General features: G+C 40.6%; 4 protein-coding genes and 1 long non-coding RNA gene across 8 annotated transcripts; 1 reads left to right on the top strand and 4 right to left on the bottom strand.

Annotated features, from left to right (window-relative positions):
• Positions 1-14,240: 14,240 nt before the first annotated feature.
• LOC102798483 (beta-1,3-galactosyltransferase 2-like) lies at positions 14,241-18,688 on the bottom strand. Of its 2 annotated transcripts, XM_087841568.1 has the most exons (3): positions 18,466-18,688; positions 18,074-18,155; positions 14,241-16,058 (listed from the first exon to the last, which is right to left on the bottom strand). In XM_087841568.1, the coding sequence occupies exon 3, from the start codon at positions 16,051-16,053 to the stop codon at positions 15,067-15,069; it is 987 nt and encodes a 328-aa protein (XP_087697694.1). In that variant the 5' UTR covers positions 16,054-16,058; positions 18,074-18,155; positions 18,466-18,688; the 3' UTR covers positions 14,241-15,066. The 2 variants fall into 2 exon arrangements, with proteins under 2 accessions (XP_087697694.1, XP_087697693.1); XM_087841567.1 differs by lacking the exon at positions 18,074-18,155.
• Positions 18,689-24,100: 5,412 nt separating this feature from the next.
• Positions 24,101-24,892, bottom strand: LOC148102469 (uncharacterized). The gene has a single exon (XM_087841569.1). The coding sequence runs from the start codon at positions 24,890-24,892 to the stop codon at positions 24,101-24,103; it is 792 nt and encodes a 263-aa protein (XP_087697695.1).
• A 310-nt stretch (positions 24,893-25,202) lies between these two features.
• On the top strand, positions 25,203-25,669 carry LOC148102470 (uncharacterized). The gene is made up of 2 exons (XR_015719119.1): positions 25,203-25,325; positions 25,615-25,669. It is a non-coding gene; the product is annotated as an uncharacterized LOC148102470 (long non-coding RNA).
• Positions 25,670-33,763: 8,094 nt separating this feature from the next.
• LOC148102471 (beta-1,3-galactosyltransferase 2-like) lies at positions 33,764-44,147 on the bottom strand. 2 transcript variants are annotated; one of them, XM_087841570.1, is made up of 2 exons: positions 43,873-44,147; positions 33,764-35,770 (listed from the first exon to the last, which is right to left on the bottom strand). In XM_087841570.1, the coding sequence occupies exon 2, from the start codon at positions 35,763-35,765 to the stop codon at positions 34,782-34,784; it is 984 nt and encodes a 327-aa protein (XP_087697696.1). In that variant the 5' UTR covers positions 35,766-35,770; positions 43,873-44,147; the 3' UTR covers positions 33,764-34,781. The 2 variants fall into 2 exon arrangements, with proteins under 2 accessions (XP_087697696.1, XP_087697697.1); XM_087841571.1 differs by lacking the exon at positions 43,873-44,147 and adding an exon at positions 37,115-37,211.
• A 1,823-nt stretch (positions 44,148-45,970) lies between these two features.
• Positions 45,971-53,842, bottom strand: LOC102798081 (beta-1,3-galactosyltransferase 5-like). 2 transcript variants are annotated; one of them, XM_006804367.3, is made up of 2 exons: positions 53,644-53,842; positions 45,971-47,863 (listed from the first exon to the last, which is right to left on the bottom strand). In XM_006804367.3, the coding sequence occupies exons 1-2, from the start codon at positions 53,685-53,687 to the stop codon at positions 46,777-46,779; spliced, it is 1,131 nt and encodes a 376-aa protein (XP_006804430.1). In that variant the 5' UTR covers positions 53,688-53,842; the 3' UTR covers positions 45,971-46,776. The 2 variants fall into 2 exon arrangements, 1 of the variants encoding a protein (XP_006804430.1); XR_437433.1 differs by lacking the exon at positions 53,644-53,842 and adding an exon at positions 51,831-51,893 and having other exon boundaries at positions 47,784-47,863.
• Positions 53,843-72,089: the final 18,247 nt, after the last annotated feature.

Genomic DNA, 72,089 nt, shown 5'->3' on the forward strand with positions numbered 1-72,089 from the left:
TGATGATTAGGTTGCCACCTGCGCCCTATCACAGTCCCACCCCACACAGACACACACACACACACTCATTGGCTGTGCGTGTGTGTGCGTGTGTGTGCGCGCATGTGGCGCGGGCGGGGGGGTTACAGTATGGGAGGGGCAACATATATATATATATATCAAATATATGTATACATGTATGTATGTAGGACACTATGTATGTTGTAAGGAAATATCACTGCAAGGAAATTAACAGCAAATAAAAAATATGCATATGAGAGAAGGTAGTGAATATGCAGTAGTTTATTTGATAAAAAAAGGGAAGGGGTCTATGCAAATGAAAATATATTTGAAAATATATCAGTTCATGAATATCTTCTCCAGCTTCTCTTAGATGTCTCAGTGAAAGTCCCACTCTGTCCCCTTGCACTTGTGTCTCAGACAATGTGTGCTGTGTTCAACATGTCAAACTTTCAGTTTGACTTTTGGAAAGTTTGCAAGAAAGCAGGGAGACATACCTGGTAAGGAAGGGAGGCAGTTGGTAAGACTGGTGTGGCCAAAAAGCTTCTGGCTTTTCAATTTGTCAGTGTTTGCTCAGTGTTCTCTCCATGAGCCTCAGGATTTTATAATAGAAATCAGCATGGAAGGTTTTGCCTTTGGGTGCCAAGTCATGGTGCACAACCTAATGAATTTAGGGAGAGAAAAAAAGACAAGCATGGTTTTGGTCTCTCCCCTTACCCTGATCATTCAGCTGTGATAACCTTTAGCACAAACATGGGGTTGTTCTCTGTCCAGGATTGAGGTCCATGATGAAACTACCAAGTGCACAGCACAAGTGGTCAGAATGGGACGTCTAGTGAGTGATCTAAAAATAGTAGCTGCACTAGAAGCTGTCTGGATATGGCCAAGAAGATGCCTTCGAATGGAAATATAGCCAAATTCAAATCAGGTAATTGTTTTTCACTATTATTGGCCTATCCCCAAAACTTGTCATATCTGTCTGTATGTCACAGACTAACAGAAAGATCACCCACGCACAGAGCACTGAAAAAGTTAACCAGGTTTATTTTTTCTGGTTCTACCAGAGGTTTCTTCCTGTTAAAAGTGAGTTTTTCGTTCCCACTGTCGCCAAGTGCTTGCTCAACACTGTTTGTCTGACTGTTGGAGTTTTCTTCTTAATACTGTACGGTCTTACAATATAAAGCACCTTGGTTGCTACACATAAATAAAATTAAACTGAATAAAATCAAATTAATATCAATGCTTAAAATATATTTGTGAGTGTTTGCATTTTAGTTTAGCAATTCCATCATTTATTGAATAACTTTATCTTGATATTCATATTGCAGAAAAACATCCTGACATTTTCTTTAAAAACATGACGGCACAATAAAGAATCCATGCTATGTGTTCAATCACAGATCAGTTAAATTGAAACTGTGTAAAAAAATTGTTATTTTACCTTTTTCAGCTTCATGAGCATCAATTATTCTGATTCTGTGGAATTCTGAGAAATCTCTTCTTTTTTTTCAAATTTGCACAGAAACAGAGAAAATTGAAAAGCATTCACATTCTGAACAGAACAGTTTTAATATGAAAGAGTAATGTAGTTATGTTTAGATTTTTCAATTTCACTTACATATTAATGTGCAAATCAGTGGAAGTCACCAGTACCACTAGAGAACCCACACAGACATGCAGAGAACATGTAAACTGCACAAAGAACGGCTCCGAGCAGATGATGGATTCAAACTCAGGACCTTCTTGCTTGCTTTTCCCCCCACTTTATTACTTAAAAATTTATTTGTTTAATGCAATTTATTTTAGGGTTTTTTTGGAGGGGGGTGATCACACCAATGAAGTAGAAGTCTGAAAAACTCACAAAAACTATGTATCAAATATGATACACGCGTTATGAGCAGCTCTGCAAGAGACTAAAATTTGCAATTCAATGAGGAGATTTGGCAGATCCTGTGCTTAGCATGATAGATTCTTTGAAAATGTGTAATATGTTGAGCCACAAAAAGGAAAAGATTGAAATATTTGGAAGAAAATGTGAAACCTTGGAATCAGTAGGCCCAATTATAGAATTGACTCAGTTTAGTTTCAGTGTAGTTATAAATATAATCCAATGTGATGAATGTCTCAATATCTTAATGAATTAAAAGTTATACATTATCTTAGAAACCACCGAGCTGCTGGAGTGCTGGAGTTGGTGGGCAGGGGAGAACAGGGAGGACAAGAAGGAAAGAAGAGGCAGAGGAGGTGACAGTGAGATGTCAGCACAACAGGAAAGCAAAATGATCTGACAGGAACTGGGAGGGTATAGTAAAAGAGAAGAGAGAAGAGCGTAGAGAGGAAGACTAGGCGAGATTTAATGGCGGAGAGTGAGTGGGAAGAAGAGAGCAAGAAAAACAACAAGGCCGAGGGAGGGTGGACAGGGGAGGGAAGCTGGGATGACACAGTCATGGGAAACCACGTTCGGTCCCTGCCCCAGACTCTGCAGTTGTTGGCCTCGTCAGTGTTGTTGTTTTGTTTTCACATGGCCTTAAACCTCTCTGTGTGGACCACAAACAGATGTTAATGACGTTTCTCACTGCAGTTTGTGCTCGAAGTCATCAGTGCTGCAAATGGGCTGTGGTGAGACGTCCTGTGAGGATGGACGCCAGCACACAAGAAAGATGTTAAAAAAAAAAATAAAATAAAATCTCAGAAACACTCATGAAACAAAAACATGAAAAAAAATTGTTTAGAGATGTTGGCCAAAACCCCAATTTGCTTACTTTACAGTTATACCATTACAACGATGATGAGTGAAGGCCTGACAAATGTCAATATTAAAGGGTTTACAGCAGTTCCAGTCAACACACAGCAAACAGAAGCCGGGGGTGCAAGTCTTTGTGGCTACAGCTGGGGGTGAATTCCATTCAGGCTTTCTGTGGTAACAGGTTTCTTACAAAACATATAATTAGCAACAGTAGAACAATGCAATACATTATGATTAAAGATCAATGACAAATTACACAAAACTCCCACAGCTTGGTTTATCAGAAGTGCTCATTAGCATTGGTTCTCTTTGATTTCCTGTCAGTGCAGCTGAACATTTATTTTAAAAGGTATTATCTTAATGTGAATCAATTTAAATGTTTGTTTTCAAGTGTGGCTGAAAGTAAAATACAAAAGGAGCCCACCGAGCCAGCCTAACCGCAATGCAAGCCTGGATTATCCTGTATATCAGTGGCAGTTCAGGGAGAGAGCGAAAATATGTTTTTTTTTCCAAAAGTAGTCTGTTATGCTTCTTCACTTATACAGTTAGGTTCATATATATTTGGACACTGACACAAGTTTTGTTTTTTACCTGTTTACTGAAACATATTCCAATTATATTGGAATAGTTATATAATTTACATGGACACCATGTGTAGACTCTCAGCTTTCATTTGAGAGTATCCACATTCAAATTGGATGAAGGGTTTAGGAAATTCAACTCTTTAACATGTGCCAGCCTCTTTGTAAAGTGACCAAAAACAATGGACAGTTGACTCAAATGCTATTTTATGGGCAGGTGTGGGCAATTCATTTTGTTATGTCATTATCAGTTAAGCAGATAAAAGGCCTAGAGCTGATTTGAGGTGTGACGCTTGCATTTGGAGGATTTTGCTGTGACGATATGTGGCCAAAGGGGCTCCTGTGCAGGTGAAACAAGCCATCCTTAAGCTGTGAAAACATGAGAGAAATTGCTACAATATTAGAAGTGACAAAATCTACAGTTTGGTACATCCTGAGAAAGAAGGAAAGCACTGGTAAACTCAGCAACGCAAAACCATCTGAATGTCCATGGAAGACAACAGTGGGGAATGATTGCACAATCATTTACATGGTAATGAGAAACCCCTTTGCAACAGCCAAGTTAACAACACTCTCCAGGAAGTAGACATAATGATATCCAAGTATAGTATCTAGAAAAGCCAGCAAAGCTCTGGAAAAACCAAGACAACCTCTAACAGAATGACGGTATGAAAAAAGTATGGAGAAGGGGTGGAACAGCTCATGATCCAAAGTATACCACATCATCTGTAAAACACTGCGGAGGCAGGGTAAATTGCGTGGGCCTGCATGGCTGCTAGTAGAACTGGGATACTAGTTTTTATTGATAATGTGACCCAGGACAGAAGCAGCCGAATTAATTCTGAGGTGTTCAGAGACATACTGTCTGCTTAAATCCAGCTAAATGCAGTGATTGATTGGGTGGTGTTTCATAATACAAATGGACAATGACCCAAAAACATCTGTCTGTCGATCTCCCGCTCCTTTCTCCCATCACTCGTAACCAAGACCCCGAGATACTTATACTCCTCCACCTGGGGCAGGAACTCATCTTTGACCAGGAGTGCACACCGCACCCTTTTCTGGCTGAGGACCATGGCCAGATTTGGAGGTGCTGATTCTCATTCTCACCACTTCACATTCGACTGCAAACCATTTCAGTGCAAGCTGGGGGTCATCACCCGATAAAGCCAACAGAACCACATCATCTGCGAAAAGCAGAGATGAGATTCTGAGACCACCGAAGTGAAAGCCTTCTGCCACTTGGCTACACCTAGAAATTTTGTCCATAAAAATTACGAACAGAATTGGTGACAAAGGGCAGCCCTGGCGGAACCCGTCACCCACTAGTCCAACTTATTGCCAGCTATGCAGACCAAGTTCATGCAATGGTTGTATAAGGATTGTATGGCTCGTAGCAATGGGCCAAACACCCCATAGTCCCTAAGCACCTTCCACAGGACACTCTGACGGACACGGTTGAATGCCTTCTCCAACACCACAAAACACATATAGACTGGTTGGGCAAACTCCCATGCACCCTCAAGAATCCTTGAGAGGATAAAGAGCTGGTCCAGTGTCCCACAACCAGGATGAAAACCGCACTGTTGCTCCTGTATCTGAGGTTTGACTAATGGATAGACTCTCCTTTCCAGCACCCTTGCATAGACTTTCACAGGGAGGCTGAGCAGTGTGATCCCCCTATAGTTGCAACACATGCTCTGGTCCTCTTGCTTAAAAGTGGGAACCACCACCGCAGTCTGCCAGTCTAGAGGTACCATCCCGGATTTCCACGCAACATTCTAAACGTGTCAACTAATACAGCCCTACAACATCCCGAGCCTTCAGGAACTCGGGGTGAACCTCATCTACCCCAGGGGCTCTGCCATCAAGGAGTTCTTTAGCTGCCTCAGTGACCTCACGCCCAGAGATAGAAGATTCAGTCATTTAATTTGTCCAATTAAATAACTGAAATAAGTTGTCTTATTTAGAATGTATTGTGGTAATGTAAAGAACCAAAATTTGAAAAAAAAATGTTCTCTCTGTCCAAATATTTATGGACCTATTTGTATTTTCCAGATTTGTCCTTTGTAAATCATAATCCGGGAATGTCAAAGATTAGGCCCAGTCCAGCCTGCTGGAGTGCTTTGCAAAGTGTGTCAATTTCAGCAAAATCATCACCAGTACTGTATGTGATAGTGTACAGGGCCAGTATTGACAATATTCTCGATACTGATACTTTTAACTTAAATGCAGCTTATGTAGGGGAGAGCAGTTTGTCATGGTTTATGAGATGAATCATCATTTTGCAAATTCCCAAACCCATTTTAGTGACTAACTAAAATGGGTTAAACCACTAAATGATTGTGATTTTTACTTTTCACAATAAATGGTGAACAGAACAAAAAAAATCTATTTTGACATTGAGGTTTTTTTATAGAGGACTTGTAAATGGTGGCACGGTGGTTAGCACTGTTGCCGCACAGCAAGAAGGTCCTGTGTTCAATTCCACCATCAGGCCGGGGTCTTTCTGTGTGGAGTTTGCATGTTCTCCCCGTGTTTGCGTGGGTTCCCTCCGGGTACTCCGGCTTCCTCCCACCGTCCAAAGACATGCAGCTTGTGGGGATAGGTTAATTGGATAATCCAAATTGTCACTAGGTGTGAATGTGCGAATGAATGTGAGTGCGAATGGTTGTCTGTCCCTGTGTGTTGGCCCTGTGACAGATTGGCGACCTGTCCAGGGTCTACCCCACCTCTCGCCCTATGACAGCTGGGATAGGCTCCAGCGCCCCCCGCGACCCTGAAAAGGATAAGCGGAAGCAAATGGATGGATGGACTTGTAAATGTTTCTGTCTCAGCTTCTGCTGTTTAAATATTATATAGGCTATAAAAATCATAGACATGAAAGTGAACACAGAAAGGCTTTATATATATATATATACAGTGGGGCAAAAAAGTATTTAGTCAGCCACCGATTGTGCAAGTTCCCCCACTTAAAATGATGACAGAGGTCAGTAATTTGCACCAGAGGTACACTTCAACTGTGAGAGACAGAATGTGAAAAAAAAGTCCATGAATTCACATGGTAGGATTTGTAAAGAATTTATTCGTAAATCAGGGTGGAAAATAAGTATTTGGTCACCTCAAACAAGGAAAATCCCTGGCTCTCACAGACCTGTAACGTCTTCTGTAAGAAGCTTTTCTGTCCCCCACTCGTTACCTGTATGAATGGCACCTGTTTGACCTCATCATCTGTATAAAAGACACCTGTCCACAGCCTCAACCAGTCAGACTCCAAACTCCGCCATGGCCATGACCAAAGAGCTTTCGAAGGACACCAGGAAAAGAATTGTAGACCTGCACCAGACTGGGAAGAGTGAATCTACAATAGGCAAGCAGCTTGGTGTGAAAAAATCAACTGTGGGAGCAATCATCAGAAAATGGAAGACATACAAGACCACTGATAATCTCCCTCAATCTGGGGCTCCACGCAAGATCTCATCCCGTGGGGTCAAAATGATCATGAGAACGGTGAGCAAAGATCCCAGAACCACACGGGGGGACCTGGTGAATGACCTGCAGAGAGCTGGGACCAAAGTAACAAAGGTCACCATCAGTAACACACTACAACGGCAGGGAATCAAATCCCGCAGTGCCAGACGTGTTCCGCTGCTGAAGCCAGTGCATGTCCAGGCCCGTCTGAAGTTTGCCAGAGAGCACATGGATGATACAGCAGAGGATTGGGAGAATGTCATGTGGTCAGATGAAACCAAAGTAGAACTTTTTGGTATAAACTCAACTCGTCGTGTTTGGAGGAAGAAGAATACTGAGTTGCATCCCAAGAACACCATACCTACTGTGAAGCATGGGGGTGGAAACATCATGCTATGGGGCTGTTTTTCTGCCAAGGGGACAGGACGACTGATCCGTGTTAAGGACAGAATGAATGGGACCAAGTATCGTGAGATTTTGAGCCAAAACCTCCTTCCATCAGTGAGAACTTTGAAGATGAAACGAGGCTGGGTCTTCCAACATGACAATGATCCAAAACACACCGCCCGGGCAACAAAGGAGTGGCTCCGTAAGAAGCATTTGAAAGTCCTGGAGTGGCCTAGCCAGTCTCCAGACCTCAACCCCATAGAAAATCTGTGGCGGGAGTTGAAAGTCCGTGTTGCTCGGCGACAGCCCCAAAACATCACTGCTCTTGAGAAGATCTGCATGGAGGAATGGGCCAAAATACCAGCTACTGTGTGTGCAAACCTGGTAAAGACCTATAGTAAACGTTTGACCTCTGTTATTGCCAACAAAGGTTATGTTACAAAGTATTGAGTTGTATTTTTGTTATTGACCAAATACTTATTTTCCACCCTGATTTACGAATAAATTCTTTACAAATCCTACCATGTGAATTCATGGATTTTTTTTTCACATTCTGTCTCTCACAGTTGAAGTGTACCTCTGGTGCAAGTTACTGACTTCTGTCATCATTTTAAGTGGGGGAACTTGCACAATCGGTGGCTGACTAAGTACTTTTTTGCCCCACTGTATATTTGAGGTACTCAAAACCTTGATTTGGTTCATCTGAGATGTGACATTTTCAGATGAACAGAACAGAATCAACTTTTTGGGATTTCGTTAGCTGGATGATTGAGCATGCATCAAGACAGATTTAACCTCCTAGGACCTGGTGTCCACATATGTGGACATCACATTTTCTGATGTCTAGACCAAAATACTACATTTTGCTCTACAAGGACCTGATATGCACTTACGAGGACATCATACTGCCACTGTTCTATCGAAATTTAAAGCGAATGTCCTCAAATGTGGATCTCATTTTTCTCAGAAACTAAAATCAAGTAAAAAAAAAAAAAACATCCCACAATTCTTTGTTTTTACATTCATCAGGTCCCAATCAGCCCAAATAGCAAAGAGAAATTAAAAATTCATGCCATGAAAGAGTTCAGGTCTTATGAGGTTAAAGTATATTTCTAATAATAATAATAATAATAATAATAATAATAATTTAACAAAATTCAGAGATCTACATACTGATCTTAGAGGACCAAAACAAAGTATCGGTCCTATCATATCATATACAAACAACATTTGGATCAATCTGCCCATCTTCAGGAAATAGCAAGTTAAAGGTATGTTTAGACCTTGATAAGTTGTTTAGGTTAAAAATACAATGTTATCTGTGAATTTTATATGTAATGTATGCATAAATGCATTATATATAGTGACTGCATATGGAAAGAGTGAGACATACTGACTAAAATGTACTCGTTCATTGTGAGTGCACGGTACGTGAAAGAACTTGACATATAACATATATGTCAACTGAAGCAATTAATTTAGTATTGCTCACTCGGAAAAAACAAGTTATTCTAAGTACTCATTTTGAACAAGTTGCCCTAACTTAAATATCTTAAATAAACTGTAACTTTTCTAATGCAGTGAGTCTGCATAATCTTTTTAAGTACTGGCAACTTGTTAGATTTTACAGTGTCAAAGCACAAGTGGTATGGAAAGCATTTCCCATGACACACAGGCATTAATCTACCTTCATTATAACGAAAACAAAACCAAAAACTGTCCTTGATAGGGACAGTCTCACGGTCTCACTTTATCACTACTGTGGTGACAAGAACTACAATATCACCATTATTTTTACAATTATGTTTACAAGAAGTATGTGTGTTAAGAACAAATTATTCCAATTTTCAGGTCTTTCAACCATCAATAAAATAGCACAAATTGTGGTTATATAAGAGATATGTAATAAATCAAGAACATGCATAGATCTTATGCTGGAGGTTCTTTTTTTCCTGTAGCAGGGCAGTCTGAACAGCTGTGTTTGTTATGAGAGAAAGAGGAGAGAGGATGCTGGAGAAGAATCGGGAGTAAGAGACTGTATACTATTATGTACGCTTGTTTAATTCTGTGTATATACAACATACATGGGCCTGTGACATGTTTGTGTGTGTTTTTGTCTGTGTCTGCATGTGTGTTTTTAGGGAGCTGACCACAGCGGGAGGCCTCCAGCAGCAGGGGCTACCAGTGATTCTCACAGCCCGCAGAGTGACTCCTTGACAGGGATCGTGAGAACCTGAGTGGCAGGGGTCCTTGTGGTCAAGAGGAACTTGACTAAATGTAAAGAAACGAGAAAAAGCAGTGTACACAGAGCATCTGGCAATTCTGCTAAGGGAAACAAGGACGCTCTTTGATTTTCTCCTATTATACTCCTTGCCACTGAAACATCCTCTTTTTTTAAAAGAAATAATAATTATGAAAAATTATTACTCATTGTTTTTAAGCATGCAGAAGTGGTCGACATGACCTGCCAAAGCTCAAAAGATGAAATAAAATTGATTCAAGTGACTCTGGTCATGGTTGTTGGTGCCAGGTGGGGTATTTCAGGAACTGCTGAGGATGCTGCTTTACTGGGATTTTCCCCATTCATTACAACTGAGGTATGGAGAGGAGCATCTCTGAATTGCCATGGAACATTGAAGCAGATGGGCTAAGGAAGCAGAAGAGCACACGTTGTGCCATGTCCAAACTGAGGCCAAATTTGGACCATAAAAGATTGGAAAACCAATCTTGTCTGAAAGTGTCAATTCAAGCTAAAATTTTCAGTGGTAGGCTCATAATTTGGCATAAACAACATGAAATCAGGGATCCATTCTTCATTGTATCAGTGTTTCAGGCTGCTGGTGGGGTAATGATATCAGGGATGATTTTTCGGCATGCTTTGGATACTAATTGTACATCATTTAAGCACCACAGCCTACCTAAGCTCTGTTGCTGACTGTGTCCATCCCTTTATGACCACAGTGTAACAACAAACAACAAAATCTCTGAGGAATGTTGTTGAATCTGTGTCATGAAACATTAAGGTAATTCTGAAGATGAAAAAGGACCAACTACCAAGGTGTACCTAATGAATTGGTTAGTGAGTATATATTTTATTGGAAATGGTTTGCTCAAGCCCTGAATTTGATTTTTTAATTGATTATCATTATCGTTATTATTATTGTGAAATAAACAAAAATGTGAAAAATGCGATAGTGTAAATTTACTGTTTGTAAATTCAAATGCTTTACAGTGCTCCAACATTTAATATGTCTATGATAAAACTAATTTGTAATTTGTAAGTTTGAATTTTTTGTTTGTTTGTTGTTTTACTTTTGTTTTTTGTTTTTCATTTTAGAAGTTTCTTTTTTGTTGTTGTTTTTTAAATAACCATAAATGTATAATCAGTCAGAGGCTCATAATCACAGCTGCAAAATCTTAAGTGGAGGTGACTACATTCTTCTGTGATTTTTCCAAACAACTTTGTTCTGTATGACTGCTCCAAGTCCCTCATCGCTCTTTGACACTGAGCTGGAAGCAGCAGGACATCTGATTTTCTTTCTGTTCCCACACCTGTCTTCTTGCTCTTTGCTGCTGTTCTTCTTTCTCTTAGTCATCAAAGGACACCACGTCCTCTCTGTCTTTTCCCCTATGTCCTTCATCTCAAACTCTTACTTGTGTCAGTTTGTGCCTGTGTTATTATTTATGGGCTGGTGAATGGAGAGAGATTGAATGAGACCCAGAGCTTGGCCTTTACCCTCACACTGTCTGCTACTCCTAAATCACCACAGAGTCTGGCTTACTTTCACATTAATGGTTTGTCCATGGTGTTTGTGTGGCTGAGAGAAAGAGCCAGGCACAGAAAGAACAAAAGACCCGCCTTTTGCTTGTTTGTCTGAAAGCCTCGTATAGCCTTTGTTTTCTGTTTTCTTGTTGTAAAAACAAGTATTTTATTAAATAAAATTCAGTTTCTTCAGTTATGAACAACCACTTAGTGACAGTGAAAAGGAAAAACTCTCTTTTAACAAGAAGAACCCTCTGGCAGAACCAGGCTGAGGGAGGGCCAGGAGGCTGCCAGGTCAAAAGACACACTGTGGAAGAGATCCAACGATTATTAATAACTAATGATTAAATGCATTTAATGACTGGTGTTTTAAGTTTATTTAGTTTAAACCCTAATATCAAAAGTATAGAAACTATCCAATCAAAACTGGGAGCTGGTTCCACAGAAGAGAGGTTTGAAAGCTGAAGGTTCTGCCTCCCAAAATTGCAAACTAGCAGTCTGAGAGCCAGATTCTCTGCTGGGGTGATATTGCTCTATGAGGTCTTTAAGATAAGATGGGGCCTGATTATTCAAGACATTGTTTGTGAGTATTCACTCTACTGTCAGCTTGTCTCCAGATTTTTTTCAAACGAGAGTGTGCCAATATTTGAGGACTGTACAGGTAAAAAATGAGCTCTTTTCGTATTGTCATTGGATTCATTGTACTACTAGCTTGGCTTAACTCTGTCACTGAGGTTTTCATGTAGAGGAGCATGTTCATGTAGCACAGAGCTGTTTTAACATATGCAATTAAAACTCTTCAATATAGTTATCTGTTCAATGGTTTACTTCCCATAAAAAAACATAATATTCTGCACATCAGTGCAACTTAAACCACTGTACCTGCTTTAAAGATACATGCACTGATGGATGTTTGTGTGGGTGTGTGTGTGTGTGCACGCGTGTGTGTCTCTCTAAGGCCAAAACAGGACCAGCTCAATTTATGACCCTGCAGTGCAGTCTTTTTTCTCAGGGTGACAGAGCAGACAGCCGATCTGCAGGGGGAATAGGAGGCTAGTCTGAAGGACACCTGGTCTGCGAGGAGCTCAGTTGGACAGTATTTTATGTATTTTATACTTTCAAAGTCATTGAAGCAATTGTAAAAAATATATTTTCAGAGTGTCCAATTTTGCCTTGTCATTGTGATTTAAATGGACATGAAGTTTAAATTGGGTTTGCACGTTAGCCTGGAGCAAAATCATCATAGTCCCTCTGTTTCCCTTTATCTGTGAAGCAAGTCACCTTTTTATGCTTTGAAAAAACAGCAATCGTGTCATTCATTGGTATTTGGTATGTCTATTTTTTCTGTGTATGCTTAACTTCTTCTCAGCTTCAGTAAATTCAAAACACACTTTCTATTATCCCGCACCAAACTACTGAGAAAGGCTTTGGTTTCTTAGGAACATAAATGATATCCAATTCTCCCCAAAGCTACAGAGAGACAGGAGGAGAAAGACTGCACACAATAAATCATTCTGAGCTCCATCAACTCAATCCCTTTTGATAGCATCAAAGGAAGGAAGAAGATGAGCAATTTCCTGTGTTGTGAGTGTACAAATTGAAAAGTCTGTATAGTCTCTGTGAGGGTTTGTGTTTATACCTGAAACAGGAACACAATATATGGCCTAGTAATGCACACACTGCAGACACATGCTCAAACAATCTGTCCAGTGGGCAGAGACAGGAAGTAGTCTGAAAAGGAGGAAGAAAAAAACTGGTTGCAACATTTAACATTTAAAGTGACAAAAAGCACAGCAGTGCTAAACCAAAAAACTCACACTAGCACACCCATGTCTGTGTGACCTTAATATTTAACGTTTGTTTGACTAGTGGGATTACTGGTCCTGGTCTTACAGGACTCACAGGTGGCCCCCTGTGTGGATCAGTTGGAGCCAGACATCACTAACACATGTAGTGCGATCAACTCCAACAGCTCCCACAGCCTGGTACTTCAAAACCTCAAGGAGAGTTTAAGGTACTGGGAGTCAAAATTGGTGGGTAATTGTGCTAAGTAATTAATAAATCTGTGAGGAACAGTGTGTGCCCACTTCATTGTGTCACCAAAGGCATAAAATACTGAAGGGAGAGAGAGTATGACAAACAAATTGTCGCTATTTAAATTTTTTGCTGTTTTCTTGGTTAAGGCTGCAGTCAGCGGGAGCTAGAACAGGGCCTTGACAGAAAGTTAATGGATCAGAGAGCTGGAGATGAATGAAAACACACCTATCACATTACCCTCGTGGAACAGAGACAAACCATTGTATGACCATTAGTTCTGAGCATGTTACACGCCGGTTTTCCCCCCTTTTTATCAATATGAAAATTGCTTTTAAAATTGCCAACAATGACTGTAATTCTTTCATGCATGCTTTTCATATTCTTTAAGCATCTTTAAATTTTAAGAAAATCCATGATGTCAAACCATCATTCCCCAAATATAGCATTAACTCTCCTGCTGTAGGCACAATACAGCATTCAGTTGTGTAGACTGTGTGAAAGAAATAATTCTTTATTCTAAGCATGAAACTGCACATAAGTGATATTTAAAAGTGTCAGACAATCAAATGCATGTCTCTCCTTTTAGGTTTGGAACCCACCAAAGATTTCAGTACTCACTGTTGATTTCTACTGGAGTCAAAAAAGATTCAGTTCTTAATACACAGTACCCATGAGCACTTGCCTAAAACTCTGACCTTGATGGGTCAGAGGTTTTGGTGCTTCGTTATGTTCATCAACATGTTCTGGAAGTTTTTTGTGTGTATGGGCGAACTCACTGGCTGACAGGATTAATGGCAGACTTGCCTTTCATCTCAGCATCGTTGCTCCTCTTGACACAATGATGAGGAGGAGGTTCCTGGCACTCCTCCCGAGCTTCCTGATGCGTTCAAGTCAGCATTCCTAAATCCTTCTGTGTGAGCTAAACCTTTCTTTAGATGTCTATTAAATGCTATAAGTTGTATTTTAAAATCGTCTCGTTTTAGACGAATGTCACTGCTCTCAAACATATGGCCAGATAATGTTAGGTAAATATAATTAAAAGTAGTTTAACAATTATATATTTTACCTCAAAAATTCAAAATTTCCATCCATTTGGAAAACAAACACCACATAGTACATTTCTTTGATGCTGGATTTTTGGTTAAAAATGAAAAACTTCAATTGGACTTAAACAGACATAAAATGATTTTTATTTAATGTAAGTATTTTAATTGTGTTTTGAAGAAATTTACATCAAACTTTTAAATCAGTGGGGTTGATAAATATGCAGCACATTAATAAAAACTGTTGTTGTTGTTTAAAGTGGTTAGGAGTGTTGTGGCTTAAATTTTATCGAATCAAAGTCTGCCATCTTGTGGAACTATGAGAAACTACAACTGTATTCCCAGTACTGGCCAGTTTGTTTAAACTCATGGTACTTTTCCTATATCGCATTGCATCAAGATCATACATGCAACATAGTTTAGATAACATCAGTTTAGCTTGACATAGAAACAAGTATGTTACATAAACTAGGAAAAACACCACAGCATTTATATCCTAAATCCTATATATCCTTTATTTATATGTATATCCTTTGGTGTTATCCATACCATAACACCAAATATAAAAGACAAACACAGAGTAAAAAGTACAGAAATGCAAAAGAGCTGGAAAAGTTAAATACAAGAGGTTATAAAAGTAACTTAAACATCTCACACTTGAGCTGAGGACAAAGGAGGCCTGGCTGACTTCAATAAAAAGTGATTACAGTATCATTTTATCATTTGAAAATCCAATATCACCACAAAGATCTAACATGTAAATATATAAATATACTCTTAATACTAAGCCCTGACAAAAAGCCTCTCACAACCTCTGTGCTTCAGTTAAATATATTGACCTTTTTTTCAAAGGAAAGAAAATTATATTAACTTGGCCTAATGATCAAATTTGGCAAGATGTAACAAAGGTGTCTCCATTTTGCCACATAATAAATATGCAATATTTTATTTTTGTTTTAACCATTGGCCATATTCAGGTTCCCACTCCATTGATCCAAAATCCTATAACTATAAACTATACCTTTTTTTGGAAAACCTTCAGCACTGAACTCCCCGTTTGATCCTCTCCCAGTAGCCATTCATTTGCAAGATGCTTGTTGTTGTCGAAGCGATCACCTTTGAAAGACTGCAGCTGCTCAGAGAATGGCTGGGATTGACAAGAAACATTGTTTCTTCTGGAGGGTCAGTAGGAGATACGCCCAGGTGTTTCAGACACATGCCGAGGTAAGCATCTTCAATGTAGATCGGTTTGATCTGAGGTGACACTCCCAAGATCTTCCCAGGAAGGTCTAGTGACATGACGTAGGCAAAGCCGAGCGGATACGGGGGGTACTCTGATTCAGCAATCACAGATGGAGGCATGTAGAACTTTATAAATGGGTTCCTTAAAACAGGACTATGCCACCAAACCAGCCCAGTCATATAGTTTTGCTTAGCTGTGCTAGGATCCACCAACAGTTTCACCAGATTCGGGACATTGAGTATAACATCGGAGTCGATCTTCATGACAAAGGAAGCCTTAGTACAGTGTGCAGCCAGCCACTCCAGCATGACCATAGTCTTGATAGTCAGATTATTGTAGCTGTCCTGAAAGTTGCTCTGAATCAGGTCATGGTACAGCTGATTCTCCTGCTGAAGCTTCTCTTGCTGATGTTTTGCATCACTTCCACCAGGGAGGCCCACTATGAAGACAGTCTCTACCCGCTGACCCAGAACCAGCTTCTCATTTCCCCACGTCTGCCGGATGGCATCCCGAGTTGCAACATTACTGGGTGCAACAGGAACCATCAGAATAAGGAAAGGAGTTGTGGTCGAACATGTAGGCGTGTCATCCATGATGAATTTGTAGTTTCGTGGGTAGGCCACATGATATGGTCCTGGATCCTCCCAACGTGGCTCTGCTGATGCTGGTTGATAAGGAATGTTCCTAACCACTTTCTTGGAATTGAGATAGAAAAAGATGAAAATCACTGCTGCTGCAATGCAAATCAAGATGCCTTTTAGGTGCCTCTTCTTGTTGTCCATGAAAACTACAGAGAAAGGAAACATATTTTATCATGAGAACTTGTACAGCACGTATTCTGCAGGCTTCATTGAGTGGTGGCCTCCAGCTCACTCTAGAGGGCAGTACCGGTTTTCGATTCGGGCGACACGGGCGGTTGCCCGGGGCGGCATCATGGTGGGGGCAAAAAAATAGAAATAAAAAATTACTCGTACTCATGCTGCCCCGACATCATGCCAACGCATATCGGGAATGTCGTAGGCACCGATTGGTTTTCTATCGCCCATTTGCTGGGAGTAAGGGCGCCCTCCGTTTGCGAGGTGCGCCTGCTGCTTGCGGCACAGGGAAGAGAGGGCGGGGCGGCGGGGGATTCACTGGATTCACTCCGGGTCAGGGGCGAGTCACTGCCCGGGAGCGGAGGAGTTTAAGTATCTCTGTGTCTTGTTCACAAATGAAGGAAGTGGGAGATTGACAAACAGATTTGGTGCCACAGTGATGGGGAAGCTGCACCCGTTTGGATGAGCGGAGCGTGCATAGAATTACGGAAGCGTAGAGCTGCCACCCAGGCAAAAGAAAAATAGAAGTGTATCACGTTATAACGTGAAAAGTTTATTGTTCTAACAACATACTTTTCCTGTTTGTACAATATACTATCATGTTTGTACAATATACTTTTCACATTTGAACAACATAATATCACGTTATTACAATATACATATCATCACGTTCGAACGTGATAATCATCACGTTCGTATATTGTACGAACGTGATGATTATGTATATTGTAATAACGTGCAATTATGTTGTTCAAACGTGAAAAGTATATTGCACAAACAGGAAAAGTATCTTGTTAGAACAATAAACCTTTCACGTTATAACGTGATACACTTCTATTTTTCTTTTGCCTGGGTGGCAGCTCTACGCTTCCGTAGCTCTATGCTTCCGTATAGAAGCGAAGCTGTCGATGACAACAAGCTCATCAGCACTTGATGTCGACTTCATTTATTTCACAGTTCGCTTTTTAAGGACAATTTTTTCACAAAACTGCAACACTTTCACCACAACTCTATGTCACAGGACAAGGTCACATTTGAAAAAAAAAAAGAGATCTTGCAAAGTGCTCCATACATAATGGCATTTTTTAACAACCCACTGAAAAAAGAGAAGAAAAAAAACCTTCTAATCTTGCCAGTCATTTGTGAAGCCAAATTATCTTAATAGTCAATGTAGGAACAACATCTAGAGTATATTGTTAAAGATTCAGAATTTTAAGTTCCGTGAAATGTTTTGCATACTGAACCTGGCAACTTCCCTTGTTTTATGCTCAAACAGGTGTACAATGAAAGCAGTCTATGGGAATTCTTGGACTTTAATACACTTAAAAATACTTAAAAACTGTGCAATCGCATAGGCACACCTGTTCTGCTTGTTTTTCTGTATAAGAAATAGACATCGGAGAGATCAGATAGACATCCCCGATAGAACCTGTTTCCCCTGCGCCTGGAGCAAGGATCCAGTTTATTGCGCCTCCATTAAAACTAACTCGACGCGGAAGTCGTGATGTTTTAGTTTAGTGAAAAAGTGGAAAATTACATTACATTACCGTTTAGTTTGTGAATTACAACAGAAAGTGATATATTTATTGTTTTCCACCTTTTAGAGATTATTTTACTATCACGAGGACATTTTGCCACATAATTATTTGTATCCCCCTCTAACTTAACTGTATGAAGAGGTACAACCTCCAAAATCTCAGGAGTAAGAAGTCATTATAAGAAGTGTTTGTGAAATAAAAATCAAGTATGTGGGACACTGTTTGTCCGTGTTTGGACGGGAAAAACAAATTGTGGCAGGATCAGCATGATATTATTTTTTATCCCACTGTAATCTTATTGTATAAAGAGCTAACATCTTCAAAGGAGTAAAAAGTCATTATAACAAGCGTATTTGAATTAAAAATCAAGTACGTGGGATATCCGTGACTTGGACAGCCCAGCGCGTGCTCCCGACTCAGGGGAAACAAATTATGTCGGGGATACCTACCTTGGCACAACCGGACCACTTAGCAGCCAATCAGCATTTAACCTGCTTTTGGGTCATCTGCGTCCAGCGACCTGTAGCTGACCTTTAGATTTGCACAGAAATAAATAAGTAAATAAATGAATTAATTAAAAAAATAAAATACAATAAAAAATAATTGCACGGCTTTTACTGTTTGTGAAGCCATCCTGTCTGTTCACTGACCGAACGGAAAAATAACATAAATAAAATTAAAGAAAAATTAAAAACACCATACATGTACGTTTTTAGCGACTATTTCCGCTTTTTGTGAGCTTCCTCGGAGCATGTCAGTGGACTATGTCTTAAAGAGAAGAGCTTTTCTTTATTCCAGAATCCGGTTATGCTTTGTCACATTAACAGCAATTAGCGCTCACCTGTTTTTGTCCCCAGCATTCGGCATTAAATCGGAGCACAAAGTAAAGCGTGGATGGAGAATTTATTCCGCACGGGAATACAAACTGACGTAGGTTGTGTTGTTCCTTGATTCCCATCCGCTTGTTTGTGAAAAGCGCTCTTCTATTTCTCTTTCGATTTGAATTTAGATAAACTTCAGAGAGTTCCTACAACGTGTAACCACAGGGAGATCAAACCGGTAAACTCCACACCCTAAGTCTGAGCACCGCCCACGTCAAGTCACTTCCTTACTCTGGAATTCTCAAACTTTAATGAGCTGTGTGCTTCTGCTGGCACTAGTACAAAAAACAGCAACAAAAAAAAAAAAAAAAAAAACACGAAAAAACACCCACAAATATTTTCAAATATTGTATAACAAGGCAAAACTAGAAACGTGAAAGCTAACTGAAGCGTTTCTTTGAACTACCAAGTAAACAAATTAGTGCTCTCATTCTGGCCCTACACGTGGCAGCACCTCTGCTATAATTTTGTTCGTATTAAAAATAAAAATGCAGACATAACACATACACATACGTTTTTGACTGCTAGTAAAAATTGCTTTATTTACAAATAACTCTCACTGAACTAACACAGCGACCCGCTCAACACGTCTGTACTCTCTGCTCATATTGCCTTCATACTAAATACTTTTTTTTTTTTTGCTTTTTAAAGAACTTATTTTGACATCGCACTCAACAGCCAGAAAGAAAAGGAAAGTAGCTTCAAGTGCCAAATTGTATTATATTTCTTCACGTCAATATACGGGTCACAAGTAGGGGTGACGTGGGCAGTAAGTGGCCCACTTGACAGCAATGCTCCCTCTAAGCTGCGCACGTGCGCAATTGCGCACTGCTGGCACGGTCTCTGCGCACAGAAAATCTGCGTTGCGCACCAAAAAAATCTAACCTGAATTGAAATTAAAATTAATACTTTAACAATTCTGTTTTGCAGTGTTAGTCAGTAAGTGACTGGCTGCTCCCGTATGGGATTAGAACGATGCCACCTTATCCCATAGTCCAGCCAATGATGCGATTCACATTCGTATACGCAGCCAATCATGTGCCGACACCGTGTTTTAGCTAGCAAAGCGGCGTGGCTGATGTGGAGTGAAGCCACGTTAATAACAACGTGTGCAACCATTGGAGATGTGAGCAGGACAGACGGAACAAGTGACGGAAAAAAGTGTGGACTTTATACCAGTTTTTAAATTGTGTTGATAGGCCACGTAAAACCAGAGTTGTGATACAAAATATCTGCAATGTTTGGTTTTCTTCCTGAGTACTATCGTTGTTTATATTTACTGCGGGAAGAAACGGTAAAAACGGCGTTTGATAAGAAAAAAGGCTCGAAAGCCTGTGAGCAAAAACAAACCCCCACCCCCTCTCTCTTTTCTATTCGTCCAAAAAAGTACCATGTCGACCAATCAAAAAATGGTATGGCAACGTGGCATCTAGTTGTTAAGAGACGGGGGGAAGTTTTAGGAGTGACAGCAGTGTTTTGAGATGTGAGAGATTTGCGACGTTTAGCGCAAATCTTGTGTAGTTAGTGTGTAGTGTAGTCAGTAGTTTTGTTGTGTGTGTCAGAACAATGAGGCGACTGCTGAATGTTACAGGTGTTACAGCAGTGACACATCTCCTGTTGTCAGGCCTGCAGGTATCAGGCTGTTGTTCTCCTTTATCTCATAGTGGACAGGAATTATTTTTTGGAGTGGCACAAATGATTTGTGTGGCATCAAATTTGATGCAGAACAGCTGATTGTTCTGTAAATAGTTTGAAATGTTTATTTAAAAATGGATTGGCTGCATTAAAAAAATAGCTAAATAGCTGCAAAAAACTTTGTTGTTTGCCAAACTGAGTTACTTTTTTGAGGAGTAACTATATAATTATTTGCCCAACATTGGTCATTATATACTGTATTTTGCAGACAGAGTTACAGGACTCTCTCCCAGACCACAGACTCATACTCATAATACAAGTCAGAGCTTTATAAAAAAAAAGAAAAAAAACAAAGAAAGTTGTGTTTTCAAAATTGGAGTTCAAGTTATTTTTACTTCCAATAGTGTTAACACACTACACAGGCCAATGACTAGATTTTTTTTTACATTTTCATTGTAGGTGGGCTAAAGTAGTTTAAAAGTAGTCTAACATAAATGTAAATGTTGTAATTTGATTATTTTAATAAACCACGTAACTTGGATGGATTAGATGCTGGCGTGACCACAGTGCACACGTCTGATGTCGCTCACAGTGGTCCAAGGGACTGCTCAGGGAGTTTGTGTGTTCGCTCAGACACGTGAAAAATTAGAGGGAACATTGCCTGACAAGTAGCTGAAATACTGTTTTTCTGAGCTACAAGGAAACGTCAGTGTAAAACTATACTGTAATAACCGTTTCTGACGTTGGATGCAAATGACATCCGCACAATGCATTAAGTATATGTGTTTTTTTTTTAAAAAACATACATAAAACAGGAAAACTCACTGGCCAAATTCACAGTGGTGCGTTTGATTGAAGCAAACTTAACACCTCTAACTTGTTTTTCCCTTCAAACCATACCGTTTTTGCTTTTTGGCATTATCCTGCTGAAAGAGGTCACGGCCATCACAGAATACTTTTTGCATTAAAGAGTGTAAATAGTCTGCAACAACGCTTAGGTAGGTGGTACATGTCAAAGTAACATCCATGGATGGCAGAGTTTTTATAGTCCCAGTTAACGAAAATCAAAGAAGCTGCCAGACAAGACAGGCAAAAAAAAGGACATTAAAAATTTTCATTTAGATTTTGCCCACATTAGTCTACAAATGTCAAACGGAGAGTGAGATGCTTTTCTTTACATGCAGAACATTTTCTTTATCTTTAACAACAAATCAACTCTTTTATCTGCCTGCAACTATATAATGTAAGATCACCATCATGGTCCAGGAAAGATATGAGACTACACAGTGGGCAAAGATGTACAAGCGTCATCAAACCCAACACTTCAGACCTTGAATAAAACTTGATATTCTACACCTTGTTAAATGTAAATAGGCATGTGTTTAGTCTTAGTTTTTGCCTTTTTTTTTTTTTTTTTGAATAATCAGAGGCATTACATGCCCACCATTGCAAATGTCATTTCCACTAAGTGTATCCCTCGTTACTACAGCATACTAAATAAACTACTACATACATGGTGGAAGCAGTCTGTTTCTGGCAGTCTGTTTGTGTAATTAGAGAGCGTGAATCAATTACAGTCTTTAAGTCCATTTTAACCTTTAAATGCTGGCTATCTTTGAGATCAGAACCCTCGTACTAAGGTGCATTTTGCTTTAAGATGTACAGTGAACCTTGACTTAATGACTCCTTACTGCCAGTGTCTCTTATTTCAGGTGGGACGGACTAAGACACAAGAGGAAGTTAACAGATGTATGCAATGATACAGTTAAAACAAAGGAATTGTCTAAAAGCATTGAAAGTGCTCAGCACATTGAATTGTCTTCTAAGGACTTTTAAGGATCCCAGATTTCCCACTGATAGAAAACAAAACAAGACAGTAGGGATGCACCGATACCACTTTTTTGGAAACGAGTACGAGTACGAGTAATTGCATTTCAGTACTCGCCGATACCGATACCGAGTACTTAATAAAAACATGATTTAAATTTACAGGTAACAGCTTTAGTCCTATAATTTAACAAAAAACAAAACAAACAAGGGACTGGTTTGGAATTAAGAACATTTATTTAAAATGAAAAGCATGTTGTATGCAACATATTACAGAATAAATAATTATGAAGAAAAATTTAAACAGTGACAGTGCAACTCAAGTATTGTTTTCAGTTTATTGTAAACTCTGCCGCTTTGGACAACACAAGGGGCATTAATAAACATCTTTGCTATTTAGTGCACAATATTTGAATAAACTAACAACATCCACCAACATAGAACTGTGGCAGTCAGTGCAACTGAGGTAGGTATTAACATCAAGTCTAAGATGACTCACTTAATGGAGAGAAAAAGTGAGTGGCAGGGTTTTTTGTTAAGAAAAGTAGCTTTTCTGCATTATCAGCAGTCAGACTGTTTCTGTTTTCATCTATAATGTGTGACACTGAGCTAAAAAGCCTTTCACTTCACACACTGCTCCATGGGGCTGAGAGGTATTTACCTGTCTGTTTCTCTGTTTAGAAGTCTCACTAGCACAGTCACAGCTGGGATGACATCAGAGGCTAGTGCGTCGTAGCTGCTCACTTTTTTAGTTAGTTTCTCAAAGGGGGCGAGGATGGCAACAGTTGTCTCCATAAGAGCCCATTGGTGAGCGGTGAGATAGTCAGGGAGTTCATGCTCGGACACATACACACCCAGCCCTCGTTTTTGCTCAATGAGGGACTGGAGCATGTAATACCTGCTGTTCCAGCGCCTCTGTACGTCCTGCTGCAGTCTCTTTATTGGCTGGTTGAGCTGTCCCTGAATGTCCTCGAGGCGGGAGTAGGCTAAGGTGGAATGTTTAAAATGCCCAACTATTTTCCGTCCCACTGGTATAGCATCAGCTATGCTCCTCTGCTAATAAACATGGGTAAATAAGCGTGGGTAAACTCTTTGTACTCGTTGTCGTGTTGGGATTTTGGTGCTTGATTAAATTACTTGTGTTAAATGCGCTACCTTTTGAGCCTCCTCTGGACAATTTCGCTGAGCACAATTTGCAGTCCGCCTTTGTTTTCGCGTCTTCCTTCACTTTGAAATAGTTCCACACGGCTGACTTGTCTCGCCTGCCCTTCTCTCAGCTCTGAGCTGCAGCCGGGACCTGGGGCGGGCACTCGGCGCCTGTGATCAACCCCTTACATGCCGCTCAAACATAGACAGGTCTCAGACCGTGGTATCGGTCCCCGGTATCGGGGGACTTTTAACGAGTACGAGTACTTTAGAAAATGTGGTATCGAGGCCGATACCCGATACCGGTATCGGTATCGGTGCATCCCTACAAGACAGTGCTCTACTGTGGTATTATTATAGACTCAAGTATGTGAATGACACTTCTCACAACCATCGGAGAAACGTTCAGGTTTTGGAAAAACATATTAATTACATTCAAATGAATAAGAACAGTCCATTTAATTTAAATATAATTTAATATGTAAAATGAACCTTATAATCTTTTAAAATATTCACACCTTTCACTAGAAGTCATTTTAAAGTTTAACCCCAGCTGTATTATTTCTAAACACATTTAAGTAACTTCAAGGTTTTTTCTCAAAATGCTCCGCATACTCTTAAGAAGTAAGTGAAGTGGTGAATTCTTTCACTAATGCATCAGTAGTTGTCTGTTTGTTTTTCCCCTCTCACCCCTTTTTTGTGTGTGTTTGTGAGGTTGTACCTCTAACCTACATTATAACCACACCCCTAAATGCATCCTAGTGGTATCCGGAAACCAAACACACAGGCAACGATGATAGCCCCAGGTAGTGTGGTAACTTGTGCTGTACAAACAACTCCACCCCGTCCGTCAACCCTGCCAAAGTGCCTGAAGCACAAGCATCAGTTGTAGAGTTTTTATTAACCCTTGCCTGGGATACCTTCAAGTAGTTTATGTTACAAGCATTAAAATGTCCCACAGGAAACTGAGGAGCGAGGTACCATTGGTTAATGCAAATGTAAATTCCCTGCATATTGCTCTTGATAAAACCTTAAATGTAATTCATCTTTACAACCCAGTAACCCTAACTCACATTTAAAATATACAAATAAATAAATTTCCACAAATTTCTCTGGAAGATCATTGGAAAAGACATGTCCCATACCCAGTGTGTAGGTCAGGTATTCAGGCTCTGGATACAATTCCTCAGGCATATACCACTTGGAGTTCTTGGAACGAACGACTGGTCTGTTCCACATATCTTCTCTAGAGACACCCAACATAAATAAAGTGAGTACCACCTCACCCTGAACTATGTTTTCTTTGCCCCATGTCTGGCGGATCGCGTCCCGAGCTGCCACATTTTTTGGTGCCACTGGAACCATGAGAACCAGGAATGGGATCTTGTTCTTGCAAACCTCTGTGTTATCCATAAGAAAATGGTAGTTGCATGGATAGGCTTGGTGGTACTGGAGGGAGGTAGCTCGCACAGTCGAAGGTTCAGTGGTTTTGTTTAATATAACTTTGTGTTCGGGGTGAATGCGATAAGCAGGTGCATTAACCCTACTGTTCTGGTTTAAAAACCACTGGTATTGTTCCTGCAGTGGGAAGCTCTGCCATAGTGACAGCGAGCGGCTGGACAGGGTGTAACAGAAGCCTAAGGCCAAAACACAAAATAGAAGCAGGAGCTGAAACCAGGAATGAAATAAGATCTTCTTCTGTGGAAAGATGCTCTGGACAAGTTCCCTAAAAAGACAAGAAAGATAAAAGTGGTGAGTTATATCACCTTTCTTTTCCATTGTTAACAAAGTTCACAGCTTCACAACATTTGAGTTCGAGCTGAAAATCTCTAAGCTCACTGATACTGAAGATTTATGCTTCAGTGGGAAATCTGCACCATATCAACACTCCTCTGAAACCCTGTGCCATAACCTATGGAACAACTTGATGTGCACCTCCTGTAAATGACCTCATTAATATTTGGTAAAGTGTTTTGTAAAGTTATGAGTGACTATTATATTGTTGGAGCGGATGCTTATATTTTGAAAGTCACAGAGCGACAAGGTGCCGTAAATCAAGTGGCGTAAACCATATAGCAGAAGCGCGAGTTTTAATGCACAGAGAGAAGGTGTGCTCTATGGTTAATGGACGGGAATGGGAAAAAGAACGGCTATTAAGGTGCAACACTGAGTTGAAAGCAGTTTCTTAGCACCTGGTTGATGAGGGAACAAGGTTTGTAACAAAGTTTGTCCTGTAGATATGTATTTTGTTGTTTTACGGAGCATATAGCTGCTGACCGCTACTAAGCATAAAGGCTAAGTTTTCACCCACTAGAGGGTGCTAACGTACCTCATCATGTTTAGGCAGCGATGCAACGATTTCCCTGTTATATGCAATAATTTACAAGTTTTAGTGTTATTTGTTATGTAAGGTAAAGAGAATTAATTTGTGATTAATGAATAAGTCAAAAGGTTAAAGGTAACACACTGATTTACTAAGTCTTTTATTCTGTATGTTGTAGCTCTTACGGTGTGTTCACATACACGGCTGTTTAATAAAAGGATTGTGAACCATCAGTTTGAGAGACCATCTTTTCAACCGGGGATGCTACAGTAAGAGCTTGACCCCAGCTGAGAAGAGCTCCATCCCACGCTCAGCATCGAGGTCCCAGTTCCACAGCTCCACACAAGGTCTTCTGGGATCTGATGGTCAACTAAATTGCCCCGTCCTCAGCATGGAAGCATCTGAAGAAGAGACAGAGTTTGCGGAGGATCCCAAGGCCAATGAGGAAGAGGAGCCTCCACACTCTGTTCATCGAAGGAGGCCTACTGAAAAAATGCAAGCATATCAGGAGGAGGAGGCCCACAAGAAAGAAAAACGGCTTCTCAAAGTTTATGATGAATGGAAAAAACAAGTACGTAAAACACGAGAGCAATTAAAAGGAGACTTAACAGACAATCAAATTGCTTCACTCATGGACATGTTAGAGAATGAAAAGGAGAATGTCATAAAGTTGTATATGGAAATTAGAGAAAACATTACTCCTTCGAGTGGCACAAGGCGACTCATAGACGCATGTGAAGCAGTCACCAGAGACATTATCAAGATTGCTCATGAAAGACTCTCAGGCATCGATGACTATGATAGGGACAAGGTAAAGATACGTCTCCGTGAGCTTCTTGAGCCAGACTATGCTCAGTCCATTTACAGTTCCTCAGTCACGCACTCAAGTAAAAACTCTTCTGCCAGTAAGTCATACTCTGCAATGTCAATAGTAGCTGTTAGGAGAGCAGAAGCTGCAGCAGAGTTAGCAGCCAAAGAAGCAGAGTATGAGGTGTTATTAGAGGAGGAAAAACAAAAGGAAAAGATTCAGCTTTTAGAAGAAAGGCAAAGAAAGGAGCTTGAATCTCAAAGGCGTGAGATGGAGAAACTGAAGGCTGAAAAGGAGTTAAAGGCTGCACGAGCTAGACTAAGGACCTATGACACTGAGATAAAGAGTGAAATCAGTGCCTCTGATGTTGACTATAGAAACACTGCTCAGAAAGCCCCCACAGTTTCTAATCTCAGTAAAGTCCCTGACAACAATGTAGTGTCTACCTCACTTCCACAAACAGATGTCCTCTACTTAGCACAAGCAGTACTGGATAGTGTTGCATTGAACAGACTGCCAGTGCCAGAGCCCTCCACGTTCACAGGTGACCCAATACAATTCATTGAGTGGAAAGCTTCCTTTACTGCTCTCATTGATAAAAGGAACATCTCACCTGCTGACAAACTGCACTACTTAAAGAAATACATAGGAGGTCCAGTTCGACAAACGCTTGATGGCATCTTCTATAGAAACGACAGTGAAGCATACAGAGATGCATGGGAGCGTCTCAACCACAGGTATGGACATCCATTTGTGGTACAGAGGGCTTTCAGAGAAAGACTGGCAAAATGGCCAAAGATCCAAACAAATGACTCCACAGGATTCAGGGCATTTGCTGATTTCATTCAAACATGTCACGAGGCCATGCCCCACATTGAAGGCTTGAGCATTCTCAACGATTGTGAGGAGAACCAAAAACTTGTTCAAAAGTTACCAAACTGGGCAGCTGCAAGGTGGAATCGTCAGGCCACTCAGTTTGCATGTTCTGTCAAAACAACGGACATAAACTTCACAGTTGCCCACAGTTCAATGGAATATTGCTTGAGGAACGAAGGAAATATATAAAGGAGAAAAACCTCTGTTATGGTTGTCTCAAACCCGAACACAGCGCAAAGAACTGTAATTACAGACTTGTATGTGAAGTGTGTAAGAAAAAACATCCTGCCTGTCTGCACGACTTCAACTATAACAATGATAAATCAGCCTCAAACCAGCCACAAACTCAGATCAGCACAGAACAGGCTGCAACCACCCTGTCTCTGAATGCAGAAGCCAGTGAACAGTGCGTGAGCACCTCCATGATTGTACCAGTATGGGTTTCTTCAGAGCAACATCCAGGTACAGAAAGGCTTGTTTATGCCCTCCTAGACACGCAAAGTGACACCGTGTTCATTGACCAAGATGTGTCTAATAACCTCCAAGCTAAGGCTACCCCAATAAGGTTGAAGCTCACTACACTGCTTGGTAAGGATGTTGTTGTGCCAAGCGAATGCATCTCAGGTCTCAAGGTAAGAGGCTATAACTCCTCAGAAATGATTGAACTCCCTCCTGCTTACACTAAAGAATGTATACCAGTTAACCGCTCTCACATTCCTACCTGTGAAACAGCAAGGCAGTGGAATCATTTCAAGGAAATAAGGAACGAGATTCCTCCACAGCTAGAATGTGAAGTCAGCCTTTTAATTGGCTACAGTTGCTCTAAGGCATTAGCTCCAAAGCAGGTAATCTTAGGAGGTGAGAACGAACCCTATGCAGTTCGCACAGCATTGGGCTGGAGTATTGTAGGTCCGACATCATCTTATGGTGACTCTTCTAGCATGTCTACTGTGTGTCACAGAGTTGCAGTTAAAGAGCTTCCCCTAGTGACTCCAGCTGATGTAATCAAGGTCCTTGAGTCTGACTTTAAGGATAACGACAAGGATAACAAGTCAGTGTCTCAAGATGACATTCTCTTTCTCAACATGTTAAAGGAAGGCATTTACAAAAACACTGAAGGACATTATGAAATGCCACTTCCATTTAAGGAAATACCTCCACCTGCAGACATCGACACGAACATACCACTTGGAGACCCAGAGGTTAAGAAGGTGCAGGCACTGAACACGCTCAAAACAGAGAAAAAAGGTTTATCAGACAAGTTAACAAAGTTTTCCTCATGGTACAAAGCCACCCAAGCCATAGCTCGACTCATTCGCTGTGCCAAGGGAGACAAAACAACAGGCCACAGTACAGTACAAGAAAGACAAAATGCACAATGTGTTATTCTAAAGGACACACAAGTAAGTGAATATGCAGAGGAGATAAGGTTGCTAAAGAACGGGAAACCACTTCCACACAAAAGTAAACTGTTTCAAATGGACACTTTTCTTGATACTGATGGACTCCTTAAGGTGGGAGGAAGACTTAAAGATGCTTCATTCTCCTCCATACTGAAACACCCAGTGATAGTTCCAAAAGGTCACCATGTCACTCAACTAATAATAGATCATTTCCACAGTAAGGTGCAGCACCAAGGGAAAGGTTTTACAATCAATGAGATCAGAGTGAATGGATTTTGGATTCCAGGCATCAACAAGGCCGTGGCAAATTTTATACACCAATGTGTGAAGTGTCGCAAACTCAGAAGAGGCACAGAGGAACAAAAGATGTCTGATCTCCCAATGCAGCGCTTAGATCTATCTCCACCATTTACATTCTGTGGAATGGACTGTTTTGGTCCTTTTCTAACCAAACAAGCTCGCAAGGAGCACAAGCGTTATGGACTTCTTTTTACATGCCTTTGCTGCAGAGCAGTGCACATAGAAAAGTTGGACAACATGACTACAGATGCTTTTATCAATGCGCTCCGCTGTTTTATAGCCATAAGAGGAGCGATCAGTGAGATTAGATGCGATCAAGGAAGCAACTTTGTCGGAGCTAAAAATGAGCTACAAGAAGCTTTAAAACAAGTGGACTCCAACCGCATTACCACATTTCTTGCAGAGAATCAGTGTGACTTCAAAATGCACACTCCTCATTCAAGCCATACAGGTGGTGTATGGGAAAGACAAATCAGGACAGTTCGAAACATTCTGCGCTCCACAGTTTCACTTTCATCTGGCAGAATGGATGACGCATCGTTAAGGACATTCTTTTATGAGGCAATGGCGATTGTCAACAGCAGGCCTCTAACGGTGGACAACCTAAGTGACCCAAGCAGCCCAGAGCCCTTGACACCAAATCACCTGCTTACTATGAAGTCAAAGATATCCCTGCCCCCTCCAGGCACATTCATCAAAGAGGATATTTACGCACGTAAAAGGTGGCGGCAGGTGCAGTACTTATCAGAACAGTTTTGGTCACGTTGGAAAAGGGAGTATCTATCCAACATCGTAACAAGACAGAAATGGCACACTCCAAGGAGAAACTTGAAAGTTGGAGATGTTGTCATGGAGAAGATGGATGATCTACCCCGCAATGAATGGAGATTAGCACGTGTAATGGACACAGTAACTGACAAAGACGGACTTGTAAGAAAAGTAAGGATTTGCTTCGGAGAAAGGAAGACTGAGAAGGGACAATGTTCTAGTAAACGTTCTATAGTGGAACGCCCAGTGCAGAAACTGGTTTTGCTATTAGAGACTGTTAACTACATTCTAAGGATTAAGGCTCCCTCTTTTCAATGGAACTATGTGTTATCATACAGTTTAATGGTTACAGGTCATTTCTTCATTAGGAAATCATTATCGCTTCAGTTAATTCCCAGTTAAGTTCTTAATGATTTGGTGGGAGTGTAAATGACCTCATTAATATTTGGTAAAGTGTTTTGTAAAGTTATGAGTGACTATTATATTGTTGGAGCGGATGCTTATATTTTGAAAGTCACAGAGTGACAAGGTGCCGTAAATCAAGTGGCGTAAACCATATAGCAGAAGCGCAAGTTTTAATGCACAGAGAGAAGGTGTGCGCTATGGTTAATGGACGGGAATGGGAAAAAGAACGCCTATTAAGGTGCAACACTGAGTTGAAAGCAGTTTCTTAGCACCTGGTTGATGAGGGAACAAGGTTTGTAACAAAGTTTGTCCTGTAGATATGTATTTTGTTGTTTTACGGAGCATATAGCTGCTGACCACTACTAAGCATAAAGGCTAAGTTTTCACCCACTAGAGGGTGCTAACGTACCTCGTCATGTTTAGGCAGCGATACAACGATTTCCCTGTTATATGCAATAATTTACAAGTTTTAGTGTTATTTGTTATGTAAGGTAAAGAGAATTAATTTGTGATTAATGAATAAGTCAAAAGGTTAAAGGTAACACACTGTTTGATTTACTAAGTCTTTTATTCTGTATGTTGTAGCTCTTACGGTGTGTTCACATACACGGGTGTTTAATAAAAGGATTGTGAACCATCAGTTTGAGAGACCATCTTTTCAACCGGGGATGCTACACCTCCTTAATGATGTAAGTACAGGGTGGGCCATTTATATGGATACACCGTAATAAAATGGGAATGGTTGGTGATATTAAAGTCCTGTTTGTGGCACATTAGTATATGTGAGGGGGCAAACTCATCAAGATGGGTGGTGACCATGGTGGCCATTTAGAAGTTGGCCATCTTGGATACAACTTTTGTTTTTTCAATAGGAAGAGGGCCATGTGACACATCAAACCTATTGGTAATGTCAAAAGAAAAACAATGGTGTGCTTGGTTTCAATGTAACTTTATTTTTTCATGAGTTATTTACAAGTTTCTATTTGTTTACAGCCATTGACATGTCGAAGAGCTTAACACGTGAGGAGCGGATCAAAATTGTGTTGATATCTGGTGAACGCAGTAACCGGGTCATTGCAGCAGATTTCAATGCAAGACACCCTACGAGACCACCCATCTCCCATGCTACAGTTAGCAAACTGCTTGCTAAGTGTCGTGAAACTGGTTCAGTGTTGGATTTGCCAAAATGTGGATGCAAGAAAACTGTCACTAATGAAGAAACATCAGTGGCTGTCCTAGCTTCATTCAGCCCACAGCGTAGCACTCGCTGCATGTCACTGGAGAGTGGCATTAGTCGAACATCCCTTCGGCGGATATTAGCTACTCACAAATGGCACCCTTACAAACCCCAGCTACTGCAGCATTTCAACGAGGATGACCCAGATCGGCGCACAGAATTTGCAGAATGGGCAAAACAAAAATTGGAACAGGACCCTCAGTTCATGCAGAAGATTTTGTTCAGTGATGAGGCAAACTTTTATGTGAATGGTGAAGTTAACAAACAAAACCACTATTGGTCTGACATTAACCCACATTGGATGGATCCCTCCAAGACTGTTGGAACAACAAAAGTGATGGTTTTGTGTGGTATATGGGGTACAACGATAGTGCGTCCATTCTTCATCAATGGAAACCTCAAGGCCATTGGATATTTGAAATTGCTACATGATAATGTGTTTCCCTCTTTATGCACTGAAGCTGGCACGTTCCCTGAGTTTTTCCAGCAAGATGGTGCACCACCACATTATGGGTGCCAGATCCGAGCATTCCTAGATGAACAGTTTCCTGGAAAGTGGATTGGTCGTCGTGGGCCAGTTGAATGGCCCCCAAGATCCCCCGGTCTGACCCCCTTAGACTTTTATATTTGGGGTCATCTGAAGGAAATTGTCTATGGTGTGAAGATACGAGATGTGCAGCACCTGAAACTACGGATACTGGATGCCTGTGCTGGCATTTTCTCCTTGCTATCAGTGTGTGAAGAGTGGGAGAAGAGGGTTGCGTTGACAATCCAACACAATGGGCAGCACATTGAACACATTTTATAAGTGGTCAGAAACTTGTAAATAACTCATGAAAGAATAAAGGTACGTTGAAACCAAGCACACCATTGTTTTTCTTGTGACATTACCAATAAGTTTGATGTGTTACATGGCCCTCTTCCTATTGAAAACACAAAAGTTGTATCCAAGATGGCCGACTTCTAAATGGCCACCATGGTCACCACCCATCTTGAGGAGTTTGCCCCCTCACATATACTAATGTGCCACAAACAGGACTTTAATATCACCAACCATTCCCATTTTATTACGGTGTATCCATATAAATGGCCCACCCTGTACAATCCAGGTGAACACAGCCCACAGCTATTGTGATCAGCCTCTTTAGTACTGCCAATTTCTGTTGCATGTTTCCAGCTACTTTTATGCTGCAGTTTTTGAAGACAAAACTGCAAATGTGAATGCAATTTTTATTTCTCAGTCTCAGGCCTTTGATACCATCCACTATGGTATAATAGTAAAGAGACCTGGACGGGAAAAGACAAAAAGAAAGAAAGTTAAGTTGGGGAGAAAGTTAACAGAGAGGGAGAGAGAGAAAAAAATGCCACTTGTTGAGAAGAGGCAGGTGGGAGCAGAGAAACCAGAGCAACTACCAACATAAATAACAGTGATGTTGTTACTGAACACAGTACTAATAATAAAATATATTTTTAGAGGCAGCAGCAGCCCAAGATGACATGTGTCTGTGAGTACCTGCTTGTACATCTGTGTGAACATGTCTTGCTATGCGGGAGCGTGCTTGTGTTCATAAGGTTTTGTTAAGAAAAAGAATTATTTTTTTAATGTGTATCTGCTCATTAGATTGTTTTATGTACTTTATTAATGAAGGCTTGTAGAGCAAGGCCACTTTTGACTCACAAACTAAGTGCTCAGCCAGACTGAAAAACAGGAAGTTTTTGTGCACAGGCATATTAATAGATAAGACACAGAAAAGAGGAACTTTCCATATAAGCAATGTTTGAAACTGTGTGACGTGTACAGAAGTACAGAAATAACACCATATAAGACACATGTTGAGATTCTAATGTGAGAGATCCTGCAACTGGTGTTTAGGCTGTGCAGGGGTCTCTCTCTTCCGGAAGATGATTGAATAAAAAGAAATATAAATGTTTTAACACACTATGAGTCGGTTTTCTCTGTTCTATCACAGGGACAAAAGAATCGGGGTTTAATAGTTTCCCACGGTAACTAACAGTGTATGTGGGGAGCCACAGTCCCGCCCACCAACACCTGAAGAAGGCATGGAGGAGACCTGGGCCTAAGACATCCAGAAGCCCACCACACCATGAAAGCTCCAGGAGGACCACCGCAGGGACAACCCTGTGCTTTTAACTCCTGGGGGAGCCTGAGATGTTCTAAGAGAGGTGGAGTGTAAGACCAGACCTGACACAGACATAGACAAACAGCCACACACATGCCTTCCCCTTCCTCACACACCCAACATCAAGACATGCAGAAATGAATACTGTACACTCACACTACCCATAAACACTCTATACTCCCAGGTCCAAGCAACAACACCCCCATAGGGGCAATTAGCACCCAGACCCAGGAGATGTTCTCCTTCACTCTGGGGTTTAGACAAGCAGTCTGCCCAGCCCAGCAATCCTACCAGCGACTGATTGTTATTGGAAGGTATTACATGAGGTCTTTTGTTTTTTTTAAATATATGATATTTTAGTATTTTATTTGTGTTTTGAAGGAAGCTTACATCATACATTTAAAGCAGTGGGGTTGAAAAATATGCAGCACGTTAAACATACTTGTGGCTTAAATTTTATAGAATCAAAGTCGTCCATCTTGTGGAACTATGACAAACTACAACTGTAGAATTCACAGTACTGGCCGATTCTTTTTCTTTACAGTCATGGTACATTTCGTATATTGCATCACATCAGGATCATACATGCCCCATAGTTTAGTTTAGATCAGTTTAGTTTGACATAGTTCATGTAAAAAACTTGTCTCTAAGAAACACACTGCAGCTTTTATATCCTAAGCTGGTTTACAATGCAAACAAACAAATTAAAAAAAAAAACAAGCAAACAAATGAAAAGAAAAAAAGAAAAGGAATCAACAACATGCACAATCTATAGTAAATATACACATTAAAACAAAAGACAAACATCAAAACAGCGCGGGGCTATTACAATATACTTAAGTAGTCGACTACATCATAACAAAATACCATAGCAAAACAGTACACTTCATTAATAATTATAGATTGTGGTCATTTGGATGTTTAGCTATTGTTAAAGCAACTGCAAAGTAATGTAATCTTATCATCTCGTCAGTTGGACAGCAAATATCAAACCATACCATAACAACAAATATAAAGACAAACAGGCCGGAGGGTAAAAAGTACAGAAACACAAAAGAGCTGGAGAAGGTAAATACAAGAGGACATAAAAGTAAATTAAACATCTCATACTTGAGCTGGGGACAAAGAAGGCCTGATTGATTCCAATAAAAAGTTGAGAACAGTATTATTTCATCTCTTGCCAATTTAGCAATATTTCAATATCACCAAACACAAAGTTCTAACTTATAATTATAATCTTGATACTCTACTTTTTTAGAGAAAAATAATTCTGTTAACTTGGCCTAATCATCAGATTTGGCAAGATGTAACAAAAGTATCTCCATTTTGCCACATAATAAATATGCAATATTTTATTTTTGTTTTAACCATTGGCAAATTTAGGTTCCCACTCTTTTTGGAAAACCTTCAGCACTGAACTCCCCGTTTGATCCTCTCCCAGTAGACATTCATTTGCAAGATGCTTGTTGTTGTCGAAGCGATCACCTTTGAAAGACTGCAGCTGCTCAGAGAATGGCTGGGCTTGACAAGAAACATTGTTTCTTCTGGAGGGTCAGTAGGAGATACGCCCAGGTGTTTCAGACACATGCCGAGGTAAGCATCTTCAATGTAGATCGGTTTGATCTGAGGTGACACTCCCAAGATCTTCCCAGGAAGGTCTAGTGACATGACGTAGGCAAATCCGAGCGGATACGGGGGGTACTCTGATTCAGCAATCACAGATCGAGGCATGTAGAACTTTATAAATGGGTTCCTTAAAACAGGACTATGCCACCAAACCAGCCCAGTCATATAGTTTTGCTTAGCTGTGCTAGGATCCACCAACAGTTTCACCAGATTCGGGACATTGAGTATAACATCGGAGTCGATCTTCATGACAAAGGAAGCCTTAGTACAGTGTGCAGCCAGCCACTCCAGCATGACCATAGTCTTGATAGTCAGATTATAGTAGCTGTCCTGAAAGTTGCTCTGAATCAGGTCATGGTACAGCTGATTCTCCTGCTGTAGGTTCTCTTGCTGATGTTTAGCATCACTTCCACCAGGGAGGCCCACTATGAAGACAGTCTCTACCTGCTGACCCAGAACCAGCTTCTCATTTCCCCACGTCTGCCGGATGGCATCTCGAGTTGCAACATTACTGGGTGCAACAGGAACCATCAGAATAAGGAAAGGAGTTGTGGTCCTACATGTAGGCGTGTCATCCATGATGAATTTGTAGTTTCGTGAGTAGGCCACATGATATGGTCCTGGATCCTCCCAACGTGGCTCTGCTGATGCTGGTTGATAAGGAATGTTCCTAACCACTTTCTTGGAATTGAGATAGAAAAAGATGAAAATCACAGCTGCTGCAATGCAAATCAAGATGCCTTTTAGGTGCCTCTTCTTGTCCATGAAAACTACAGAGAAAGGAAACATATTTTATCACGAGAACATGTACAGCACGTATTCTGATAACACAGCAATACACGAATTAATAAATAACAGAATTAAAGTCATAAGGCTTCCAGCTTTGTAGCCCTCAATTTCTCATATCTGCTTTTTGCAGAGAATGTGGTTCTGCAAGCTTCATGAGGTGGTGTCCTTCAGCTTGCACTAGAGGGGTTCACAGCTGAGTGTGAATGACAATCAGCACCTCCACATCTGAGGACATGGTCCTCAGTACGAAAAAGCCAGACTACCCACTCCGGGTCAGGGACGAGTCACTGCCCGGGAGTGGAGGAGTTCAAGTATCTCTGGGTCTTGTTCACAAGTGAAGAAAGTGGGAGCCTGACAAACAGTTTTGGTGCCACAGCAAGAGCAATGCAGACGTTGCACCCGTTTGGCATGAGACGGCCGGTCATAGAAGCAAAGCTGTTGATTTACTGATCGATGCATGCCCCTACTCTCAATGTAATAAAGGAGCTCCGCATGATTCACAGTTCAAATGGGTGGTCAGAGCCGCGCGCTGTCAATATTTGCCAATACTTACAGTGATCACCCGTTTGCCGTAACAGTAGCCTACATTCAATGGCTGCAGCCCTCCTGCTGCCAGCTGTACACATCAACACCAAAAACAACAACAGCACAAGCAGCGCACAGTTTTAAGCCGGTGAGGCATGATTGTAGATGTAGTGAAGGTGAGTCCATCTCATCTGCAGCAGCATCGCAGACCACAGCCCGCCACAATAATAAAGCATTTTTTTTATTTAATTATAAATAAATTATTTCTCCTAATTATGTCCTGGGTTTTAAGTAATTAATAATACAAAAGGAATAAACACAAAAAACACTTAAGGTCATGAAAATTAATTGTGATTTAGCAATTCAATGAGGCATCCACCTTATTTATTGAAAAGTAACGGTATTGGTATCGGCGATACTGGCCCGTATTTACTTGGTATCGGATCGATACCAAAATATGCAATGTCGCACACCACTAGTGAGGGCACCAGAGCCAGAGTAGGGGCAAGGCGAGCTGGAACAAACCATTTTGGGAGGGAGGTATCTATACTTTTGTTGTTAAAATATTACATCTTAACCAAGTACTGTATGCTTTCTATATTTTTGTAGTGTATCACACACAAAAAAAGACAATATCCTGTACCAAATATTGTCAAAAAAGTAAGAACTCTTTGGGAATGCTTTAGCCAAAAATGGGCTAAAAACGCTAAAAAAGCCCCTGTCTAGAGTACACTGTTAAAGATTCTGTATTTTAGGTTCAGTGTAATGTTTTACATAGGCTACTGAACCTGATAACTTACCTTGTTTTATGCTGGAGCGGATGTAGACAGAAAGCAGTCTACAGACACTCATGGAGTGTAATGCAGAGAACACTTCCACTTGTAATATAACACTTGAAAACTGTGGTAATCAGATATGTACAATTGTTCTGCTTGTTTTCGCTGTTTATAACGAAATATTAAGCCTAGGAGCAACTCTTGGCCTTTTTTCTATTTTAGAGATCACCACACTCCAATGAGGAAGTCAACGTGTAGTGTTAGTTGTTGAGCTAGTTAATAGGTATGCCCTCATTGTCATTTGTTGTGATTTTATTTTGAAAGGATGCTTCCTGTTATGCTGCAGAGTGCACGCGAGAGTTCAATAAACAAAGTCACCTTTTGGTGTGATGTTCCGGTGAAAGCCGATGCCCCACGTGTGATTATTCCTCCGACTAAATAATAAGTATCTTCAATATTCATGCAGATTCTGCTGGAAGACCCGTCTCTGCTAACAGGTTATGGGCCCAGGAAAATATTGAAGGTACTCCAGGGGAAAGTTTACCACCAGAAAAGTCGCAAAGTACAGCGTGTTCGGTGAGGACTAGCATGCTAAGTTAGCACCATGAGTAAGCGTGCTGGTGAACCCAGTGGCCGATGGGCAAGGTTGGTTTTTGACGGAGATGAGAAGAATTATGAACTGTGGGAGACAAAATTTTTGGGACATCTTAGATTACAAGGTCTAAAAAACACAATATTGAAAAGTGATGACGAAGATAAGGACGACGAAGATAAGAATGCCCAGGCCTATGCAGAGTTAATACAGTTCCTGGATGATAAGAGTTTATCGCTCGTGATGAGAGAAGCTGCCGATGATGGACGCGAGGCACTGAAAATTTTAAGAGATTATTATGCGGGAAAAGGTAAACCAAGAATTATCAGCCTTTATACTGAACTGACTTCTCTGAAGAAAACAAGCAGTGAGAGCGTCACGGAGTACATCATACGCGCAGAGACATTTATTACAGCCCTGAGAAATGCTGGAGAGACACTTAGTGATGGTCTGCTTGTAGCGATGGTGTTAAAAGGTTTACCAGAAGCATTTAAACCTTTTTCTGTTCACATTACGCAAAGTGAATCAGAAATCAAGTTTGCGGAATTTAAAACAAAACTCCGCAGCTATGAGGACACTGAGAAAATGCGCTTAGTGGAACAAGAGGATAACATCATCAAGGCGAGAGTGCAACCTAGCGCGAGACCCGCAGCAGCTGCTAGTGACCACAGGAGAGACATGTCAGACATAGTCTGTTTTAAGTGTGGCCAGCGGGGACACAAGGCCAGAGCATGCCGCTACAGACTAGAGATGGACCGATCCGATATTACGTATCGGTCCGATACTGACCCAAATTACTGGATCGGATATCGGTGAGAAATAAAAAATGTAATCCGATCCATTAAATATCAAAAAAGCACCTCACAAAACTTGCTACACAGCGTAACACGGCTCATAACTGTAGCACGTTGCAGCAGTATGCATCACGTGATAGAGCGGCTGTGTGCATTTGTAGCGTTGCTACCAAACCAGCATTTCATCTCCGAAGAAGTTTTCCCAGAGAGAAGTAAAGCAAGTGCGTAAGTTTATCTCTGAATGTTTGTAAAGCATTCCCACGTTAAGCTTAACAACCGATATATGGAGCGACTGCCTCCCTCTCTCCTGCTGCTATACTTCAATCGTGAAACTGATCAATGATCAGCTGATCGGCTTTTCTGTCATGTGTCCGTCTCGCTTCTTTGTTTTTGGCCCACTTCTCACCAGAAAGAGGAAACCAGCGGCTGAACAACAACAGCACTATTAAGCTTGATAAGCTGTTGTTAGAATTTATTTAATATTACTTTCTAGACCAGGATCTTTTTCTACATAGCTGACGGCTGTAACTGTGCAGGGGTGGATCTAGCAAAGTTTAGCCAGGGCGGCCAATAGGGCATTAACAGGGAAAAGGGGGCACAAAGACATACTTTTCTTTCTTATTCTCATTTAAAATGTCTAGCTTTTAATAAATAATTATCTGACTCTTACACCCAAAGTTTTAATCTGATGTAAAATATATAGAAGTCCATTACTGTATATAGTAACTGTTAAGTCTAATATACCCTAGTAAGCTATAGTACTTTTTCCTTTGGGAAGATACCATCTGTGCAGTCTGCAATTCTGTTGAAGAAAGATGTTGAATCTATTTAATTATTCTTGAAAAATAATTTATTTCTGTGCATTTTCCCCCCGTGCATCAAATTAAATTTGATTACATCGATTAAGCATCATGAGGTGGAGGTGGGGGGTGGTTCCCTTTTTTTTTTTTGCTGGGAGTTTGCAACCCTATTAGTTAGGTTGCTTAATATTTCTGCTAAGTACTCTTTAAAATACCAGAATAGGGAGGATGGAGTAGGTTTAAGTTTATTAGATTGATCAGTGTTGCTGAACTATAAAATATTTTGGGCGCAGTGTATTTTTTACATAAGGTATAAGAGAATAGCTTTAGTGTTGTTTATTTAAACTTGAGTATAAATTTATACAAAATGCAGCAAGATATTAAAAAAACGTTTTATTGATTAAAAAACACACTATATCGGATTCATATCGGTATCGGCAGATATCCAAATTTATGATATCGGTATCAGACATAAAAAAGTGGTATCGTGCCATCTCTACTACAGACAGTGGTGCGGTCACTGTAGGAGCAACACCCATCGAGAGTCGACTTGCAGGAGACGACAACGGAATGATGAAGCGCGCACAGCCTCAGAGGAGGGCGGCAACGCAGAGAGCGACGACACCTATGTCTTCCGGATGAGCGATGACTATGCGGAACCTCAACAGCGACAGGACATCAGGACCAAAGGCCTGATGGTGGATACTGGCGCAACATCACACATCCTGAATGATAAAACAGCGTTCAAGAAATTTAATGACGACTTCCAGCCGGGAACACACAGTGTAGAATTAGCTGATGGCACCAGGTGTAAAGGAGTGGCTGGAGGCAGAGGAGATGCAGAGGTGTGCTTGATTGACAGCAGAGGGAGACCGTGTAAAACAACACTGAAAGACGCTCTATACATTCCCTCATTTCCACAGAATATCTTCTCTGTGAGAGCGGCCACCGCGAATGGAGCTACTATCATCTTTAAGAAAGGAAGGAACTCCTTCAACACAGAGACGGTACAAAGTTCTACATCCATGAGCACAACAGACTTTATTACCTTGAAACTGTAAGTGAGTATGATGATAAGTGTAATAATTGTTTTGATGTGCAGACATGGCACGAAATTTTGGGACATTGAATTCATAGTGACATTCTGAAATTACAAAATGTCGTTGACGGTATGAAAATCAAGGGGAAAACAGACAACCAAAGTTTGAACTGTGAGGTGTGTATCCAGGGAAAATTTGTCCAGACTAGGAATAGAAACCCTGACAGAAGAGCCGAGAAACCTCTCGAGCTGGTACATACGAATCTAGCAGGGCCGATAGATCCAGAATCACGAGATGGACACATATATGCATTATTGTTTACCGATGACTTTTCCGGTGCAGTATTTGTATATTTTCTCAAAAACAAAAGTGAAACAATGCAAGCAACTGAAATCTTTTTGGCCGATACAGCCCCACACGGGAAGGTAAAGTGTATCAGGTCAGACAACGACACAGAGTTCATGGCAAAGAGTTACCAGGCATTGTTAAACAAACATGGAATAAGACATGAAACTTCAGCCCCATATTCCCCTAACCAGAATGGTACAGCAGAACGTGGCTGGAGAACACTTTTTGATATGGGAAGGTGCATGCTTATTGAGAGTGCCGTACCAAAGGAATTATGGACGTATGCAGTTCAAACAGCGGCTATTGTGAGAAGCAGGTGCTTTAACAACCGGACAGGACAGACACCTTACTTTTTGCTGACTGGGCGGAAGCCCAATCTATCCAGAATGCGAAAGTTTGGGTGTGAGTGTTATGCTTACAAGCAAGACAAGGGTAAGCTGGATTCTAGGTGTACAAAAGGGATTTTTGTAGGCTACGACAAAAACAGTCCAGCATACAAGGTTTATTTCCCAGACAGCGCTAAAGTGCAAAAGTTTAGGCTGGTTAAGTTTGTAACCAAACACAATGAGGAAAAGCAAACACAAACTGATACGACATCTGAGGATGAGGACATACAGGTGAGGGAGAGACCAGACATGAACAGGGAAAGCCCCAGTACCAGTTCACAGGAACCAGGTACTGACAACCAACCAGAAGTGAACAGTCAGATGCCACTTACTTCTCACTTGATGAGACTGAAAACTCCAGAAGGTATCCTTCTAGAACAAGAAAGAAACCAGATTATCTAAATGAATATGAGTCAGGAGAAGACATTGATGATCAAGTGCTGACTAACATAGACTACTGTTACAGACTGATAAGTAACTCACCCGTGACATTCAGTGAAGCTGTAAAGTCACCCAACTCTAAAGAGTGGAAAGCAGCTATGGATGAGGAAATGCAATCCTTAAAAGAGAACAACACCTTTACCCTAACAAGCTTACCAGAGGGAAAGAAAGCAGTGGGGGGTAGATGGGTATATGTGAAGAAAAACAGTGGTGATGGATCAGAAAAATATAAAGCACGGTACGTAGCTAAAGGTTACAACCAGTGTTTTGGGATAGACTATGATGAAACTTTTTCTCCGACTGCTAACCTGACAAGCATAAGAGTATTGATGCAGTGTGCAATACAAGAAAACCTGATTTTGCATCAGATGGATGTAAAAACTGCATACTTGCATGCACCAATAGATTTTGAAGTTTATGTTGAGCAGCCAGAAGGCTATGAAGTAAAAGGAAAAACAGATGAGAAACTGGTCTATAAGCTGGAAAAGTCACTTTATGGGCTTAAACAGTCAGGCCAAAACTGGAACAGGACATTACATGACTATTTGATAGAGAACGGTTTCATGCAGAGTCCTGTAGATAATTGTGTTTACACAAGGAAAACAGGAAAAGACAAAGTGATCATGATCATATGGGTTGATGATATTATTATTGCAGCCAGTGATGAAAGGGTTTTGAAAACTGTGAAGGGAATGCTAACTGCAAGGTTCAAAATGAAAGATATGGGGAAACTCAAACACTTTCTTGGTATTGATTTTGAGTGTAAAAATGTCACAAGAGAGATATGTAGAAAACATACTGGAAAGATTTCAAATGCAAGACTGTAAACCAAGATCAACTCCTTGTGAACAAAAGTTGAACTACAATGATGATGCTGAGAAAATGAACAATGTCAGAATGTACAGAGAGGCAGTAGGTAGCCTTATTTACTTGACCTCTTGCACACGACCAGATTTGAGTTTTGTTGTAAGTAAGCTGTCACAGCACTTCAAAGAACCAGCTGTGGAACATTGGACTACTGTGAAACATGTTCTAAAGTATTTGAAACAATCAAAAGACAAGTCATTGTGCTACAGGAAAAGTGACAAAGATTTGAGAGTACAAGGTCACAGTGACTCCGACTGGGCTGCAGATGTGACTGACAGGAGGAGTACTACAGGTTACTGCATAAGCCTGAATGAAGACGGTACTTTGGTGTCATGGCGAACAAAGAAGCAGCCAACTGTTGCCTTGTCAACTTGTGAAGCAGAGTACATAGCTTTGGCAGCAACAACACAAGAATGTTTGTACTTGACACAACTGTTGCAAAGCATGTATGAGCATCAAAAGGGACCACCAAAGATTTTTGAGGACAATCAAGGGACTATCGCATTGGCAAAGAATCCTGTTAACAGACAGAGGTGTAAGCATATCGATATCAAGTATCATTTTGTAAGATCAACAGTTAATGCTGGAAATTTGATATTGGAATATTGTTCGACAGGTCTGATGGTGGCCGATGTTATGACAAAGCCAGCAACAAAGGGGAAGTTATTGAAGTTTGAGAAATATATGTTTCGAGTGTAAACAAATAGTAAAGAAAAACTGTTTCTTTTGGAATGCATGTAAAGCTGACAACGTGAGTGCAAGTGGGGGTGTTGAGCTAGTTAATAGGTATGCCCTCATTGTCATCTGTTCTGATTTTATTTTGAAAGGATGCTTCCTGTTATGCTGCAGAGTGCACGCGAGAGTTCAATAAACAAAGTCACCTTTCGGTGTGATGTTCCGGTGAAAGCCGATGCCCCACGTGTGATTATTCCTCCGACTAAATAATAAGTATCTTCAATATTCATGCAGATTCTGCTGGAAGACCCGTCTCTGCTAACATTAGTCTAGCTGCACAGATGAGTGATGTCCAAACAAACAAAAAGCAGAAGCAAAAAAGAGGGTTCAAAAACAATGAAAAAAATATGCACTCCACCACTGCCTGTGCTTTTCATGCTGTACTTTTAGATCTGTGTTGATCTTTCTCAGCTTCTCCGGTGCCCGGTGAACGCCGATGTCACCCCCTTCCTTATTCCGGCCCACTTATCAATCAATCAGCATTCGACCTACATATGGGTCATCCGTGTCCAGCCTCGTGCAGCTAACATTTAGAATTGCCCTGTTTTCCAGAACACCGGCAGTGTTTGCCGTTTGTGAATCCCCCTCTACGTTTGCTGATCAAACGGAAACCGCTATGCAGACGGAAAAACTACAGACACCTTAAATGTAGGCGTTTAGCCATCATTTCCGCGTTCGGTGAGATTTCTCGAAGCATGCAAACCGACTTTGTCTTATCAGGAGAACTTTTCTTTATTCCAGAATAATCCTTTCACATGATAACATCATTCTGTGCTCACCTGTTTTTGTTGGGCATTAAATCGGAGCACGAAGTAAAGCGTGGATGGAAAGTGTATTCAACACGGGAAACCCACGTAGGTTGCGTTGTTCATTGATTTCCATCCGCTTGTTTGTGAAAAGCGGTCTTCTACGCTTTTGTCTTTATATACAGATTTTACGCAGATAAACTCCAAAGAGTTCCTATGATGGTGTGGTTGCAGACAGGTAAACTCCCAGTGCAGAGTTTACCTGAAGTCACCCCGAGTCTGAGCACCGCCCGCGTCAATCCAGTCTCTTCCGCTTATTGGCAATGAACTCAGTCGGCAGGAAATCATCTTGAAATTATATTTATAACAAATTTCTAACAATTGATATTTTTCACTCCAAACACTTCCAACTGTTCGCTTGTGGGGATTTTTAATTTTCCAAACACTACAATTAGAAAAGTATCCTAAATGTATGTATTTAATGTTTTAATTAACTTTTTAAAAAATGAAATATATAAACCCGTACTAAATATTTGTATGGGGAACCTAAACAAATACTATATGTCAAAAAATATTCTGCTATTTCTCAATTCTTTCCTAGAAGGTTTTGATGAAACTGATCATTCGTGTAGAGGTATCGAAAACGGTTTCTTACTGCCATTGTTTAAATTCACAGTATATATACCTTTAGGGAATAATATGGGCATCTGATCTCTTCTTCAGGTCAAATAAGGCCAAACCTTTATAAAATGTTTTTATTTTTAAAATTGCGCTTAAAATGTGGTTGCCTCTGTTTGTATGCTGTACGGGGATTCTAAAGATCACAAACATGTCACATTTGACTGGGTAGTTATTTTGAAATATACTGTAGTATAATTTTATGTAATAAATGTAAATATGTAATAAAGTAAAGCTCAAAGTCCGTACCTATCCACGACTTACTTCTATGTAATGTTTGTGTGATCAAAGTAGACGTCAGGCCGCCCTTATCAGATTTTTACTGCATGACTAATTTCTTAAAGTGCATTTAAAGAGAACAAAGAAATCAAAATGAATATACAACGTAAATGTTGCCCATGGTGTGCACTGCCTTGATAGTTGAAGAAAGCCTGGTTTTCTGACCTACCTGGACATGCAAACTCACTGCAAAATATGACACTCGTTTCTGAGGTTGGAAAAATTCCCCAGGCCCCAAATGATATCTGCACAGTGCTTTGACACAAAACAGCATTCTGTCAATGTGAGAGTGAAATGCTTTTCTTTACATGCAAAACAATTTCTTTATCTTTAACAAAAAATGGTGTCTTTTATCTGCCTGCAAAAATGTATAATGTAAAATGACCATCATGGCCCAGATGAGATGAGACTACACAGTGAGCAGAGCAAAGCTGTACAAGCATTATCAAGCCCAACACTTCAGACCTTGAATGCAGACAGCAGAGGTTCAAACAGCACACCAGTGAGGAATTTCTAAGCCTCATGAAAAAAGTGTTTTCAAAGCATTTTACCAGTTGAGCTGCGGAAATACTGTTATTATTTCATAAGGGAGAAAGGATGTATTACATGAAGCATTTCATAAAGGATAAATAAAGTAAAAAGAGAAACGTAGCTGAGACTGAATGCCTGTTGTTGGTGTCAGACGAGGGCGTGTTATTCTGGTATCATATTTCTGCAGTGTTTTCATGTTATTTGCATAACATGTGCCTTTTGAGGAAGTCATGTGTCATCTAACAAGGAAATAACACGTTGTCAAAAGCATCCTGACAGATTACTCCCTGGGCAGGTATGGCTGCTGTCATAAATTTAATAAAATGCAACTACAATTCTTCACAGCAACCATGATAAAATACTCAAAAATTCTAAATTTGAATCCTACCATATTGTTTTTTGTTGGTGTTCTGTTTTTTGTTTTTACTTTTATGATATTTTTATTCACATTTTTCATTTTTGGGACCTCAAAATGGATGTCAGCATGCCATCTTGAAGAATGTGTCCATTCCTAAAATGCATCTGGAGTTGAGAGAGGGCTCCTTTATTGAAGCAAATAAACAAATAAAATGACACACAGCTTGTCCCTTTAATGTGAACTGAAATAAAAAGAAACATATAAGTCATCATGAATACTCCTGCTTAGCAGTCATCACATGAAAAACACAACAATAATACCTAAAATGCATGCCATGGAAGAGTTTGGGTCTTGAGGTTAAGATGTGCAGTGAACCTTGGCTGTTTTGAGTCTTTGCTGTGTCTTATTTCTGGTGGGAGAGATAAGAACACAACGGGAACATAACAGATGTATACAATGAGAGATGAATACAATTGAAATAAAGAAATAGTCTAAAAGAATTGAAATTGCTTTGCAGATTAAGACAATCTGAGGCAATATAGAGAAAATATGTATTCTGTAACTAGTATCTTTCTGTATGTCAGAAACTGTCCTCTAAGGGCTTTTAAGGATCCCAGATTTGCCAGTGATAGAAAACAAAACAGGACAGTGCTCTACTGTGGTATTATCATAGACTCTAGTATGTGAATGACGTTTCTCACAACATTCAAGAGAACACTGAAAGGTTGAGGTTTTGGAAAAACATATTCATTACATTCAAATGAATAAGAACAGTCCATTTAATTAAATGTACTTTAATATGTAAAGTAAACCTTATAATCTTTTAAAATATTTACACCCTTCATTAACAGTCAATTTAAAGTTTAACCCCAGCTGTATTATTTGTAAACGCATTTAAGTAACCTCACATAATAATCACACATGTAAAAGTGCACCCTGATGAGACCTGGTAAACCTATAAAACCTTCAAGCAATTGTTCACCTCCACCTTTCCAAACAAGTAACTCTAAATCACATTTAAAAAAATAAATAACTTCGGTAGTTTATAACAATCTATAAATACATTAAAACTCTAGCATAAAGCTAAGGTGTTAAGGACAAGGTGGTCCAGGCTTTTTCAGGTCTGTCCAATAATCCAGCAGCTGTTTAGAAGAACCAAGAATGTATGTAATGACCTTAGAAAATTCACAGCGATTATATGCATAGTTATAGGCCTTGAACTGGGAGGGTATTGGTGGTGCTGTGAGGGCAAGTCCAAGCTTTTTCATGCACATCCCAATATAAGCATCCTCAATGTTAAAGGGTTTGACTGACTTTGACATTTCCACATATTTCTCTGGAAGATCATTAGAAAAGACATATCCCATACCCAGTGTGTAGGTCGGGTATTCAGACTCTGGATACAATTCCTCAGGCACATACCACTTGGAGTTCTTGGAACGAACGACTGGTCTGTTCCACATAAGCATCCCTGTCAGGTAGTTTGTCTTGGGGATGCCCGGCTGTTTTAGCATGATTACTAGATTGTCAACATTCAGAAACATGTCAGAGTCAATCTTCATGGCATAGGCTGCTGCAGGGCAGTGTGTACTTAGCCAGTCCATGATCACCATGGTTTTGATTGTCAAGTTTAGATAACTGTCTATGAAGTCACTCTGGATCAGGTCATGGTGCTGCAAATTTTCCTGTTTGAGCTTCTCAACATCATCTTCTCTAGAGACACCCAACATAAATAAAGTGAGTACCACCTCACCCTGAACTATGTTTTCTTTGCCCCATGTCTGGCGGATCGCGTCCCGAGCTGCCACATTTTTTGGTTCCACTGGAACCATGAGGACCAGGAATGGGATCTTGTTCTTGCAAACCTCTGTGTTATCCATAAGAAAATGGTAGTTGCGTGGATAGGCTTGGTGGTACTGGAGGGTCGAAGTTTCAGTGGTTTTGTTTAACATAACTTTGTGTTTGGGGTGAATGCGATAAGCAGGTGCATTAACCCTACTGTTCTGGTTTAAAAACCACTGGTATTGTTCCTGCAGTGGGAAGCTCTGCCATAGTGACAGCGAGCGGCTGGACAGGGTGTAACAGAAGCCTAAGGCCAAAACACAAAATAGAAGCAGGAGCTGAAACCAGGAATGAAATAAGATCTTCTTCTGTGGAAAGATGCTCTGGACAAGTTCCCTAAAAAGACAAAAAAAAATAAAAGTGGTGAGTTATATCAGCTTTCTTTTCCATTGTTAACAAAGTTCACAGCTTCACAACATTTGAGTTCGAGCTGAAAATCTCTAAGCTCACTGATACTGAAGATTTATGCTTCAGTGGGAAATCTGCACCATATCAACACTCCTCTGAAACCCTGTGCTATAACCTATGGAACAACTTGATGTGCACCTCCTTAATGATTTAAGTACAAGCCAGGTGAACACAGCCCACAGCTATTGTGATCGCCTCTTTAGCACTGCCAATTTCTGTTGTATGTTTCCAGCTACTTTTTTGAATTTATCAGTGAAAGATTAACAATCATTACCTCAGTATAGGGAACAATATAAGGACTCACAAATGGCAACAAATTCCTGGAGGGAGATAATACAGTCATGATAACACTTGAAAAACAGGCCATTTCTTTGTTTCATCAGAAGTCACTTTGACCTTTGTTGGAAAATGATTGTTTGCGCAGGTTTTATCAAAGGGTCTATAAAGATTTCCCACATTTTTTCTTTCTTGTAACGATAGCACTGAAACTGAGTCACAGATGCCTGTTTAGATCATTTTCTGTCACCAATGCCTTGTGTGAAACTTCTTCTGAGGTTTCTCTCTGAGCTATTGAACTTGTTATTACCTGTAGGACTTCATTTTTTTTTTTATTAAACGTGTGTTGTGAATTTTGCATTTGAGTTCTCATCTCTGCACTCCACACTTTGTGACATCTAATAGTGACCATAGGTGGGAAGTTACAAGTACAAATACCTACGTTATTCTACTTTAGTAGAAATTTTAGGATTCTGTACTTTATTTGAGTATTTTAATTTCTGACAACTTTTTGCTTTACTCTCTACATTTTTACATACATATTTATGCTTTCCACTTCTTATATTTTCTAACAGACTTGTTACTTCGGGAATTTAAGTGGGGGAAAGGAGTGTAGGTCTAAGTATGTTGTGTTTGTGATACATCAGAATCTAGTGCTACAGAAGGGGGGAAGCATGAAAGGAGTGGCATTTTTTAAGTGTTAGGTAATTTCAAATGTAATGTTTCTATCAGCTAAACAAACATCAACAATCACACAAACTGTGTGTCTGCATTTTGTCACACAGTGTGTTGCCAGGTAAAGGTCCAGCTGCTGTATTTCCAAGGAAAGAAAAGAGAGAGCACTAACTTCACTCAAAGATGGAGAAAAACAGAAAGAACAGGAGAGTAAGATGAGAGGTTATATTTAAAGGTAAGGGCAAATTAACTGCAAATTTAAAGCTTACATATGATGTCATCATTATCAATCACATTGATAAATTATGTATATTATCACATGTTTTGTATATAAAGCTAAGCTGTGCTAACTCCTGTTAGCTGTGATTCAAATGTTGCATGTTAGTGGGTAGTTTTGTCTAAAATATATAGCTTAATTTGCATTGGTGTGGATTCACAGTAAAGCACTGTGTTGGATTGGTGCACAGTGCAGCATAGGGATGGGTATCGTTTAGGTTTTATCCAATACCAGTACCAAACTGGTAGTTTTGAAACGGTGCCGGTGCTTAAACGGTGCTCGAACGGGTGCTTAAAGAATCAAGAACACAAACTTTGTCCAAAACCTCTCATGTTCAGCTGTTTTTTGTAAAAAGATAAACAATGTTAGCCTTTTCTGCAGCTATAGGGGATTTATGGTATCACTCTTGGCTGGAAGCAGTGCTTAAACAATGGAAAAAACACCAACTTTGTCCAAAAACCTCTCATGTTTAGCTAAACTATGTTTAGTTTCCCACATTTTCTTTGGTCATTTTAAACTTATTGGCCAGGGTGAAGGGAGTATCTGCCATCAAACAAGAAGACAGCCGCATGTAACTACGACGGTGTTTGCTAGTTCACCTTACGTGCATTAATTTAATAACGTGGTTAGCGTACTCAACGTAAATTACACACGAACAACATTAAGCTACTGAACCAGAGAAGAACGGCTGCTGCTGCCATCATCATCCGTCATCATTTCTGCTACACTGGCAGGGGCCAGGACTCTCCTCTTCGGGTTCATGTTGCTAACTTCGGGTCCAATAACAGGCACCACACCCGCAATAGATGTGCTCGGTGTAAGGTCCTGCAACAAGCTATCAAATATGGTGCATTTCTCGGCTTTTAAAAAAATGCTATGCGTCACCAGGTGTTTCATCAGATTCGAGGTGTTACCTCCTTTGCACAGTATCAGCATAATAGCACTTGCTGCAGGCTGCTGAGTTTGCATCTTTTGCTGTGAAGTACAGCCAGACTTTTGACCGCTTCACCTTCGGCATTTTTAATCTGTAGCTCTGCTCTAAAAGAACGTACGTACCTGGGCCCGCCTACTACGCTTGCAAAGGTAAAATGATTGGCTAGAATCCAAAGTGTGTGACATCTCAGGGAAAAAAAGCCCCGAAATAAAGCACCGAAATGTGCGCTGCTTTTCGGTCTGGTTACTACCGTTTATGTCAGAACCGGTGCCGGTACCCATCCCTAGTGCAGCAGAGCTGAATTAGCATTTAATCTGACTGGAGTATTTTTAAACCTAGGTATCTCTATTTCTACTTAAGTAAAGAAAGTCTGTGCTTTTGCTACTTCTGAGGTTGACGCAATTTCCAAATTACTTCAGAAATGATTTCTAGTATTGTTATAGTAGTGTTAAGGGTGATCTGGAGGAAGGAATCAAAAGGTATTTTTCTGCCTCCTCAACATTTTTATTTAATGAATGCTGCGTGACAATGGATGCCATCTAGAAACTGGATTCAAACGTGCACAGCAAATCCAGCATGTCCAAATCAACACTGTCAGATTTGATTTCAACTCTTTTAAAGTGTCTATATGGGTCTCTATATGGGAGTTAATTTAACTCTTGTTGGAGAGTTGGTATGTTAACTCTGATTTAGTGTTAAGTACCAAATCTGTCTGGAGTTGATAATTTAACACTTATTAATGCTTACTAGGTGTTAAGAGTTTATATACTAACTCTCAGAGTATTCTAGTTTAACTACATAAGAGATCTTCTAATTAATTCTTAAAAGTTTGAATTTTACTCTTCTGAACTTCTAGAAATTCCTTTGGAAATAAACATGTATTACAAAGAGGCAATGGTTTTTGAAAAACATTTATTTTGAACTGTGCACTACAATTTCAAAACATTTTCTGAAACATGTAACAATACGGAGCAATGTACATGTTCTCATTTTCATTAGAATATTGTTTATCAAACTCTCTGACATAGATAAATGCAACAGCATGCTCATTGTTCTTTTCTTCAATACAAGATTTAATAAAAAATTAGTTGTGCACTAATTAATTGCACAAATAATCTGGTAATCAATTGCAGCACAGTAAAAAAAAAAGAAAAAGAAAAAAAAAGAATCATTTTTGAGCTATAACTTATAACTATAAGATTCCAGATACGAATCCAATGCCCATATTTAAAGGCAATATTCTACCCGAACATGTTTGTTGAAATGGTGCTTCTCAAACAACTGAAGAACACAGACAACAGTTAACGGTGAACTAAATTTAAAAACTCAATCTTTTTCATTTTTACCTAAACTGTGTGTACAAAACTCTGGAGGGATCTAAACGTACAACCCAGTCAAGACGCCTGCTGCTGCTGTTTGCTCGGTTTTTTTTGTGGGAGATTGTTTTCAGGCTTGAAGTAGCACCATTATACCAACATTTCACAATCTAGACATTGTTTTAGGTGTATTTAAGTTAACCAAAAACTTGACTGAAAATTCATATGCAAGCTTTTTTTTCAAGGCTGTACTATTTGCCCGCAGACAATATATTTCAGCTAGCTAAAACAGATTATTATGCTATCACCGAGCAACGTGGCTAATGCCTTTCACACAGCTTTGTCTCAACTCCAAAAAGCCACAGAAGTAAAAGCTAATAATAATAATTGAAACAATCTCACAAAAAAATGACTTACCAAGCATGGCAAACAACTCAGAAATATGTAGAACAAAATGTTCTGAAATGGCTTCACTTCAGCTTCGATTGGAGCCTATGGTGCTGGGGGCGGAGTCTGTGAATTTACTCTATTAGTGTCATAGCCCCTCTAGGAGTTCGGAGTTAAGAGGTCAAGAGTTAATGTTTCCATTGTAACACCTCCAGATTTGACATAGAAACACTCATTTTTAACGCTCGATTTTAACTACTATCATTTTACACCTCAGAGTTACATTAAAAGAATGTGACTCTACTTAGAGTAAAATTAACTCTACTTTTGCAAGAAGACTACTAACACCAAAACATTTGACACTTTTGAATTTGCTTTGGCCTATAATCCTGTTTGCCTAACTCGACAGCAGTAGAGCCAGGGCCGTGCAGAGAGGTTTAAAGGGGCGGGTACTCAAAGTTAAAAAGGGGAACATTGAACCAGGCTGAATAACAACAACAGACATTCATCAAGAATCTAATATGGGAAGGGCAGGGCTGTGTTGAGCTGAGACTGTAGACATTAAAAAGTCCATAGGAGAGATGGTAGCTGATTAAACAAGTGTCATGAGATAATAACAAAATGCAAAGATTGGTGACAGCGCTTGGAACCATAAGGCAACAAAAAACTGTGAGAAATAATTTAGGCTCTGCCTGTGAATCACTCTTTGCTTCTCTTCTTCCTTCCATCCCATCATTTCATATATCACTCTCCACTTGCTGTCTATCTGAGAACAAGGCACAACTTGCTATTGCAATAAACTATAATCTAATTATCCACACCTAACAACTGTTGCACTTAATCTATAATAAAATGATGACAGAAAAATGTTATAGCACTGCCTTTAGTAGCCTCACACAGGTCCTACTGTTTCCTCCTCATGTCCTTACCAGGCATGTCTGGACAATGTTATATCATGAGTAATATTTTGCACGCACACACACATTAAAAAAAAAAGAATTTTAAAAAAGTTGCCTCAACAAAAGGGCACTTTGGGCACCCATCAGGAAAGGGGCGGGTGCTCAAGCCCCTCTGCCCCCCCCCACGTGCCTGAGTAGAGCCACACCAGTTTGACTCATTTTCTTTTCTCAAGTAATACTGCTCATATCTGTAATTCTGATTCCCTAAAAGTTTTCCATTGTACTTCAGTCAAGCCAAGTGGATAGTAAAGACCCCGTATGCGCAGCATTGGAGTTCAGGGAATGTCTACCCATTGTGTTCACTATGTTTTGTTATACTGATGTGTAGCAACAAACTTGCTATGAAAAATCAGTTAGATGCAAGTCATTGGTCATTAATCATCAGTCATTTCCTGCTCAGAACAGGACAGTCAACTTTGTCTAACTTACCAGGCAGAACAATAGCTCTAACACACCTTCAACAATAAAACACGCAAAAGACGTTAAATAACATCTTTAAAAATGTTAGTTTTCGTTTGTTTTGTTTTCTAATCATTCATTGACACCAAAACTGTTTCTCTCTTTTAAATAAGTTGAAAGTGACTTCAATTAATGAGTTTTATGTCTGTCAGGTATCCAGTATTCAAGTAGAGAAAATTTATAGCTTATATTATCGCATAAGTCAGCTTCTCCCCGAACGCTAACATTTAAGTTTAATCAGTTAAACTTTTTCATACTGATCTTGTCACTTTTTTCATCACAAAAAATGGAATCAAATATGAATGAAAGCTAAAGAATAGTGACTAATGCGTCCCAGAATGATGAATTCAGAGCCTTTACATGCTGCTGCTTTTCAGGAAACCAAAGCTGAGATTTGGTTTGGAAGCAGTTTGATAAGTTCTTACCTCTTCGTTCCATTCGCACCTGAGCCAGTGTCGGGATCCCCCATGACGATCCTTCTTTTCGTGATTCCTTGTTCTTTTTCTTTCTTCTTCGCTTCAGCCACAAAATCCAGCGATTATTTATTTAAGTGGCTCACTTAAGGAGTTCCATCCATTAATGTTTCCAGATAAATGGATGAAGCGACTTCTTTTTGTCTTTTTCCTTTCATTGTGTGTGATATAATATAAGTGAGAGAAGGAGGGAGGCACAGGAGGAGACTGGAGAGGGCGGTGAGAAAAGGGGGAGGAGAGAGACGGGACACGGGGGGGGGGAATTATAGTTTCTGTCATGGTCCGACAGCCCTCGCCTGGCTGCCTGCCCATGTGTTATTGTGTGCATGTCGCTCCCTTCCCCTCTCCCTCTCTCTCTCTCTCTCTCTCTTTCGGGACGGGATTGTTTACCTCCGAGCGGTGACGAGCATTCCCGAGAGTGTTCCCGCGCAGAGACTGGCCGCACCTGTTGTCGATCGGAGCCGACCTGCTGTAGCCAATTATGCGCCATCTCCCGGGCTGCCTTCTTAACAGGGCGATCGAGCTTCGGTCTGCGCTGGATCATTGTGTGAAGCACGGTAGAGCAGCGCGGATGGTTTTTGTGGCAGTTATGTTGATCTGAAGATTGTTTAGTTACTCCGTGTGTGTTTGTGTGTTTACCACCAGGAGGGAAACGGAGAGAGAGGTCACGGGAGCTGGACCGCCACTTGGGATAACTGTTTGGAAGGAGTCACTACGGCCACGAGCACTGCTAGGAGGAAAAGGAGGAGACCACACCTGGGCAGCCATCACTATATATATATATATATATATATATATCTGTTGCACCTTTACTGCACTAAATAAATCCACTGTCTTCTCCCAAAGGAGTCCTGCATACAGTCCTCTTTTCTACACCCACCCTGACAGTTTGTAATTTTCCCCTAATTAGAACCAGCTCATCTTTCCACTCAAGTTAACTGTAATCTGAAAATTTACTGCATGTGGTTTTTTATGGTATTAATATGGATGTCTATGGGAGTAGGAGGGGTCTTAACCACAAAAATTGTGCGCATGGGAGGAGACGCATTCTTTTTAATATTGAAGGAGTCAGCCGAGTATTGACAACTTTTACGCACAGTTCTCCTCTCGGCACTCTACACCGGCACTGTCAAGTGCCTTTTAACGGCTGAGGTGCTGTGGTTCCTAACAATTTCTCCCTGTACGAATAAATAAATAAGAATAATCTTCTTTTTTCAGTAGGGGAGACCGGGGATAGTTGTAACATTTTTGACATTTCTGTCTGTAAATTAGAGCTCTTTTAAGGTAGTGGATTCAAAATGTAATGCAAAGTATTTACATGTCTCGGCTATTAAATAGTGCAGCTATTTTCTCTGCAGCACAATTACCAATTGCATGATATGGCCTCAAACACAAAGAGTGAAATGTTACAATTAACCCCATATTCTGGGTTAGTTGTAACATATCCTGGGGTGAAATGTAACACAATGAAATAAGGGTACTAACAAAACATTAACATGTAATCTTCGTTTATTCAACACATGAATGCACTTAGAGCCATTTATGTAGGCAAGGCAAGGCAAGGCAAGGCAAGTTTATTTGTATAGCACAATTCAACAGCAAGGTGATTCAAGGTGATGTAGCTATGTGTGTGTGTGTGACAGAATGCAGAAATCTAGCTTTTGAACATATTCCAACCCCCCAAAAAAGACAAATTATGGAATTTTCTGCAACTGAATATTTCATTAATTTTGGTTGGTCTTCCTTGAGTTTGGCCTCATTGCCTCAGTGGGCATTATAACCTACAACTCTTGCACCAATTTTGAACATAACAATGAAGCTGAAAAAATGTAGTTGTTCACCAGCATTGCAATTCCATTACTTTTTATCATGGCTGTCCTTGGTGTGGTTTGCAAAGTGCTTCAGAAAGATGAGGAAATCTGTTTCTTGCACCCATCCTGATTTATTTCCACTACCAATACTTCCTACTGGTCCATCTCTTACACAGTGGTCTGCATAATGTATGTGTGGGAACACAAACAGTGGTGGAATTGTGTTGCCAATGGCATTAACCGCATATACAAAAGCGACCAGTGAACCTCTCTCTGCTGATGTCGTTGCCCCAACTTGTTTAATATAAGTTAAAGTAATAGTGTGGTAAGTTGTAACATCTGCATTATTGTTACAACTAACCCAGACTGTTGCTGTTACAACTGACCCAGACTCCTATAGCCATGAACTAGCTAACATTACAGCCAACGGCTAAAACATTAGCACTAAAGACCTACACAGAATATATCCCCATAGACATACAAATAACATAATTTAAGTTTGATGAGTTTAACTGCAAAGCAGATAATGCTATTAGAAATTGAAATAAAGTAGAAAAACTTACTTTTTGGCATACAAATTACTTTTTTTCGTGTTAAATTGTCTGTGTTTGACAAAATGTGCTGATTTTTCACATGTGATAGCAGAACTGAGTTGGGCATGCACAGAATGAGTCACATCATTTGAAACTTAGCCCTGATTGGAGAAATTGGAAGTGTTACAACTGACCCACGTTACAACTATCCCCGGTCTCCCCTACCGGTACTAGTTTTATTTTGTTGTATTTATCCGCGACACCCTAAACATAGTTTTAATCTGTAATATTTATTTTAATACAATCCACATCATAACACTTTTTTTCATATAAGCTAGCTTAAACAATATAACAACAACATGGAAATGACATTAGGGTAGCTATATCTTTCTATTATATACATTATATGATTTTTATATTGTGTGATAACTACATAAAAAGTTCTGTCTGTCTAACATTTTTACAAATTGCCTGACAGTGTGCAGAGATGAGGCTAAATTTTATATTTTACTTAGTGTCTTTATCGTAACATATCAAGATTTTATTCAGTTATACTATGAACATTAACATTCAAATATTGAAAAAAATAAATAAAACAAAAGGTACTACTCTGTTGTAAGTGTTATTGTTAGTAATTCACCAATATTAGCATGCTAACATGCTATAATAAAGCATTAAACATCACTAGCATTACAACTTATTTCCTTTCACTTGTAAGCATTGAGGATATTAACGTGCTTATGTTAGTGATTAGGTCAAAGTTGTCATGCGGTGTGGTAGGACTCAGGCGCAGAGCAGAGTTCAGGGGAAAACAACGTTTATTCACACAGTCACCGGGTGCAGATATATACAGTGAGGGGAGCGGGAGTCCTGGGTCTGAAAGGGAAGTCCGGGATAGGAGTCACATACACGCTAGCTCTTCTTCTTTACAACGGTTCAAACAACAGGTTGGTCACGGGTCCGGGGAAACTGTGCACAGGAGAAAAGAGGGTTACACAGAGATCACAGCAGGTCCACAACGCTTAAGGATACCAGGCTGAGGTTTACTGACGTGTCTAGCACAATCATCCAGCGGTGAGGCTGTCTGCATCCTGGCCTTAAGAGTCCAACTCATAATTAGAGCCTGACGAGATGCAGGTGTGTGTGCCAAGGGCGGGAGCCTGCAGTGACCTCTGCCCTGGCGGGGAGGAGAGAGGAGAATGTACACAAAACACATTTTGCCTTGTGGAGCCGGCCGGGCAGACGATTAAAGGATTAATCTTTTCTATTCATTATATTTACCTCAGTGCTCTGACTAAATCAGAAACAATGACATAAAAGTCCAAAGTTCAAACTGCTCTGTTTAGTTCACTAAGCTGACCGAACATATACGCCTTTTCTTATTCAACACACTTTAAGTTTGGAAGATGCATTTATGCTTTAGACCACAGAACTAGGTATCTGCAGACATTATGAAATATCTTGCAAAAGGTTTGAGCCACCCATCACTTCTTTCAATTTTGTTTGGAAAATGGAAAACAGGTGCAGCATTTAATCAAAACGTAGAAACATACAGAAAAAGGCTATCCTGGTCCTTCTGTCCTCTCCGGTCAGCTCACTACTTTTTTTCCCCATTATATTGTGTGTTTATTGGTCTGGGTTTTGTGCAGAAGCAGGACTCTCCTCACCTTCTACCTCCACACACCTGGAGTAATCACACACCTGTCCCCAATGTCCTTGTTTGTGACCGCTACTTAAGGTAGTGCCAGACCTTCAGTCTTCCCTGGATTGTTGAATTGCTACAGTTGATGGAGTCTGGCTCCCAACTTTTGAGATTGTGCTACCTGTGAGAGAGGAACTTACCTGGCTTTTCCTTGTGTGCAAATTCTTCTAGAGAAACCTTTGCTGGAGAGCGGTGAACTTTTAGTCTTGGAGAATCTGTGTGAATCTGAAAATAATCCTGCCTTGAGGAGACTGGAACCATCACTAATGTTGACCTTCAGTGTTGCACATTGAGTCACTGTTAATAAATGCACTGACCTTCTTCAAAACAGCCTGAATTCTATGAGGTAGCTTTCTTCTAACTTCTTTAAGTAGTTTCCAGGCTTCTTGAAGGACATTCCAAGCTCTTCTTTGGGTGTTGGCTGCCTTTTGTTCTGTTCTCTGTCCAGATGATTCCACACTGCTTCAATAAGTTTGAGCTCCAGGCTCTGGAGAAGCCGGTCCATGACTGGTAGTATTCCACTGTGTGTTTTCCCATACAGCTACATGTTTACTGAATTGGCATTGTGTTTGGGGCCATTGTCATGCCAAAGCAAAAGCCATCACCAATAAGATTGTATTGTTTGTATATGGTACGGAAGCGTAGAGCTGCCACCCAGGCAAAAGAAAAATAGAAGTGTATCACGTTATAACGTGAAAGGTTTATTGTTCTAACAAGATACTTTTCCTGTTTGTACAATATACTATCATGTTTGTACAAAATACTTTTCACGTTTGAACAACATAATATCACATTATTACAATATAATTATCATGTTCGTACAATATAATATTTATATTGTACGAACGTACAATATAAATTGTCCTGAACGCTTTGTCCTGCATTCTCCACTGTCTCTCTTTAACTGCCATGTTATTGCTCTTTGTTATTGCTCTTCCTTGTCTTCAGGAGTGCCAGGAGTGAGAGCTCGCTTGTCAGGTTCAGTGACACATGGCGCTGTAAATAATTCAACCAGAAACTTGAACGTTTCCAGTGATGTTAACCTATAACTTTCTTCCGACTGCTGCATGTGGAAAATTGATCCAGGTCTGCTTTGCACCTAAAAGTGACAAAACTAAGACATTTTCATTATTATCATCACTGCTTGAACAACACACTTCTCTCTCTCAGGCCAAAAACGGCAATTTATGTCATGTATTCACATTCATAGGTGTAAGCGTGTCTTTATTGCGTTTATGTTATATGTTCATATTAATCTTGAGTGTAAGCTGCTTCTTCATTGCATATGTATTTTTGTAATCAGGTTTAATTCATGCATCTTTACACTGAGCTGTGGATTCAAACTATCTCACTTCTGATTCTCTCCAAAAATAATTTCACATGTAACAATTTGTGTATGTGTGTTTTCTATTCATTCATGTAACTAGTAGCTTATGTATTTCTTTCTCTCTCTCCTTTTTTTTTTTTTTTTTTGCTGTTATGATGCTCTGGACATTTCTAAACCTCCACCAGTTCAGCCTCCATTTTCAATCCAATTATATCCTGTACACTCTCACTCGACCTCGTCCGGCTTGACCTCTGACTGGTCCTTGTCCCTCTTCTCACAGTGTCCTGTGTGGCCTTCAAATCTCCAGCAAACACAAGCCCAACTCAGCTGTTTCTTCTTCTCTGTTTCTTCTCTGTTGATCTTTTCAGTCTTTTTTGTAGGTTAACTCCCAGCATGGCAAATATCGCGTCCAGTGCCTTCAAACAGTCATGTCACTTGTCAAGTTTCCAGCTTGTCATTCAAAACTCATGTTCCATCAAGTGTTTTCTTACATGCTGCTGCTTGACCCTTCAGTGTTTTAGGTCAGTTGCACTGTCTATTGCCTGCTGTTAATTCTTCAAGTGCACGGTGTTCTGTCTGTCTTCTGTCTTCATCAGGAGATTGACTGTCCTTTAAGCTTCTTCTCAGGATGGGGACAGAATGAGAGGTCAAGCTGTAAAATTTTAAGCCAAAGCCTGGCCTGTTTTCATCCCAATTCTGTTAATCTATCATTTTGCTGCTGTACTCATGTTTTCAGGTTGAGAAGAGTCCACCTGTATTGACACACTAAAACATTTAATTAATATCATTTTCATTACTTTTCTTAAGACATCCATTCTCTTCATCTACCTAGATTTTAACTCGCCTCTCTCTCTCTCTGGGTGCCCACTTCACACACCAGCCAGTTTCCTTTTATGGGCATACAAGCATGTTCCTGCCAGACACACACAGCCACACACACTCATATTTTAATCTGTTTCTCTCTTTCCTGTTTCTACAGGCTAATCAAACTCTTTTTGTATTTACAGTCTATAAACCCTCTGTAATTCTGCTAAATGTTGATATAAAAAGAATGCACTCTTATTACACACACACACACTTAAGTATACTACGCTCTTTGCCTTTGCAAGCATTCACATCAAAATCTTCACCGTGCTTAGCAGGGCTCTTTCAGACGTCAAGACAATTAACAGTTTTTTGTTTTTTCCCACACATATCACTTTATATCATCTCTTTAGCTCAGTTTTTTAGCATCCTTCACACAATACTTTCATCAGCATTTTACAGGCTTCCCTGAATTTTGTCGTCTCACACACACACTTTTCTCTCAGACTTCCTCTTTTCACGCACTCTGCTATGAACCCACGTAGTGTTATTATTACTTATTTATTATTTTCTACAAATCACACAGAATCACTCAAATCCAGTACCCACAACTTTCACACACTTAGAATCACCCAAAACATGCTTGTGATTGACTATTTTCATCAAGCATGCTGTTTAGAATCAGAAAGAGGAAGTAGACCGCACCCTGTTAAGTGCGTATACGACCTCAAACTGAAAGAAAAACTATTAAAACCTCTAATAAATTCTCACATTACACACCAAAATCAAAAAATAAATCACACCAGCATTTATTACTGAAATCCTTGCCTAGTTAAACTTGCTATTTAAACAGAGATATTTGTTTTCAATGCCTGTTATGGCCCGTCTAGGCGCGGCCAGACCACAACATAAAGGGTGATCCATCCCCGTCCAACCCCAAAGCAGCACGTCACACACTTAATACTTTGTGACAGTGATTCATTTACAATGAGTGCAGTTAAACAAAGGAAGGGAGCATATCATAACTTCAGGGTGAACCCAAGGCCAAAGCAACAAACAAAAGGTAGCCTATCTCAGGGATAAACACAGCTTACCTACTCAAAAGAACTAACTCAAACGACAATCACTTTCCTCCCTGCCTAACAAAAACAGGAGAAAACTGATCAAACAAAAAGGCGGTCCACCCCTACATGCTCTTACATTAACCAACATAGTGACACAGTGAATGGTCTGCCGGTTGGGTTGGGCCGAGGATGAATGACCTGGCAGTCCCTGGCGGTTTCTTCTTATCCGCTGCCTCCCGGTCCTTAGCCAATCGGTGTGATCCATCCACCCTGGATGCACCAATCACGGAGGAGCACCTGCACACTCAAATTTAATTAATAATTAATTACGACAACAGTCGTAACACCCCCTTTCCCAAGAATTAACATTACCCCCAAAATGTTTAATTCAAGGAGAAAGTGCTCTAGACAAAGTATCAGCCAACACATTCTCTTTCCCTTTCTTGTAATTGATCTCCAAGTTAAAATCTTGCAATAACAAGGACCAGCGCATAAGTCTTTGGTTGGAGTTGCGCATTTGGGAAAGAAACACTAGTGGGTTGTGATCGGTAAACACCTGCACAGGCAGCACACTTGACCCGACGTAGACCTTAAAGTGCTGTAAAGCAAGGAGTAAGGCAAGCTCCTCTTTTTCAATGGTGCTATAATGGGCCTGGTGTCTGTTAAACTTTTTTGAAAAGTAACAGGCGGGATGATCTACGCCGTGACCATCTTCCTGTAAAAGAACAGCGCCTGCGCCACACGAGCTGGCATCAACCTCTAGTTTAAAAGGGCGCTCAAAATTTGGCGCAGTTAGCACTGGTGCACTGCACAACAATGCTTTTGCAGACTCAAATGCCACCTGACACGCTGGAGACCAAATAAAAACCCTTGATAAAAACCGGCCATTCCTAAAAAATGACACAGAGCTTGTTTTGTCTGCGGGACAGGAAAATCAACAATGGCCTGTACTTTCGCAGCCACAGGGCACACTTGCCCCTGTCCGACCAGTTTCCCCAAATAAGTAATGGTGGCTTTACCAAACTCACACTTAGAGAGGTTTAATGTGAGAGAAGATTCACAAAAACGTCTGAACACCTCAGAGAGCGTTTCCAGATGTTCTGACCACGTCGGAGAATAAATGACAATGTCATCCAAGTATGCCTCACAGTTTTTCACTCCAAACAATACCTTCTGCTTCAGCCGTTGAAATGTTGCAGGTGCGTTTCGCAACCCGAAGGGCATTACAGTGTATTGGAGGAAATGATCTGGAGTTACAAACGCGGAGACTTCAGAAGCTCTGGGGGTTAACGGGACTTGCCAATACCCTTATAACAGGTCTAATTTAGTGACGAATGTAGCTGAGCCGACACAATCAATGCAGTCCTCCATTCTGGGGAGAGGAAAAGAATCAGGTTTTGTGACTGCATTAACCTTTCTGAAATCGGTACAGAAACGTGGGGTGTTATCTGGTTTAGGCACCAAAATACAGGGTGAACTCCACGCACTGTTACTGGGCTCAGCTAACCCATGTTTAACCAGGTATTCAACTTCTTGTTGCATTAAAATCCGCTTGGTTGGATTTACTCTATAAGCATGTTGTTTTATTGGCTTATCAACTTCCACAACGATATCATGAAAGAGCGCAGACGTCTGCTGAGGATGGTCAGAGAAAAGCAGCAAATTAGCTTCAATCAGATCAAGGATATCTTTGCGGGTGGAATCTGACAGATACGACAGAAAAGATTCTAAGTTCTCTAACGCTTCTGAGTTTCGCAAACGGGCCACAGGCATACAACTGCTCTTCTCAATCAAGTCATCATCTTGCAAAACATGCAGCCGACAAATGCGTCCTCCTTTTCCCCGAATTTGAAGGATGGGTCAGGTGTGTCCTTCGTGGCCTACCATATCCCAGAATTCATAGCGCGGCCCAGCCAAACTCCAGTTTCCAATAATGGCGGCCGCTACTACATTTTAAAATTACTCTTACTAATCTTTCTGGTTCACAAAATAAACTTTTAACATATTTTCAAGCGAGAAAGTAGCTGTGTAAACATCAAATATCTGCTCGGTTTATCAAGATATCGCATATTTGCAAAAGTGCTTCGACGTTTTCAGAGCATCTGCTACCCACCAGCTCGATAGCAAGCCAGGAGCTCGAGGGTCACTGAAGCCGCCGAGAGCGGCACAACCCCCGGCACATCATTTTCAGATCACCGCGGAGTTTCGCTACTCAGATTAAACGTAATATATAAGTCACTTAGACAACCTAAAAATGTTATTGTTGGGCTTTTTGCGGTGTTTTATTTGTTCGTGAGTAAATCGGTTTGGCTGAGATTAAAGTTATTAGATTAGATTAGATCAAATAAAACTTTATTAATCCCCTGGATGGGTTCCTCTGGGATTTTCACACAGCTGAATAAACGTCAAACAGAAAACTGATTAAATAGAAGCGTGAGACAGTCGAGAATTTATGCCAGTGTCCTGTTATATTTTAGATAGCAAGGAGCAGACGGTTTATTAAACTCCACCGAGACAGCGGTGACGCTAATCAGATGGCTAAACCGTCCAATTTCCCCAGCCGTTTACTTCCGGCCTACCCGACCTTCTGAGGACCCGGCCCACGTAGACCGCGAAGGCCGGGTCCTCAGGAGGATGCAGCCCATGAATTTGGACACAACCAGAGACAGGCGCTATGGGAGAGGTTTCTTCAGCTGCCGTGTCCTCTCTGGAAACATAGCGTTTAAGCATGTTAACGTGGCAAACCCTCAGTTTTCTCTTTCGATCAGGAGTTTTTACTGCATAGCTAGTGTCACTTATATTTTTGTCCACCTCATAGGGACCGGAAAACTGAGCATGGAGGCTAGACCCAACTAAAGGAAGCAACACCAGAACTTTTTCACCAGGAGCAAAATGTCGGACCACTGTCTTTTTGTCATACCGGGCTTTCATGTTGCCTTGAGTTTGTTCCAAATTTTCACGGGCCAACTGACATGCACGGAAAAGACGCTCTCTAAAACTGCAAACATAATCTAACACATTATGTTCGGCTTGATGCGACTCAGATAACCACTTTTCTTTAAGCAGTCGCAGGGGACCGCGCACAGTGTGTCCAAAAACTAAGTCAGCCGGACTAAATCCAAGGGATTCCTGAGTGGTTTCTCTAACAGCAAAAAGCAAAAGTGGAAGTCCCTCATTCCTGTCTTTACCTGATTAAAGGCAGTATTTGCGCAACATGGTTTTTAGGGTTTGATGAAATCCAGTGCACCTTGACTCTCTGGGTGATAAGGGCTGGACGTTTGATGTTTAATTTTTAACTCCTTCAAAACCTGGGCAAACACCTTTGACATAAAGTTTGTTCCCTGATCAGTTTGAACAACTCTGGGTAACCCAAAAGTTGAAAAGAATTTTGTGAGGGCTTTCACAACGTTCTTTGCCTTTAATATACGTAATGGAATTGCCTCTGGAAAACGAGTGGCAGCGCACATTACCGTTAATATGTACTGGTGGCCTGATTTCGTTTTTGGCAACGGGCCCACACAGTCCAACAGAACTCTCTCAAACGGCTCACCCAGCGCTGGAATCGGGTGAAGAGGCGCTGGCGGAATCGGTTTATTTGGCTTTCCCACTACCTGGCATGTCTGACATGAGTGACAATATTTCACCACATCCGATTTTAGTCTAGGCCAAAAGAAGTTACCTAGTACACGGTGATACGTCTTTTTGACCCCAAGATGTCCAGCTAAGCTTGCATCATGCACGAGACTGAGAATCTGGAGTCTATATTCCTTTGGCACCAGAACCTGATTTACCCTATGTAAATCAGTTGAGTCAGGAGACCAAGATTGCAACAGCACACCGTTCTCAAGGAAATATTTTACTGGCGCTTTAGATCCCTCTCTGTCCACAACAGAGGACAAACAAGGCACCAGTGAAGGATCACCCTGCTGTGCTTTGATCAACATTTCTCTGGTCATATTCAAGCTCTGATTAATGTCCTCAGGAATCATTTCAGGAACATCACATGTGGAGATTTTTACAATGGGTGACACGAAAGAGTCGTCTTCATCAAGTGTAGCCATAAACGACCCCGACAAATCCACAATCTCACCCATTTTACGAGCCTGCGCACAAGTAATTGCGCACACAGGAAACACCTCTGAAGCAGGGGAGCCTGAGTCAGCAGCAAGGGCAGGAACATCAACAACTTCTGGCGGGGGAAAAACATGCCCACTAGCTAGATCATTACCAAGAATGAAGGAAACTCCTTCGATTGGTAATCGCTGGCGCACGGTGACTTTAACGTAGCCCGACACTAACGGCGAATGCAGGTGTACCATATGCAGAGGGGCTTTGGTGACACTCATTTTTATTCCCCACACTAGTATGTCGGAACCACAGGATGTTTTTTCAGACAAAGGCAGCACAGACTCTAGTAGAAATGAGTGGTACGCACCCATATCTCTAAGAATCGTGACTGGCACTTTATCATTTTCTTCACCCGTCAACGAAACAAAGTCGCGTGACACAAATGGTAGAAACTGCGGATCAATGTCAGTTTTCGGGTTTTGTTCAGCCTCCATGCGCACCTTTGGCGAGCAAGCGGTTTTAATCAAACCTACGCCTGTGGGGAATTTAGTGCCCCTCGCTTCTTTTCTTTTTAATACTGGACACGCAGCAATCAAATGTCCTGAGTTGTGACAATAAAAACATTCTCGACCGTTTGATTCAGCAATGAACGCTGATACATTTTTACGCACTGCTTTTGGTGACCTTTTTCATTCAGAGAAATTTTCCTGAAACGAATTCTGTCCACAGAACACACTTTTGTGCGTTAAAACAAACTCGTCAGCCAGGAGTGCCACGTTAGTGAGAGACGACACCTTTTGTTCGTTTAAGTAAGTCACGATGCGTTCCGGCAAACACTTTTTAAAATCCTCCAGCAAAATAAGAGTTTTCAACTCTTCCACGATTTTAACTTTACATGAACAACACCATTTCTCAAGCAACGCATTCTTTTCTCGCGCAAACTCAACAAAAGTCTGGTTAGCAGTTTTATTAAGATTCCTAAATTTCTGCAGATATGCTTCAGGGACAAGTTTATACGCCTGCAGCACAGTTTTCTTAAGAGTTTCATAATCTAAACTCTGCTCAATAGACAGGCTTGAACACACTTCTTGGGCTTTTCCCACAAGCTTACATTGGAGTAAGAGGGACCAAAACTCTTTCGGCCACTTCAAAGCAGCGGCTATGCGCTCGAATGCACTAAAATAGGAGTCTACCTCAGACTCGCGAAACGGGGGAACCAATTTGATGTGCTTACTTATGTCAAAACTAGCAGAAGAAGAAACACTTGTGCTTGATGACGTTGGGGAACCATTAGCTGAGCCCTTTTCAAGCTCAAGAGCTCTGATACATAGATGCATAGCTTGCACTTCCAGCTCCCTGTTGCGGGTCTGCACCTCTCTTATGCGGAGCGTGAGGCGCAAATCCTCAGTGGACATACCTTCACTGGATTCAGAAATCCGATCAGCCTCCGAGCCAGCAGCTGATGCATCAGCTGCGTTAGCATCCGCTTCAGATGCAGTGCCCATCTGCCCCTTTCACTGGCTTGTTTTCAGCACCCCTCGTGGTAGAAGCACAGCTTTTTCCACTAGCTTTTCAGCCAGGGTTTCCTTCAACTCTGCCTTGCGAGCACTGTAAGACACTCCCACATCATAAGAGTTAGCCACAATGAGCAGGTCCGCTTTCTTACATTTGTCAGTTTTTTCCCATGAAGGGGCCTCCACAAAATCTTCAAGTGAAAAATCCATTCTCACAAACCCCCACACAAAAAAAATTAAACTGCCAACCAGAACAAGACACGCCAACCCAACTCACCAAAAAGCGAGAAAAGACACGGAACGAGCCCCCAATTATGTTATGGCCCCTCTAGGCGCGGCCAGACCACAACATAAAGGGTGATCCATCCCCGTCCAACCCCAAGCAGCACGTCACACACTTAATACTTTGTGACAGTGATTTATTTACAATGAGTGCAGTTAAACAAAGGAAGGGAGCATATCATAACTTCAGGGTGAACCCAAGGCCAAAGCAACAAACAAAAGGTAGCCTATCTCAGGGATAAACACAACTTACCTACTCAAAAGAACTAACTCAAACGACAATTACTTTCCTCCCTGCCTAACAAAAACAGGAGAAAACTGATCAAACAAAAAGGCGATCCACCCCTACATTAACCAACATAGTAACATAGTGACACAGTGAACGGTCTGCCGGTTGGGTTGGGCCGAGGATGAATGACCTGGCAGTCCCTGGTGGTTTCTTCTTATCCGCTGCCTCCCGGTCCTTAGCCAATCGGTGCGATCCATCCACCCTGGATGCACCAATCACTGAGGAGCACCTGCACACTCATATTTACATATAATTACGACAACAGTCGTAACAATGCCTCAGGTTTTAGGCCCGACACAATATCTGCAGTATGCACAATGGATCCACTTTAGACCAAAAAATAAATCAGTTACTCAAATTTCACTAAAAGAAACCCAAACCTTATTTATTATGTTCTAGCATACATAAGCCAGTGTCTAAAAACCCACAAATTCAGCGAGGTTCACAACAACATATTTATAGAATCACCAATGATTAAAGGATTTCACAACATGCACACTTTCATTTCAACACACACTCCAGCCTCAAATCACTGTTAAATTGCAAAGTTCTTTTAGATGCCAAAATACTTATTTTATATTACAAAGACGTCTTACAATTTTACAACAAACAGACGGATCCCTGACATACTCAACACGAGAACCTAACCAATTTTGACAAATTTAACAAGCGTCCAACGCTAGGTCCAACCTTTTTGTGATCAATTAACCAGTATCAGTTCCAAACTGGGCCTGGCCCGAATTCTAAACACCCTATTTGAATTTTTAAGTGTCCAACGCCCGAGGTCCAATCTCTGCTGCCCAAAAAAGTGCAGATACCGTTCCAAACAGCAAAGTGATCCAATCACTGGCTATTTTAAACCAAGGCCCCAAGTCTTGGCAGGTGCCACCTGGAGTAATCCTCCTAGAGGGTCTTTTTACACGTGAGCTTGTGCACTTCTGAGCTTGTGCACCTCTGAGCTTGTGCACTTCTTAACCTCTTAAGCCCCAACGCCCCCTGATACGGGGGCAAAAGGCAGGCGATCAGTTAGGCTTGGGGCTTAAGAGGTTAGAAGTCCCAGACTTCCATCCTAGAATACTTTATATTAATTTGAAACAACAATCAAAAGTCCACCAGAACTATTTGACCGATGCAGGTCCAACCTTATGATCAATAGGGACTCAAACCCATAAAAATGACCAATTACCTAATATCCTAAACACACATGACTTCTTTTTCTCTTTTACCATGAAATACCATATTCCTTTTAACTCAGTACTGTCATTCTCAACCTCAAATTACCACTAATGAGCCAATTTAATATTTAAGATCGTCAACTCAGCGAACAGATAATTTAGAATTCATCCAATATGCACAGATTTGCTTTTTCTTTGAACAGGTTTGTGCCTACCTTTAAATCTTTTTAGACCGGTCTCCTGTTCGCCTCATATCAGATCCAGCCTTCGGCCACATTTGTTCTCTCTGTTGCAAAGGGAATCAGGCGGAAATACCAAATATTAAAACCAAGCATCCAAGCAAAAAACAAAATCACCTGCCAGGTTTTCTCTAAGTGCACTGTCACAATTTTAAAGGGCCCCGTTATAGATATGTCCATGATTAATAAAACTCCCTCTATTAAAATAAGAAACCAACCCAAACCTAACTGTCAGAATGACAGTGCCATCTAAAAAGATGGCGCCGGTGAGGTCAGCTGCCGTTGTTCCAGATCTACTGGCGTTTAGATCTACTGGCGTTGGTCGAACAGATGTGTGGCAGAATTGCGTTTCAGGAGCTGCTACCGACAAATCAGCAAAAACACGCCAAATGTGTCATCTGTGACACTTGTGAGGTTATCTCAAACACACTCCGTCAGTCTTGATGCTGTTGAACAACAAAATGTTTAAAAATGTCGCGAGTTTACCTGGTGATATCCTCATGCGCGATGCGATCGCGAAAACAGCAAACAATTAACACCACGCCGATGTTGTTCACAGGACAGCAGGAGTAAACGATCGGGAGACTCTTGTCGTCGTTATCGTCCCCCTTGCACGTTTTATTTCTCCGGTTTCAGCGTTTTTGCTTCACAACTAAAGCGAGCAGTTTACTTTGTGCACTAACATGGACTCGAATCAACCAGCGCCACCTCTGGCCAAGTGCTACAGCCAGATCAACTTGTGACACACATCTGCAGCACGTTTGAATTCGTTTCATGCACAACACATTTGTACCTTTCAATTGTCTCTGTTTGTGCGCCACTACCAGCTCCACCACCATCATTAAGTTTGCTGATGACACCGTCGTGGTGGGCCTGATCTCTGATAACAACGAGACGCCCTACCTGAAGGAGATTAGGAATCTGGAGAACTGGTGCCAGAGGAACAACCTCCTTCTAAACGTCAGTAAGACAAAGGAGTTGATAGTGGACTTCAGCACTAAGCAGGAGAGGAACTACCAGACCCCCGTCATCAACGAGTGCCCAGTGGAGAGAGTGGACAGCTTCAAATACCTCGGAGTTCACATCACGCAGGACCTGTCATGGTCCTGTCACATCAACACCGTGGTGAAAAAGGCCCGACAGCGTCTCTACCACCTCAGACGCTTGAGAGACTTCCAACTGCCCTCCAAGGTGCTCAGAAACTTTTACTCGTGCACGATAGAGAGCATCCTGATGGGAAACATCTTAACCTGGTTCGGGAACAGCACCATGCAGGACAGACGAGCTCTACAGAGGGTTGTGCAATCAGCTGAGCGCACCATCTGCTCCGAGCTCCCTGACCTGCACTCAATCTACAGCAGGCGGTGCTGGACCAAGGCCAGGAAGATCGTGAAGGACCTCAGACATCCCAACAACAGACTGTTCTCTCTGTTGAGGTCAGGAAAGCAATTCCGCTCCCTGAAGACCAACACAGAGAGACTGAGGAGGAGCTTCTTCCCGCAGGCGATACGGTCTCTCAATCACACCGCCACACAGTACTGACCCACACATATAGTTCTTACACACACACACTCAACATTCTGGACATTGTTTTCACTTCATCACTTAAATCACTTTAAGCATATTTGCACTGCACAAGACACTTACAAATGTGGATTGCACAACACTGGACATTATATTCTTCATTTCCATTTAATACTTGTACAGCTGCTGTTATTGTGTATATATATATTTATATTTCTTCATACATTCTTATATATTTCTATACTGTGTATTGTGTATTTTGTTGCACAGTTATTTTATTTTCAACTTTAATTTATATATTTTATCTTATTCTTTCCCAGTTAAATTTACCCTTCATTCTAATTTGTGTTGTACAGTTATTTCATTTTTAACTTTCATTTTTATATTTTATTTTATTTTATTCCTTCCTAGTTAAATTTACCCTTTTTAATTTTCATATTTATTTCCTATCTTATTCATAGCCTTTTCTTTTTTCTTTAGGTCACGAGCAGTTGTGTAAGCATTTCACTGCATATCGTACTGTGTATGACTGTGTATGTGACAAATAAAATCTGAAATTGAATTTGAATTTGAATCAACCCATCACTAAAACAACAACCCCAAGACTCTTAATCACAGAAAATTTTTGCCCTACTCTTGGCTTAATTAATACTTACATAGTCTGAAATCAGACTTAAATCACTCCCTCTGTTCATTTTCCCCACATCATATTTTAGTGGCCTCAGATTCTTCAGCGTCTTGACAGTCTGAGGTCAACTGACATAATTTCACCTGCTAAATACACAGTTTGCACACTATTGATATTCTCATTAAGCCTTTTCTAAAGACGTTATAACAATCTATCATCCCTAAATACTAAATTTATTTTCCAAATTTGGACTACTGCACTTAGTCACAGACCTGACCACTTTATTTAACTATCCTGTATGTTACCAAGCCTTTCTTCTCACACACAGTCACAGTGTCTCTTTCAGTGCAAGCTTCACTCATCCAGTCAGACAGGAAACCCAAGTTCCTCTTTTTCTTTTCCTGTCCCCAGTCATTCAACTAATTTGCATACTGAGTCATATCTCAAGAGGTTGCCATGACAAAAGAAATGCATATTTAAACTAGAGATGGCACGATACCACTTTTTTATGTCCGATACTGATACCGATATCATAAATTTGGATATCTGCCGATACCGATATGAATCCGATATAGTGTTTTTTTTAATCAATAAAAAGTTTTTTTAATATCTTGCTGCATTTTGTATAAGTTTATACTCAAGTTTAAATAAATAACAACACTAAAGCTATTCTGTTATACCTGTATGTAAAAAAAATACACTGCGCCCAAAATATTTCATAGTTCAGTAATACCAATCTAATAAACTTAAACCTGCTCCATCCTTCCTATTCTGGTATTTTAAAGAGTACTTAGCAGAAATATTAAGCAACCTAACTAATAGGGTTGCAAACTCCCAGCAAAAAAAAATAGGGAACTACCCCCACCCCCACCTCATGATGCTTAATCGATGTAATCAAATTTAATTTGATGCAGGGAGGAAAATGCACAGAAATAAATTATTTTTCAAGAATAATTAAATAGATTCAACATCTTTCTTCAACAAAATTGCAGACTGCACAGATGGTATCTTCCCAAAGGAAAGAGTACTATAGCTTACTAGAGTATATTAGACATAACAGTTACTATATACAGTAATGGACTTCTATATATTTTACATCAGATTAAAACTTTGGGTGTAAGAGTCAGATAATTATTTATTAAAAGCTTGACATTTTAAATGAGAATAAGAAAGAAAAGTATGTCTTTGTGCCCCCTTTTCCCTGTTCATGCCCTATCGGCCCCCCTGGCTAAACTTTGCTAGATCCGCCCCTGCACAGTTACAGCCGTCAGCTACGTAGAAAAGGATCCTGGTGTAGAAAGTATTAATAAATAAATTCTAACAACAGCTTATCAAGCTTAAACATGCTGCTGTTGTTCAGCCGCTGGTTTCCTCTTTCTGGTGCAAAGTGGGCCAAAAACAAAGAAGTGAGACGGACTTGCGACAGAAAAGCCTATCA

Source organism: Neolamprologus brichardi, chromosome 6 (assembly GCF_056152115.1).
Source record: "Neolamprologus brichardi isolate AB-2024 chromosome 6, ASM5615211v1, whole genome shotgun sequence".
Classification (NCBI taxonomy): domain Eukaryota; kingdom Metazoa; phylum Chordata; class Actinopteri; order Cichliformes; family Cichlidae; genus Neolamprologus; species Neolamprologus brichardi.

Bases quoted from the DNA above. Each gene is read 5' to 3' on its own strand.
- LOC148102469 (XM_087841569.1), bottom strand. From the start codon at position 24,892: ATGGAAAAGAAAGGTGATATAACTCACCACTTTTATCTTTCTTGTCTT.
- LOC148102471 (XM_087841571.1), bottom strand. From the start codon at position 37,166: ATGAGTGTCTGTAGACTGCTTTCTGTCTACATCCGCTCCAGCATAAAA. The intron at 35,771-37,114 runs GTAAGTTATCAG...CTTTCTCTGTAG, and splicing joins CCGCTCCAGCATAAAACAAG to TTTTCATGGACAAGAAGAGG.
- LOC102798081 (XM_006804367.3), bottom strand. From the start codon at position 53,687: ATGGGGGATCCCGACACTGGCTCAGGTGCGAATGGAACGAAGAG. The intron at 47,864-53,643 runs GTAAGAACTTAT...TTGTCTTTTTAG, and splicing joins GGTGCGAATGGAACGAAGAG to GGAACTTGTCCAGAGCATCT.